This window comes from Chiloscyllium punctatum, chromosome 28 (genome assembly GCF_047496795.1).
Source record: "Chiloscyllium punctatum isolate Juve2018m chromosome 28, sChiPun1.3, whole genome shotgun sequence".
NCBI lineage: Eukaryota > Metazoa > Chordata > Chondrichthyes > Orectolobiformes > Hemiscylliidae > Chiloscyllium > Chiloscyllium punctatum.
This window is the reverse complement of record NC_092766.1, coordinates 11,907,416-11,979,504: the sequence shown is the minus strand read 5'-3', so window position 1 is coordinate 11,979,504 and position 72,089 is coordinate 11,907,416. Positions and strand designations below refer to the sequence as shown.

The following is a 72,089-nucleotide window of genomic DNA, read 5'->3' as shown; positions in this document are numbered from 1 at the left end:
AGATGTTATTTGCCACTTGTTGGCACAAGATATTTTCCAGGTCATGCCAGACTGTGGCAACCCCTTCCTGTTCTTCCAGAAGACAATCCAAGGTTAGGTGCCCTGAAGATGCTTTAACCTTGCCTCTTTTCACCATGTGCCAGTCACTCCATTATACCCTGACTAGACAGTCAGCCATTCATCCTTAGGTTAACACAATATAAGGAACTGGGTTGGATACAACATTCAATCAGGCAATCCCTACAAATATTGCGTTCAAAAGCGAGCGGGAGTTCAACCGCTCCAGAAAAACTTTCAGATACGCAGTTTAATGGCATTAGAGAGTGCAGTAAGTAGAAGATAGTTCTGTGCGTTATTAAGTGGGGACCACCCCAGTCAGAAAAGCACACAGGTGCCCTGTGCACCCAACTTGTGGCATCCCTTTCCATCCTGGTGTGCCACGCCTCACCCACCGCTAGGGGGCACCTCAGAGGGAGGTTGGTGGTGGCTGGTGGATTCCTCTCCCTGACGCGGGTGGAGGCTGAGGGGGCAGCAAGGTGACAGGAAATTGCAGCTGTTGACCGGCTCTCTTTGTCCTCCTTACCCAGAGCCGTGGACACGTCGTCCCAGCCGCTGGTCAGCTGGCGATCATGTTAAACGAGGACGGAGAATTGCCTCAGTGGGATTTTGAAGTTGCGACTTTGGGGGGGGGGGTGGGGGTGGGGGTGGAGGGAGCGATAAGTGGCGAGAGAGTGTGCGACTAACTTATATATACCGTTCTGCCCCAAGGGCCTGTGCCAGCCCTTCCATCACCGCAGGCATCCCACAGTCCCCTCGTCCAGTGCTCCAGGTGGGCATTCCACTATCGCCAATGCCCAAGGGAGCAGGAGGGCTGGGGTAAGGGCAGTGCCAGTGGGAGGGCAAAAGCCCAGAGGAAGGAGGAAGCCCGACAAATTGTGCGGTGGGGGGGAGGAGAGGGTGTGCTAGCTTGGTCAGAGAAGGATCGAATCCCATCAATGCCGGTGGGGAGGCACGACGCCAGGAATGGTGGACAGGTTTTGAGTTGGCAGAAGCAGGGAGGGGTGAGGGCAGCGTGGGATGGGGGTGGTGCGAATACGAGGCGTGTCACTCCCAATTCTGTTTGAAGCGACCGAGGACATGGCTCTGCAGAAACGGGGAGGATTGTGGAGCCCAAAGCAAGTGCAGGACGAAGGCGCCAATGACCAGGCAGTTGAGGATGACAGAGAACAGCACCACCCCCAGGGTGCCCCCCAGGGATGGGAGCGGCGTTTGGGCGAGCAGCCAGGTGTGACGGCCTGACATATCCAGGACTATGGCCTCCAGCTGAAAGTGGGTACCCACAATGGCACAGATATGGAATAGTTGGTGGCTGTGACCTGGGTGAGTGGGCGACAGAGAGACACAGGCAGAGTGAGAGTGAGAGAGAGAGAGAGAGAGAGAGAGAGACAGAGAGACGGAGAGACACAGAGAGAGACAGAGTGAGAGAGAGAGAGAGAGAGAGAGAGAGAGAGGCAGAGAGAGATAGAGTGGCAGAGAGACAGAGAGAGACAGAGACAGAGCGAGAGAGATAGACAGAGAGAGAGAGAGAGACAGAGAGACAGAGAGAGACAGAGTGAGAGAGAGAGACAGAGACAGACACATAGATGGAGAGATAGAGAGACACAGATGGAGAGACAGAGAGAGGCAGAGACAGAGCGAGAGACAGAGCGAGACAGAGCGAGAGAGAGAGACAGAGCGAGAGAGACAGAGAGAGACACAGACACACAGATGGATAGACACAGAGGTACAGATGGAGAGACAGAGAGAGACAGAGAAAGAGAGAGAGACACAGATGGAGAGACAGAGAGAGACAGAGACAGAGAGACACAGAGAGGGAGAGAGAAGAGACAAACACAGAGCGAGATAGAGGGACGGAAAGACAGAGTGAGTAATTGAGGGTGGAGACAGAGAGAGAGAGAGACAAACACACACACAGAGACAGAAAGGCAGTGATGACGGAGGAACATAAGAGAGACAGAGAAATTGGGGGTGGAGAGAGAAGGGGAGATAGACAGAAAAAGAGAGGAGTGGGGGAGAGAGAGAGAGAGGCAGAAAGAGGGAAGTGGAGAGAGTGAGACAGAGAAAGGGGCAGAGAGAAAAGAGGGTGGCATGAGACAGAGAGTGGGAGGCAGAGAGAGGGCACCGTTAGTTCCAGACACAGCTCAGTCAGCAACTGGGCAAGAATCTCTGCAGAGTGACGGGCACCATGTCTCCCTCTGCCAACCCAGCCTTCCTGTCTCACTCACACATACCTCACCACAAACATTTCCCAGACACACACCCCCATGCACAACACCCAGCCCCGCCCACACACACCACCGCCCACACACACACACCCCCACCCACACACACCCGTTTCCCTCACACACACCACCGCCCGCACACACACCCATTTCCCACCCACCCACCCATACCCTCATTTCCCACACACACCCCGCCCACACATACACCCATTTCCCACATGCACAGACACGCAAACACCCACACACCTGCCCACACACCCCCATTTCCCACACACACACACCCACACACCCATTTCCCTCACAGACACACCCATTTCCTACAGACACACACATACGTCCACACACACCCACACACCCGCCCACACACACCCCCATTTCCCACACACCAGCCCACACACACACCCATTTCCCACACACATACACACCCCGCCCATATACACCTCCATTTCCCACACACACACCACTGCCCACACACACACATTTTCCTCACACACACCCCCTCCCAGATGCACCCATTTCCCTCTCACATACCCACACACCCGCCCACACACACCCCCATTTCCCACACACACACACCCATTTCCCTCACACATACACACCTGCCCGCACACACCCCCATTCCCCACACACACACACCTATTTCCCTCACACACACATACCCCCGCCCACTCACACCCATTTCCCTCACACACACCCCAACCCACATACACCCATTTCCCTCACACACACACACCCCCGCCCACTCACACCCATTTCCCTCACACACGCACACACCCATTTCCCCCCACACACTCTCACACACTTACCCCCGCCCATACACACCATTTCCCTCACACACAATTACACACACACACCCATTTCCCTGACACACATACACACCCGCCCACACACACACCCATTTCCCTCACACCCGCCCACATACACCCATTTCCCTCACACACACACATCCCCGCCCACACACACAAATGCACACACACCCATTTCCCTAAAACACACACACCAGCCCACACACACACCCCCATTTCCCTCTCTCTCTCACACACACACCCATTTCCCTCTCACACACACACACCCATTTCCCTCTCACACACTCACACACACCCATTTCCCTCTCTCTCTCACACACACACATTTCCCTCTCTCTCACACACACACACACCCATTTCCCTCTCTCTCTCACACACACACACCCATTGCCCCCTCTCTCTCACACACACACCCATTTCCCTCTCTCTCTTACACACACACACCCATTTCCCTTACTCTCTCTCACACACACACACACCCATTTCCCTCTCTCACACGCACACACACACCCATTTCCCTCTCTCACACACACGCACCCATTTCCCTCTCTCTCAAAAACACGCACACACACATTTCCCTCTCTCTCACACACCCACCCCCACCCACAAACAGCCATTTCCCTCACACAAACACATCCCCGCCCAGACGCACACACCCATTTCCCTCTCACACACGCACCCATTTCCTTCTCACACACACACACACCCATTTCCCTCTCTCACAAACACACACACCCATTTCCCTCTCTCTCTCTCACACACACACCCATTTCCCTCTCTCTCACACACACACGCACCCATTTCCCTCTCTCTCTCACACACACACACCCATTTCCCTCTCTCTCACGCACAAACACACACTCATTTCTCTCTCTCTCGGTGGGCTGAATGGCCTAATTCTGGTCCTATTTAGGCAACTACAATCATGCAATGATCTGCATTTCACCTGCCACTCTCTCCATCCCAACCCAAGCTTTATTTTTTAACTTGCTCCATTCCATGGTTTCACACAGGGCAACAGATCAGTCTTGTCTCCACCATAACTCCATTCTCTCTTTTTTAATCATTTTGTTTCGCACCCGCCTGCTCAGAGATGTTATGACATGTGAACCTGGAGCAGATGGGGCTTGAACCCGGGCATTGCCACCTCTCCACATGGTGACTACACTCTGCATGTAAAAACATTGCCCATGACTTTTTAAAATCTCCCTCCTCTCGCCTTAAAAATATGCCCTGTGGTCTTGAAATCCCCCACTCCAAGGAAAAGACAGCTACTATTCACCTAATCTATACCTTTCATGGCTTGAGAAACCTTTCTAAGGTCATCCCCTCAACTTTCAATGTAAAAAGCCCCATCCTATCCAGCCTCCCCTTGTAACTCAACCCTCCATTCCCATAATAGCCTGGTAAATCTCTTCTGAACCCTCTTCAGCTTCATAACCAGAACTGGACTCAGTGCTCCAGACAGTAACCAGATGTTGTTGAAACACATGTAAAAGTCGACTTCAGCATAATTTATCATAAAATAATCAGGCCAAAATAGTTACTTAATCTCGTGTTTGTGGTTGGTGACCACACTGCTCCTTTGGAAGTGTGACCCTTGGCATTAACCACATTATGAACTAATGTGCACATCTCCCTAATCTACACATCTCCCGTTGCTTTCAAGAGATAACAGGTTAGCAACACAATGATATTGGCCCTCTACGTTCTGTCTCCAGGGTGTGATGGGATGTTGGGTACCATTCAACCCAGACGTTTGATATTTCTCCTCATATTACAAGATAAACAGCAAGAGGACGATGACAGGCTCCTGGTGCGGATTTAGGGGCGAGTGAATAATGTGGACTGGCCAGAATGCAAGCGAATAGCATAACTGTAATTGATTACTGATTCCTAATCCTCTGGCTTCTGTGGCCTGAAACTTGCAGAGCATACTCGAGGACACTGTTAAAACGGACATAACGTTATTTATGTTTATTTATGAACGACCAATAGCGTTTTTTTTATTCTTGACTCACGGGGTGAGGGCGTCGCTAGCCAAGCCAACCCTAATTGCCCAGATGGAAGTTAAGAGTCAACCACATTGCTGTGTGGAGTTACATTTAGGCCAGACTTGGTAAGGATGATAATTTCCTTCCCTAAAGAACATTAATGAAACCAGATGGGTTTTCAATCAATCAACATAGATTCATGGTCATCATTAGACTCTTACTTCGAGGTTTTGCTAGTTTAAATTCCACCACCTGCCTCTTTCTGGGATCTCTCCATCTAAGGGAGTCGAGCGTTCGAGGGAAAGGGTAGGAGAGTGGATGCTCGGGATGTCAGATCAGACACGATCCTGTTGAATGGTGAAGCAGGCCCGACGGGCAGATTGGTCCACTCCTGGTCCTAATTCTTGTGCTCTTGTGCCATCAGAAGATAAGAAAAACGAGCAGAGCTTTACAATCGGGCAAAACACAAAACGTTGTTAGTTCCACACCCTTCAGTTAGACTGTTGCAACTAGAACAACTCGAGAGTTTTGCAGTTTCAAAACAGGTACTGCATAATGTTGAGCTGTGCAATATAATGCTATTTTTTTAATGAGTGAGTGGGAGAAATCAAACCTGCGTAGCACTAAAAGTCTTTGAGTTAAAGAATATCTGTCTGACAACAGACCTCAAATGTGCCCAGCTGCAAAGTGCTCAAAAGTAAAGTGACAGAGTGGCAACAGAGGCGAAAGCGTCCAAAGTGTGCAGACACAAAGCATCCATCTCTCCCTCCTCACTTCGGAAAATGAAATAAATGTTAGCAGCAAAATTAGAGATAATTCGAAAACAAGGTAAGAACTGGGTCTTTCTGATTGAGATAACGGCAAATGGCCTTCGTAGAGTCATACAGCATTTCAGTGCATCGAGTCTGTGTCAACCTATCTCCATTCTTTCTGCTTCCCAGCACTTGGCCCACAGTCACAGCTAAAATCACAGGGACTGTTGATTGCCTGAACTTTGTTTATCTTATCCTCATTATTTTCTGTCCAATGCATGTGCATTAAATGTGCTTGGGAACACCAAAACTTTCAAGTTCCCCTCAGAGCCACTCCCAATTCTGACTTGGAAGTATGTCGCCATTCCTTGACTGTCGTTGGGTCAAAACGCTGTAATTCCTTCCCTAAGAGCATTGAGTGTCAATCTACACCAGATGGACCGCTGCAGTTCAAGAAGGCAGCTCAGCACCACCTTCTCATGGGGCAACCAGGGATGGGAAATAAATGTTGGCCAGCCAACGACGCCAACATCCCACAGTTTTCTTTATACTCTAATGTCATTTACCTGATGTAATCAAGTGGTGTGTGTGTGTGTGTGTGGTTTGGGAATTTGAAGAGGAGAGGTAAGTTGTTGAATAATAGATGATATCTTATTTCTTTGTTCTCCTCTTGTTAATCTTAGCTATGTTATTAAAACAGTTGTTTTGCCATTACTGATAAAGCTCGAAGTGAATTCATTTGTTCTGAGTAACAGTCAAGCAAATTTCTCATTTTGACAATCTGAGTGGAATTTGACACATTCATACTTTTTTAAAACTGTTTGCAAAACAGAGCTGCGGGATTACTGATGAACTCTTTCAAGTGATGACATAGGGACCCATTCTGGACCACTTCTGAAGGGCAGATGGGTTATATGCACGGTTATCCTATGGAAATCCCAATGTAAGAGAGCCTGAAGGAATTGCTGAAATGTCTGAAGTCTCCAAAGCTATCTGGTTAAGAATTCGATGGGTTCAACTGGCATTAAGAAAGTAGTTTCAAAATGTCTCGCTACTAAAATCCTATTTTAATGCCAAAGTAATCATTCAACTGACAAGCAAATGTACCTTGCACTCCCTCATAAATGCACAAACTTCTGACCTCTTTACATCCACGCATACAGTGAATCCACGCTCCACTTCCCCAGGTTCCAAAATACAAAGATTCTGAACTCAACCATCCATGTCACACTATCTAACACACACTTTCCCCACACCCGTCACACCCATCACAGCTGTCTACATCCCTTCGCCTGTCCCCATCCCCATCCCCATCCCCATCCCCATGGCCAGGCCTGACAGCAAACTTTGTAGTTGGAACCAATACATCCCACCTCAGATTTTGACCCGTCTCCCCTTGCCCCACCCCTTTGAGATCAAAATCTCCTTAGCCCCCAAGACCTGACACAAGCCCCCACTCTCCCTACCCCAGTCCTCTTGGCTGGCACGATATCAACACACACCTACTTGCTCCACCACTGATGCTCAGTGACATTATTTTTGTTCTCTTCTGAAAGTGTGCCACTCATTGTATCTGTTTCGGTGAATGTTAAATTGAGTTGGAAAAGAATTCATTTTAATCATATCCAAATATATATGATGAGAACCTCCTGGCTGACACAATAGAAGGTTGACACAGTTTATGATTGTCTTGATCGTGAGAGCACACAGAAGACAAATTAAACTTAACCATTACATTTGATTTGCTCACTAATGTATTGGAGTTGATATTGCAAGCAATGCTCAAATGAGACTAGACAAATATTACACAATGTGTGAAATTAAGAGTTTATGTCCTTAGATTTCTGAAATAGGATTTTATCATATTAGGGTTTACACTGAAGCTGACAATGTTATTTGGGGTTAAAGGATGCTATAGCGATATCAGTGCATCAAACGATGACCATGTTCAGGGGTGTTCAGAAGACTAGTGAAGACAAGCAGATTAGGTTGTTGATAGAAGTTTAAAGTTGTTCATGTAATGCTGTTTGAGAAGAAATTATGTTACAAGGTGGGTTGAGGACAAACTATTGGACAGAGATGTCGAGAAGGACTCTCCTTCATGGCAACCTCAGCTGGTGTGCAAATTGAATTACTATCGCTCTGCTTCACAAACCATCTGCCAAGCCAAGTGATCTCACCTATTCCACACCCCTCCCCCGAATCAGATTGTACATCCAACTGAATTAATGCCAGTCTAATTGTTTTAATCAAAAAATCATGTTCAGGTTTTTGAAGTTTTACAAATTAATGCCAGAGAGAATTATATTATATTCGTATGGGATCGCCTCAGCTGTTGGAATCTGTTCTTTTCGTCATACCAAGCTAACTTGGAAAATAAATGTCAGGAGTATGCTATCCCTGTGGAGATATTGCTGAGTATAAACACTCTGGGAAAATAGCATTTTACCCTTCCGTCATAGAGATTGTTTGAGTAGGGAAGGAGGATTTTATTCGCAGAGAAAATGCATCTTCTCAGGCAATCAATTGCAAAAATATACTACACAATCCTTGCAATGGTTGGTGTCCCTGGTAAGTGACCATTACCATTGAAGTTGCATCGATTTGCATCAGGGAAGGTTTCTGCTTTTGTGAGGGAGAATGTTGTACATTTTATTACTAAAACTAGTTATATCGAGACATTGTTCAGAGAAGTCAATGCATTATTTGTCGTTCTATGTGGCATCAGCATTTTTTGTTCACTTGCCTCATCTAAAAGAAAGACTCTGTTTGTGGTTCACAGGCTTGATGAATTATAGGAGTATCAAAGTCTATTAGGATAATGTTACGAAACATTGAACGTAGACTCAGGGTTTGGTCATTTGGTCCTTTGAACTTGCTCCTCCTTTCAATGTCATCATGATTGCACATTCAACTCAGCTCTCACTTGCTCCCCCAATATTCTTTGATCCCTTTAGAACTATATATCTACGTCCTTCTCAAAGGCATTCAATGTTTTTGCTTCAAATATTTTCTGCAGCCGAGATTTCCACAGACTTAGTACTCCGGGGGAAGAGATTTCTCCTCATCTCAGTCCTATCTTGTATCATTAGACTGTGAGCCCTGGTTCAGGACTCCATCAGCAGTATTCCTCCTGCATTTATCATGTTAGCTCATGTTAGAACTTTGCGGGTTGATCTCAGGAGTTGTCTTAATCAGAGTAAGAGGAGGTTTCCCTATTACCATTGATGGATTGAGTGCTGGGACACCTTCAAACCAGAGCAGAGATAACTGTCAGGCAATGGATGACCTTTGCATAAAATAAACTGGGTCCATGAGAGCCTCCCATGCTGAAGCATAGTTCAAATCTGTTGTTACCCTCGCTTGGATAACATTCTCAGTCAGCACCAATGTTTCATAACTCAGGCAGCAGTCAAAACTTTGTGATGGGACACATGGTAGCTCAGTGGTTAGCACTGCTGCCTCACAGTGCCAGGAAACCGGCTTCAATTCCAGCCTCACGCAACTGTCTGTGTGGAGTTTGCATACTCTTCCCGTGTCTGTGTGGGTTTCCTTCTTGTGCTCTGGTTTCCTCACAATCCAAAGATGTGCAGGTTAGGTGAATTGGCCATGCAAAATTGCCCATAGTGATCAGGGGTGTGTAAGTTAGATGCATTAGTCAGGAGTAAATGTAAAGGAATGGGTCTGGGTGAGTTACTCTTTGGAAGATAGGTGTGGATTTGTTGGGCTGAAGGGCCTCTTTCTGCACTGCAAGGATTCTACAGAGTAATAATTTTGTGATTGTCCACTGACACGAGGAAGGGTCTGAGATGCGTGGGATGTAATATCTGTGCATGGGATAGGGTGTGCCTTATACCTACAAGTGTCTGGGTACATTGAGAGACCTCCTGGTTGGAGAGAATGCTCCAAATTCCTTCTGGTGACGATACAAAATTTCCTCAATTATGGTCCTAGTTTTGGTTTTTTTCAGGCGAGTAGATGGAGTCATATCAATATTGCCTATCCTGTGGAATTTACTTTTCAAGTGTTTTCCCACAGCTACACTTGTCTGGACATCTCTGGATACTTACAATGATATCTTGTCCGAAGGAAGATTATGCAATTCCAATCCAGAGGTATAAGAAAGTGAGGACGGCAGATGCTGGAGATCAGAGTTGAAAATGTGTTGCTGGAAAAGCGCAGCAGGTCAGGCAGCATCCAAGGAACAGGAGAATTGAAGTTTCGGGCATAAGCCCTTCTTCAGGCGGGGGTCCCTCACAGTGGGAGGATCCAGAGGTATAGCCCAGTCTAGAGGTCTGTCTTAATTTCAGAAATGCTCTATATCAGCATGGTACATTTTGATCTGTAGAATGTTCCCTCGTCTGTGAGAAGTCCTCTGCCTCTGGGAAATTCCCTGCCGCTGAGAGCTGAACTCCTTCCTTGGGAAGTGGTGCAAGTCATGATTGTGGGTCTCCTAAATTGAGCAGTGAATACAGTCCCAGATTTTCTGAATTCTATTGTGCCTTCTTATCCATTTCTTTCCAGGTTCTGGGTAGCTGGTTCAGCTTTATTAAATTGCTAAATTGGAGAGAGACTGAGGCTGTTGTTGAGACTTTTTAACTTTTGAACATCTGATACCAATCCACTGGTTTTTACTGTTGTATTTCATCTCTAATTGTCTGGGCGCAAATATCTGGAATGCGATGATTCCCAGTTCTCATACGTTTCTTTCTTCTGTTTTGCAGTTAATTTGATATCGATTGTGATCCTGTCCCTGGTAAAGTGTGGTCTCTCTAACTGCACCATTCGCTATCTGGTAGCTATGGCAGTAGCAGATCTCTCTGTCATTATCACTGAGTTTATATTAAGACAATTCAATTGGTATTATTTCCCAGTATGTTTCCTGGATATCATCCCTGTGTGCCGCATCTGCTATATCCTCATGTATGCAGCAAGAGACTGTTCGGCCTGGTTCACGGTCACTTTCAGCTTCGATAGATTTGTTGCTATTTGTTCTCTCAGGCTGAAGAGCAAATGTTGCACTGAAAAAAAACTGCAACCATAATTCTTGCAACAAGCTGTATTCTGTTCTGTTTAAAAAACATCTCTTATTACATTGTATATGAGCCTGTGAAAATAATTATCAATGTCCCCTGGTTATGTAATGTGAAATCAAGCTATTATGCAGAGGCCGCATGGGTGGCATTTGACTCGTTTGCTGTGGTTTTAAGCCCATTGCTACCGTTTGCTTTAACACTTTTGTTGAACTTTCTAACTGTTCGACTCATTTTGACAGTCAGTCAGGTCTGCAAGGCCCTAAGAGGTCAAACGAAGAGAGTGAATCCCAGTGACCCAGAAATGGAAAACAGAAATAAGTCTGGGATTTTACTTTTTGCTATATCAGGAAGCTTCATACTTTTGTGGCTGGTGTATATCTAACAAACCTTTGATATTGCAGACCGATTAGATCGTGATTCATTTTGCACCTTCGGGCAAATTGGATTCATGTTGTCTAATTTAAACACCTGTATAAATACATTTATCTATGTGACAACTCAGTCCAAATTCAGAGGTCATTTCAAAAGTATGATGAAGTATCCGCTTCCATCGACCATTCAATTCATCAATGCATCAAACAGAAGATGGCAAACCAAACACCCAGCAGATACAAGCAAGCTGTGAAGTCAACAGGATCAAAACTAAGGGGCATGATGAGATTTATAGGTATTGAGAAATGAAAAGACTTTGTTCTGAGCAGTGTGACAACGCTAGGGCTTTGAAAGGTGTATTAGATCCAATAAAGTAAATACTTTGTGAGACCTTGGGCTATGTTCTAAGTTGGAACAATAGAAGTTGTCTAAATGAAAGGTGCAAGCTGCCACAGAACCAGGAGTTTTAGCTTTACTTTTTCAGTTGCAATTATTGGGTCTTAAACATGGGTTGAAGCTGCAGTATATCTCTCCATGCTGCTCTCTCTCAGAGTTTTCTATTGATGTTTTTCCTCTTGCTGCAGGTGTTGCATGTGAGACAATGTATCTTTCTGAACTTGTCTTTTGTCAGATGTTTGTTTATGGGATATTACTGAATTGAAACAGTTACTGTTCAGTAGTAAATAAAAATATCTATCCTTCTGTTTAGTGCACCAATGGAGTTATTCGAATTTCTTTCCTATTGTATTTCAGCAATGGTGTATGAATAAAGTGTGTTTGCCTAACATCAAGGAAGTTTAACCAATCCAATTGCATCTGGAACACAAGACCTTACATGTGCCTTTAAAGTAAGAAAAGGTTGGGGTCCAGAGTATGCTCGGAATATATTTTTAAGGTTTTAAGTCTGGTCTATAACAATTGGAAGTTCTTGCCAGGATCAAAATTTCTAATTCCAAGTTGGGTTGAGGATTGTTGGACTCAACGACAGTGAGCAAAGTGTTTGGTGTGTTTTATACATAATGGGTGTTGAATTCAGTTGATTTAAACAAGGCCTTGGGTAACAATGCCTCTTTCATTCACTAAGAGACTTCTAGGAGTCAAAGAAGTCACTTCAGGATTTTCATGGAAAATGATCAAGACAAACTTTGGAATTGGCAAAACAAGCTGAAATTGGGGCTTCTTGTGTCCAAAAGGAAATCGGAAATAATTGTGGCAATCACGCAGCATTTACAATTGCCAGGAATGCCATCAGAATCTTTGGAAATGGCTAAAATATAATTGAAATGGAAGCGTTTGAATGTGAAAGGGAAAGGCAACAGTTTGAATTGTGTATAAAAGCAGAGGAAGGCCCGAGCAGAAGAAAGGAAGAAAACGAGAATAATAAAGTTGGGATAAAAGAATGCCATTTTTTCAGTAAGGGATGCACCGAATGAATCTACCAAATTCAGTCCACTTGAATTAGCTTTTGGCCATAAGATGAGAGGACCACTGAAATTAAGGAGAATGTGGTGAGTCAGAGTTCAGAGGCGACACATTTGGACTATGTGTAAAATTTTAGGGAAAGATTAAATCGAGTAGGTGAGTTGGTGAGACAGCATTTGAAAATACCACAGCATATGATGAAAGAGTAAGCAGACAACCAATCAAAAACTTAGCATTTTGTTCATGAATATAAAGTACAGAGTATTGCTGTTAATTCCAGTGCCATGTGTATTTTTGAAGGCAAGGATCGGTGGCCTTATCGAATTTAAAGGAAATTGAGTGAGGTGAACTACTTGATAAGAATACCAGGTAGAAAGAACTCTCCTGGTTTCTTTTGTGCCATGTGAATGTGCTCAGAGGTATTTTGATAAGGAAGGAAAGCAAAAGGAGAATGTTGTATTGGTTACAGTGAAACGTGAAGAAAGAAGTTCAGATGATTCTGAATTGGACATTCCTCAAATTACCCAGGACAATGAGAAAGTTCTCAAAAATTCGAATAAATTACTGAGTTACCTTCCTGAATAAAATCAAAATGACCTGAAACAATTGCTACAATTACGTGGAGAGACACGTGGGATTACTCTGGGAAGTGTTCATCTAATTACACATGCTGTTCCTGTTAAGCAACATCCTTATAGATTTAAAAGGGTTGTGAATCCATGGTGTTCGTTCCCCCAGAGTGCAGTGGACGGCAAGCTGCTGATTTAACGTAAGGAGGGATTAAATCGATTTTGAAGTAAAGATTTGTTAAAATTTTATGGGGAGCAGGGCAGCCAAGTGAAGTGAAGGTCGACATGGGATAAATCATTATTTTATTGAATAGTGCAACATGCTCAAGTGTCTGAACGGTCTACTCATGTTCTAACGTTCAAGATCTCCTATGAGGGAAAGATGTGAGCGATGGTCAACTGGACAGTAATGGCGCGGAAAATTGGAAAACAGAAGTAAGACATGAGCTAAGGGGCGAACAGTGATGTTTAGCTTGAGATTATTGACGAGAGGACGAGAACATTCTCAGCAGTGGTGACCCACTCTCAGGAAGTGGCAACGAGAGGGTTGGACTAGTCAACATGAAGTGTCAGGTATTGTCATTTCTGGGAAAAAGGTTTGTACTTGGCAGCATATTACAGTCTTAATCCAAGATTTCAATGAATTAAAATTCCAACATCTGCTGCGATGTGATGTAAACCCGCATCTGTGGAGCATTACCTGGGTTTCTGTGTTAACAGACTGGCCTTAATACCACTACACCACCACTTCCAATCTAGTGTGTAGATTTCGGTCACCCGTTGAGTTTTAGTGGTCCATTTGTCTATGTGTTTGCTCATCTGTCTTACCCTCTGTCAAACACTCTGTCTCTGTCTGTGTCTCACCCTTCTCTTGCTCTCTCTCTCTCTCTCACTCTCACTCTTTGTCTCTCTCTCTCTCCCTCTCTCCCTCTCTTTCGCTCTGTCTCGCCATCACACCCCTCCTCCCTATTTTGGAACGTTCATGATTGTGCATCACGTCATCTGAATAAAGATTCTGATTGATGATATGTGAAAGACCTCAAGAAGTGCCTTATTATTTTAATAGAGTTATAAATGCAAATGCGTATCACTGTTTCCTGCTCTCTGCCACTGACTCATTGTTCATCATTTTCCCTTATTGTCACTCAGTCTGAATTATAACCGAATTATTTCTTTCTTTCTCTCTGCATGTATGTATGTATCTATCTATGTATCTCTCTCTCTCTCTTTCTAGAACATAGAACATTACAGTACAGGCCTTCAGTCCTCGATGTTGTGACGACCTATGGAACCAGTCTGAAGTCCAATTATCTAACACTATTCCATTTTCATCCATAAGGTCACCCAATGACCAATTAAATATCCTTGAAGTTGGCGAGTATACTAATGCTGCAGGAAGGGTGTTCCACGCCCCTACTACTCTCTGAGTAAAGAAACTACCTCTGACATCTTTCCTATATCTACCACCCCTCAATTAAATGCTATGTCCCCTCGTGCTAGCCATCGCCATCCAAGGAAAACGTCTCACACTGTCCACCCAATCTAACCCGCTGATGGTCTTATTTGTCATAATTAAGTCAACCTCTCAAACTTCTTCTGTCTAACGAAATCAGCCTCAAGTGCCTCAGCATTTCCTCATAAGACCTTCCCTCCATACCAGGCAACATTTTTAGATTTAATTACTTACAGTGTGGAAACAGGCCCTTTGGTCCAACAAGTCCATACCGACCCGCCGAAGCGCAACCCACACATAACACTACAGGCAACTTAGCACGGCCAATTCACCTGATCTGCACATCTTTGGACTGTGGGAGGAAACCAGAGCACCTGGAGGAAACCCACGCAGACACCGGGAGAACGTGCAAACTCCACACAGTCAGTCGCCTGAGGCGGGATTTCAACCCGGGTCTCTGGCGATGGGAGGCAGCAGTGCTAACCACTGAGCCACCGTGCTGCCCACCCTGGGCAATCTCCTCTGAACCCTTCCCAAAGCTTCCACATTCTTCCTATAATGAGGTAACCAAAACTGCATGCAATATTCCAAGTGTGGCCACACCAGAGTTTTGTACAGCTGCAGCATCTCTCTTACTTTTAAGAGAGTTATAAATACAAGTAGGTATCGCTATTTTCTCCTCTCTGCCACTGACTCATTGTCTATCAATTTTTCGAATTGTCATTCAGTCTCAATTATAACCGAATTCTCTCTCTCTCACACACACACACACACACACACATGCCCACATCCTCTCTCTCTCCTCTCTTCTCGCACACAACCACCCGCACCCCCCCCACCACCCCCCCACCCCACACCCCCCCTTCCCGCTCACTAAGTTTACCATCTCAGGGTCCCTGGGCATGCCTTTAATCTAACTTTTTCTTGTGCTTGTTTCTCTCATGAGTTCGAGGGTCTGGATAATAGCTGTTGAGATGAACAAGACTTGCAGAGCAATGTGCAGGGATAATGTGATTGCACTGGAGGGGCTGCAGAGGAGATTCACCAGGATGTGGCCTGGGATGGAGCAGTCGCACAGGATCGTGGAATGATGCAGTGCAGATGAGGCCCTTGAGTTTGCATTGTCAAAAAATACATTCAGCTTTCCAAATCGATGAAAAGAGGTTGGATTGGCTCGGGTTGTTTTCTGTAGCGCAGAGAAGGCTGAGACATGTCCTGATATGAATGTTAAAGATCATGAGGGCTATAGACAGGGTGGACAGAAAGTGGCTACATACATTAGTTGAAGGGGTAATAATGAGGGGGTCTTACTTTTAAGATAGGAAGAAATGCAGGAGGCTTAAAGGTAATTTGATGACTTGTTTTCACCCAGAAGGCAGGAGGATGTCTGAAATACACTGCCTGGGAGTGCAAGAGAGGCCACAAACATATACCCTTTACAACAAAGTACATGGATGAGTACTTGGGACAAAGTGACAGAAAGAGGAATTAGTGTGGATAGGTCAGTACTGCCTTAATGGGCCGGGGAGACAGTTCTGTTCTGCATGACTCGATAACGTCTGATCTTCCAAAGGTGAGGCTTTCAGTCAGCAGTAGTTTAAAGAGAGGGAAGGGAGATTATACAGGTGGAGTGAGATGAGGCAAACTGGAACTGAGGTTTAACTGAGGATGAGGGGAACTGAAGAAGTAGGGAGCTGAACATGAGGGTTAAATGCAGATGAGGGCTAATGCAGTTATGGGTAACTGAAGAAGAGGGGAGATGAAGATGAGGGTTAGCGGAAGATATGGAGAACCGAAAATTAGGGGAAATCAAGATGTGCGAAGGAAAGGGCCAACTGCAAATGAGGGATACTGGTGATGTGCGGAATTAAAGGTGAGGTGAGGGATGAAAATCTTATTCTCATGAATTGGTTTCAAGCAGTTTCCAGTGTAAGAGGAGAAGTGACAGTCAAAAGATGTAGGGTGGAATTCCAACTGTTCCAGCTGATGGTAGACCAAGTAACAGATTGCAAAGACAATGACTTTATCATCTGGATATCAAACAGCCTTGAATTCATAAGGTGAATGTATCTGAGAGGTATCTAGAGCTGGTAAATTAATGACTAAGGGTAGTGGGTAGGGAGGAGGAGGAGGTGTATTGTGAAAGGTTTGATTCAAACCAAAGGAGGGCATTTTAAATACACCTGCCTGGGAACCAGTGTTGAGCAGAGATATAGTTTGACTGGGCTATGGATTGAGCAGCGAAACATGCTGCCTAGTTTTGAATCACTTTATTTGGTGGAATTTGTCAAGAGCCTACAGGACGGGGTTGAGTGTATCAGCAGTGAGGTGGGTGACCTGCTAGAGGTAGGGATGCACGAACCCATTGATCAGTTCCATTGGGAACTGAAAAGATCGGCTGGGATTTCGGCCTGATCTCCGGTTGTGGACAGACAATTGCGAACACAGACATTGAAGAAAGAAGGCAGTGAATTCACTGAGCAGCTGTCAATCCGAGTTACTGGCATTGTCTGATCCTTCCCTGCAACTGCTCCCATTGCCTACTGTCTCCCGTGCTAAATCGCGCAGCTGCATGTTTCCAGACATGATCCGCAATGTCTGATGAGAGAAAAAACAACAGAGTGGTTGCATTATATTTTATTCTTCAGTGGGATGTGGCTGGGTTAGCATTTATTCACAGAGGGCAGTTAAGTGTCAACCACATTGCTGTGGGTTTGAAGACACGTGTAAACCAGACAAGGTGAGGACAACAGATTTTCTTTCTTAAAGTTTATTAGTGAAACAGATATTTCTTTTTCAAGCAATTATTATTCCATGGTCTTCATTAAGCTCTAATCCCAGGTTATTTTTTATTGAATTCAAATCATCATCTGCTGTAGCAGGATTTGAACATGAATTGCCCACATCAGTAGGCTTCATATTTAAATGTCATTCCTCCAGCCTCAGAATAGCAACTTGACTTTCTAGAGCAGCCCCAATGTACATTTTCAGTTGTCAGTTGGTGTTTTACATCTAAAGTAGAGAGGCATTCTTCTCACATAAAAGATAATGTATCTTGAACAATGTCAACAGACTTTATCGGTGTCATATTTAGTTTTCACTTTCGAGCAGCAAAATTGATCAAAGATGAAGATAATTATGAACCAGACACATCAGTCGCTGGCTGCCAAAGTCAGGACATAGATGATTCTGTGCACATGGGTGAGGTCGAGCACGGACATTGAGAAATAATAAATGATGATTTGCCTCTGCATAAACTCAGTAATTCTGACAAGTATTCTGTAGTTGTCAGGTAATGAATGATGCAATTGGAGAGGCCACACATTCCTCACAGAAGGAGCATAATTACCATTAAAAACATGCAAGAGAGAGAGAAGCAGAAAATAAAATACTGAAAGCTATTCAGCAACCCTTTTTGATGTCTGTGTCTCCACGAAGAGAATCCTAGTAATTTCACAAAAAAAGCCTATTTTTCACCAACCAGATTATCAAATACTGTGATATATGGGTTTCAGTGATGGTGTGATGTTAGGTATATCGGCTGTACGTCCCACAGGCTGGTAGACCATATCATACAACCCATCTTATTGACTCTTTCAGAGGGTGAGACAAAGCAGGACTCTGTACTGGACAAAAAAGAATGCATGTGTAAGAGAGAGGGGATGTCTGTGAAACAGAGAGCTTGCCTGTGAGAGACAGTGTCATTGTGTGGGAGAGGCTGTGAGTGCGTGTGAGAGAGTGCAAGCAAGAATATGTGTGGTGACAGAGACAGATTGTGAGAGCATGTGTACATAGAGCATGAGCAAGTTGGATTGGAAGTCCCGTATGGTGTGTTACCTGCCTGGTGCCAGGGTGCAGGACATCTCTGACTGGCTTGAAGGGACACTGGAGCGGGAGGGGGAGGATCCAGTTGTTGTGTTCCCCTTTGGGACTAACAACATAAGAAAGGGTAACATGGAGGACCTGTTTAGGGGTTAATGAGCACGAGGAATGAAATTAGGGAACAGGTCCTCAAGGGTCATAATCTCCGGATTACTGTTGGAGCCATGTGCAAATTGACTTAGAGACAAGAAAATTAGGGAAGCAAACACGTGGCTGAGGGAATGGCGTGGGAAAGAAGGATTCCATTTCATGGGGCACTGGCGTCTATTTTGGAACTGAAGGGGATCTGTACCAGTGAGACAGTCTCCAGCTGAACCAACCTCGACCAGTATTCTAGCGAAAAGGATAAATAGAGTGGTCACCACGTCTTTAAACTTGCGAGTCGGGGGAAGGGAAAGGGAGTGCAACAGGATGCAAGGTGATAAATGAAAAGGTAAGCAGCAGGTTGACATGAATGCAGGAGTGTTTAAGTTCAAGGCAGACTATGAAAGAAGCAAAAATAAAGGATAACTCAGGAGATATTAGAGATGTTATGAATCATAACGGTAAGAAAGCTAGCATAAAGGCATTTCGCCTGAATGCTCATAGCACCTGTGACAAAGTTGATGAGTTAACAGCACAAATCATTGTCAGTCAATAAGATTTGATAGCCAACACAGAGACTTGGTTGCAGAATGGTCATGGCTGGGAATTAAATATCCAGGGGTACCAGACTATGTGGAAGGACAGACTGGAATGCAAGGGAGGTGGTGTAGCTCTGATATTCAAGGACAACATCAGGGCGATGCTGAGAGATCACATAGGTGCTTTGGAGCATGAGGCTGAATCCATTTGGTGGAAATTAGGAATTCCAAGAAGAAAAAGTCACTGATAGGCGTAGTCGATAGGCCAGCAAATAATAACATCACATTGTGATGGGAAATAAACAAGGAAATAACTAATGCATGCAAAAATGCTACAGCTATTATCATTGGGGGTTTTAATCTGCATGTAGATTGGTCGAACAGCTCAGTCAGGGCAGCCTTGAGGAGGATTTTTTTGAGTGTATCTGTGATAGTTTTCTTGAACAGCATGTAATGGAACTGATGAGGGAGCAAGCTATCCTCGATCTGGTCCTATGTAATGAGGCAGGAATAACTAATGACCTCATAGTCAGGGGTCATCTTGAAAGCAGTGATCACAGTTTGGTTGAATTTTAAAATACAGCTGGATAGTGTGAAGATAAAATTCAATACCAGGGTCCTGTGCTTCAATAAGGGGGACGATGATAGAATGAGGGAAGACCTGGCTAAAGTAGACTAGAAACAAAGTCCTTGTGGTGCGACAGTTGATGAGCAATGGATGACCTTCAACGAAGTTTTTCAAAGTGCTCAGCAAAAGTATATTCCAGTGAGAAGGAAGGACGGCAGGAGGAGGGATAATCTGCCATGGGTGTCGGAGGCAATAAGGTGGGTTATCAAAGTGAAAGCAAAGGCATACAAAGTGGCCACAACTGCAGAAGTCTCGAAGATTGGGAAAACTTTAAAGGTCAACAGAAACCCACAAAAAGAGCTATAAAGAAAAGTAAGATAGAGTACGAGAAAAAAACTAGCATAGACTATAAAGACGGACAGTAAAAGTTTGTACAGATATATAAAATGAAGAGTGGCTAAAATTGGTCTTTTAGAGGATGAGAAGGGGCAGTAAGTTATGGGATATGATGAAATGGGCTGAGGCATTGAGCAGGTACTTTGCATTGATCTTCACAGTGGAAGCTACTAATAACATGCCAAGAGGTGAAGTTAGATGTGGACCTGGAAACTTTTTACAGAAGAGTTAGTGTTGGGTAAGCTAAATGAGTTAAGGATGGATAAGTCCCCTGGTCCTGATGGAATGCATTCCAGTGTACTAAAAGAGATGGCGGGAGAAATAGTAGGTGGACTGGCGATAATGTTCCAAAATTCACTGGACTCTGGGGCACTCCAGCAGGTTAGAAAATAGCAAATGTGATGCCACTATTCAAAAAGGGATGTAGACAAAAGCTGGGCAATTATAGACCAGTGACGCTTAGACTCTCTGGAGTGGGGAAGATGCTCGAGTCTATTATCAGTGAAGAAATAGCAGGGCATCTCAAACGAAATTGACCCATTTAACAGACGCAGTTTGGATTCATGAAGGGCAAGTCATGTTTCACAAATCTTTTGGAATTCTATGAAGACATTACAAGCAAGGTGAACAGTGGAGTTCCAGTGGATGTGGTGTACCTAGATTTCCAAAAGGCCTTTGACAAAGTGCCGCACATGAGGCTGCTGCATAAGATGGTGTTAGGGGCAGAGTATTGGCGTGGGTAGAGGATTGGTCGACTGACAGGAAGCATAGTGTGGGGGTAATGGTGTGCTATTTTGGCTGGCAATCATTGACTAGTGGTATGCCTCAGGAATCGGTATTGGGACCACAATTATTTACAGTTTATATAGATGATTTGAAGTTGGGGACCACATGTTCAGTGTCAAACTTTGCCGATGACACTAAAATAAATGACAGAGCAAAGCGTGCAGAGCATTGTGAAACTTTGCAGAGGAACACAGATACATTGAATGAGTGGGCAAAGGTCTGGCAGATGGAGTACAATGTTAGTAAATGTGAAGTCATTTTGGTGGGAGTAGCAACAAAATAGAAAATTACGTGAAGGGTCAAATGTTGCAGCATGCTGATTTGCAGAGGGACCTGGTTGTCCTTGTGTGTGTATCGCAGAGGGTTGGTCTGCAGGTCCAACAAGTAATTAGGAAGGCAAATGGAATTGTGTCCTTCATTGCTGGATGGGTTGAATTTAAAAGCAGAGCGGTAATATTACAGCTGTACAAGATGCTGATGAAGCCACATCTGGAGTACTGTGTGCAGATTTGGTCTCCTTATTTCAGAAAATACAGACTAGCACTGAAGGAGTGCAGAGGAGATTCACTGGGTTGATCCCGGAGTTGAGGGGGTTGCCTTATGGGGAGGTGTTGAGTAGATTGGGATTATATTAATTCGAATTCTAAAGAATGAAGGGGGGGGGATCTCATACAAACATATGAAATTATGAAGGGAGTCGATAAAATAGAAATAGATTGGATGTTTTCACTGGTAGATGAGACAAAGACAAGAGGGCATGGCCTCAAGATTAGAGGAAGCAGGTTTAGAAATGAACTGAGGAGGAACTTCTTCAACCAGAGGGTTGTGAATCTATGGAATTCCTTGCCCAGGGAAGTAGTTGAGGCTCCTTCAGTAATCACTTTTAAAGCTAAGGTAGATACTTTTTGTTTGGAAAATAAAGGAATTAAGGGATATGGTGAAATGTGCGATAGTGGAGCTGAGTCCACAAAAAGATTTGCCATGATCTTATTGAGTGGCGGAGCAGTCTCAAAGGGCCGGGCAGCCTACTCCTGCTCCCAGTTCTTATGTGAGTGAGAGAGAGAGTCATTGTTAATTATCTTGCACACCTTTTCAAAATACTTGGTTGTACTTTCCTCTGCAGTTTATAGATTGTCCATACACTCTGTTCGAGGTGAATTCGTTCAAAATTTTTTTCCAACCTACATAAAACTTCAGCAAAGTCGACACCAGTTTATCTAAAAGTGGCGTCAAATACTTCTCATATCTCTGGGGAAAAAAAGCACTGTGGACGCTGGAATCAGAAACAAAAGCCGAATTTGCTAAGAAACCCGAGCAGTTCTAGGAACATCTGTGAAAAGAGGAAGCAGTGTTAACGTTTCAGGTCCAGCAACCCTTCTTCAGACCTGCTTCTTGCAGGAAAAGGTCGGTGCACTCGCTGGGTGGGTCGGGGGAAGGTGAGAGAAGTAAATGAGATGAAGCCCACCTCTCTAATCTCTGCACTGAACCTGTGTCGGAATTGATGCCGTTATCTTGATGGGAGCTGTGAGATGCTGCCCTCCCCGAGCAGTGAATTCTTCTGTGTATTTCTGCAGGCTGCCGATTGCGGTAGCGTCCGTCTGCCAGCGGATGGTGGTATTGTGTCGCTTTGTTCTGAAGAAGTGTCACTGGACACGAAACGTTTACTCTGCTTCCTCTCCACAGATGCTGCCAGACCTGCTGGGTTTTCCAAACAATTTCTATGCTTTTTTTTTGGTTTATAATTTCCAGCATCCAGCGTTCTTTGTTTAGCTATAATCACAGAAACATGCATTGCCCCCCTGCGTCCATTCGCCCCTAACCCAAGAAAAAAGCTCTACAGCAGCCCGAGGTGAGTTTGGCATTTTCAAAGACGTCAAATCTGCTGGACAATGTTTTGAGAGAGTTTTTGAGCTCAAACACACACGACAGCATTTTGGATTCTGGGAAAAAGCTGGGGTTTGGGGTTGAGGGAGATGCAAAAACTAAGAATCAGTTTCCCAAATGAGGCAAAATCACATTGAAGGTGCAATTGGCTTTCGCCATTCCTAACTGGGAATTAGCCCTCTCCCCCCAACGCCGCGGTCTGTGTCTCTCAATGCTGAGGGGACAGGGAGGGGCTGGGGTGGGCAGAGAAGGAGAGGGGTGTGGAGAGATGACTTAGGGAGAGGAGGGGAGGAATGTGGGTTGGGGAGAAAAAGCAAAAGGGTTAGGGAGAGGCTTGAGAGAGAGGGATGGAGAGATAAAGGGGGAGATGGGGATCGGACGGGACTGGGAGGCGATAGGGAGACATGGGGAGGGGCTGGGATTGGGTGGGGAGAAGGTGTTGTGGAGAGATGGAGAAGTGGGATGCGGGGTCAGAAGAGAGAGAGGGGGGTTTGGGATGAGATGAGGATAGGAGAGGGGAGGGATTGGATGAGGAGAGATGGGGAGGGAATGGTGAGAGAGACGGAGTTACATGGGGAGAGTAAGAAGGGGGTGGGGTCGGGGTGGGGAGAGAATAGAGAGATAGTGAAGGGAGAAGTCAAGCGGATGGGGTGAGATAGGAAGAGATGAGGAAGGGGTATGGAGAGCACGGAAAGGAGATCGGGGTGGCGAGAGCATGAGAGAGGGTGGGAAGAGGGGAGAAGGAGTAGGAGGGACAGGAAGGGAGGGATAGGAGGAAGATACAGTGAATACATTGAGCTGACCTGATAATCTGAAAGGCTGATGAAAGCCTCTCAAGTGAAGGCAGGGCTCCCTGTAGCAGAGGGTGAGCAGAGACTGCGCTGGGGTGAAGTGGAGGGGCAGAGGTGTGGAGGTCGATGACACGTTGTCTGAGGCTCGCCTGGATGGAAAGTTGGGGGGTGGGGGAGGTTGTGGGTTGTGGAGATGGAGGGGTGAGCTGGGAGGGTCTCGGTTGTGAGGAGTTGTTTGTGAGGATGGTGTAATGGAATCACTGAGATGCAATGCCTCCTCCCAAGAACAGCGAGGAGGCAGCGATGCTACAGTTCATTTCCAGTTGGCCCAGATGTTCGTGCGCAGGCGCTGAGCGGAGAGCGTGTGAAGTCACGCTCTGGGGCCGAGTGTGAAAGCCACAGGCCGCCCACGGTGCAGGGAGCTCGGCACAGGACAGGCTGATGTTCCATGACCTCAGTTACAGTGCTGCCCGCAACACCACCTCGCCCCCCCAACACACACACACAGAGCTCTCCCGTCGCCCCGTCCACACACTCACACACCTCTCCCCTCATTCTTCTGCCCCACACACCACTCTGCCCAACCCCCCGCCCACACACACATACCTCTCCCTCCATTCCTCTCCCCAGACACCCTTCTCCCCATCCTCTCCCACAACGCACCCCTTACCCATTCTCTGTCCCCACACCCTCCCCCTCAGACACACCTCTCCCCCATACGCCCCCTCCCCATCCACTATCCCACACCCACACACCTCCCTCCATTCCTCTCCCCCATACACCCCTCTCCGCATCTCCTCATCACTAACACACCTCTCCCCCATTCCTGTCCCTCACAGAAGCTCTCCCCATCCTCTCCCACAAAAACATACACACACAAACGTACCCCTTACCCATTCCTCTCCCCCACACACCCCTATCCCCATCCCATCCCCTCCCCTACACACACCTCTTTCCCATTCCTATCCCCCACACACCCCTCTCCCACAAACACGCACAAACACACCCCTTCCCCATTCCTCTCCCCCACACACCCCTCTCCCCATCCCATCCCCTCCCCTACACACACCTCTTTCCCATTCCTATTCCCCACACACCCATCTCCCACAAACAAACACACAAACACAACCCTTCCCCATTCCTCTCCCCGCCACACACACCCTTATCCCCACCCCCTCCCTTACACACACCTCGCCCCCATATCTCACCCCAAAACACCCCACTCCCCATCTCCTCCCCTCCGTACACACCTCGACCCCATATCTCTCCCCTACAGACTCCACTCCCCATCCTCTCCCACATGCACACCTCACCCTCATACCACTTCCTCATACAGCCCTCTCCCCAGCCCCTCCTCCACAGACACGCTCCTCTTTCCCATATATCTGTCCCACATTCCCCTCTCCCCATCCGCTCCCCACACACTCACCTCTCCTCTATACCTCTCTCACACATACCCCTCTTCCCACCCCCAACCCCAACCACACTTCTCCCCATATCTCTCGGCCATACACCCTTCTCCCAGCTCCACCCCCGCCTCTCCTATCTTTCACCTACACACAACTCTTCCATCACCCCCTTTCCCCTTTTCACCTTTCACCCACTCTCTTCCCCCACTGGGGTGATGCTGCCCCTTTTAACAAGGTTAGGTTGCCCATAAAGATAGAGGTGCTGCTTTGTCTGGAAATTTTTACTTTGAACAATAGCAGGGGCGTCGCCAGTTCTCCCAGTTCAGGTCTTTATCTCTCTCTAGTTTGGTTTCTGTACCAAGCAGTCAGAAAACTGCTGGAGAACTAGACAAGCAGTTACAGTGAAAAGAGGTTCCATGCTTCAACAGATGCTTCTTGCCTGAACTTTCTCTCCGAAACCTCTCCTGCCTGTAAGATCCTGTGTTTGAGTTTACCTTTTCCCATGAGATGTGTTTACAGGAAGTTGCAGGGCATTGGAAAAGCTCCTTCGTTAAGTTGTGATATAATTGGTTGGGTCATCAACTAAGTTAAATTATTCTAAGTTCTGTTTTCTGTTGCTCGTGTTTCATAAGTAATGTTTAAATAAGTTTTGTTCTTAAAGCTACATTACTCCTGGAATATCCACCTTACATCTGCCTTTGAAAAATTATCAGTTAGGGTCTGGGCTACCTTCTTAAAATATCTTAATAGGGTCTGGACTGGTCCATAACATTTCCCCTCCCCCACCCCCTCCCTACACACAGACCCCACCCCTCCTCCTGTACATACACCACTCCATCACTCTCTTCCCCATATACATGCCTCTCCCCCACACTCTCCCCTACTCACACTTTTCCCACACCCTCTCCCCATCACACACATCTCTCTCCCACACAGACACCTCTCCCACCCACTCTCTCCCCATACACGCACCTCTCCCCCACCCCTTTCCCCCACAATCACCCCCATACACACACCTCTCCCCACCCTTCCCCCTCACACACATCTCTTTCCCACACAGACACCTCTCCCCCACACTCTCCCCATACATACATCTCTCCCCATCCCTTTCCCCCACAATCACCCCCCATACACACACCTCTCCCCCACCCTCTCCCCCTCACACACATCTCTTTCCCACACAGACACCTCTCCGCCACATTCTCCCCATACATACACCTCTCCCCACCCTTTCCCCCACAATCGCCCCTATACACACACCCCTCCTCCACCCCTTTGCCCCACAATCGCCCCCTCCCACCCCCTTCTCCACACTCAAAACTCTCCCAACCACTTCCACACAAACACACCTCCAACCACATTCTGCTTTACACCTCGTTCCCACCCTCTGCCCTACACACACAAATCTCCCCCACACCTTTCCCTCACAACACCCGCCCACACACGCGCAACTCTACCCTTCCCACTCTCACACGCACACTCACACACACGTAGACATCCCCCAACCCTTTCCCTCATTAACCCCCACAAACAAATGCACTCACCTGTCTACCTGCGGTTCTCTCCTATCACTGGCCTCCGATTTTGAGCAGGACTCACTAATTCCCAAAATCAGTCACTCCCTTCGTGTCTGACACGCACAGACAAACTTACGAAGCCAGAAGTCGGTCAATATAAGGCAGTTACGAATGATACTAAGCAGAAATTCAGCTTCCCACAGGGGAGTGGGGAGGAATTGGGGGACTCAATCCCACTGAGAGTGGTGGAAGGGACTGGCAAAGATGCATTGAAGCTGAATAAACACAGGAGGGAGAGAGAAATACAAGGAGAAGGAATAACAAGAGTTTGGAGACAGTTTGTGAGGATCAAGAACACACAGCACGGAGCAGAGGGACCGAATGGCCTATAGCCCACCGTTGCAAATTTTATAAACATGCATTATTTTATTTAAAAATATATACTACGCATCTACTACAAAGAGACAGAACTGCGCGGTGAATTTTCCAGTGAGCAGCGGGTAACACGCCTCAGTCATAATACAATGAGAAACACGAGCCATTGATTGGAACTCCCTTTCCCGTCTCATGTCAAACCCCCATCTCGAGACTGATACAGTGAGAGCCGCTCACCAAATGTCAGGTCATAGTCAGCCTCGTTTGAGAGCTGAGACTCAGCTTACTTTGCTCAGCAAAGCAACGGTCCTCAGTTCACACACCGACACACACACACACACACACACACACACAGAGCAGTGACGCAGATTCACACACACAGCACACACACTCTCTCTCACACATAGATACGCACACACGGACACCCACACACACCTTCTCACACACAGATACACACACTCTCTCTCACACATACACACAAATACACACAAACACACACACAGATACACACAGACGCACACACACACACACACACACACAACTACACACAGGCACACACTCTCTCACACGCACACAAATACACAGACACTCTCTCACACACACAGTACACACAGATACACACAGACACACTCACACACACACACACAAATACACACAGACACACACTCTCTCACACACACACAAATACACACAGACACACACTCTCTCACACAAACTCTCTCTCTCACAGACACAAAGACACACAGACACACACTCACACACACAAATACACATAGACACACACTCTCTCTCTCACACACGCACACAAATACACACAGACACACACACACACACACACACAAATACACAGAGACACACACTCACACACACTCACACACACACAAATACACACAGACACACACACACAGACACACACAGACACACGGATTATGAAAAGACTGGGGTGAAATTCCTCTCATTGGTTCTCTCTTCGGAGACAATGTCCTAAGAAAATCCCACTCTATCCCCACTGAACATGAAGGTGACTCTGCCCCAGTTTTGTTTTTAAACAGGGCGAGTCTATGACCAGGGGGCACAATGCCAGAATGAAGGTCACCCGTTGAAGACAGAGATGGGGGTGGAATTTCTTCTGTCCGGGGATAGAGATGAAATTATTTAGCCCATGAGGCTGTGGGGCCTGAGATGGGGGGGGGGGGGGGGGCTTCAATCAGGAAGGCTTAACGGGGAGAAAAACTCAGGGGTCACTGCCCCAAAATAAGCACCACCCACCCTTCCTCTCCATTCTGGAATAAGAGGCCACTGGTCCAACAAGTCCACACCGACCCTCCGAGGGTCAACCGATTCCTTACCCAATTACTCTACATTTACCCCTGATACATTCACCTGACCTACATGCTCCCTAAATACTATGGACAATTTAGCATGGTCAATCCACCATGATCTGCACATCTTTGGACTGTGGGAGGAAACCGGAGCACACCAACGCAGACACGGGGAAAATGTGCAAACTCTATACACACACACACACACACACACACACACAGTCGCCGAGGTTGGGGTCCGTGGCGCTGTGAGGCAGCAGTGCTAACCCTTTGCTACGATTAGCCCAGGCCCTTCACTGGGTGCGTTCAACAGAATCCAAATAGGGCGGTGTTAATTGACAGGGAATATCGCAGTCACATTGGAATCTGCTCCCCAAGGGATATCTGAACAGTGTAGAATCCACTGAAGGCTAACAGCACAGAAACAGGCCACTCGACCCATCGCCCATGTCTCCACCGCCCGAATGGCCTGTATACTGCTGCTGCAAATTCTGTCAACATGAATTTGCAGCAGCAAATTGTGCATCTACTACAAAGAGACAGAACTGCACTGTGAATTTTCCAGTGAGCAGCGGGTAACACGCCTCGGTTAAAATACAACGAGAAACACGAGACACTGACTGCAACTGCCTTTCCCGTCTCAAGCCAAACCCCCCCCCCCCCCCCCATCTCTAGACTGATCCAGTGAGAGCCGCTCACCAAATGTCCGGCCATAGTCAGTCTCGTCTAATACCTTAGATTTAGCCGGCGGGAGGAGGATACCGAGGGAATAAGACTGGACAGGATGGAGGGTGATAACAGGAGATGACTTAAACAGTCAAAATCAAACACAAGAGTGTTGGACAAACAACCAGTTAATTTCACATTGACCTCGAAGCGTTCACTTTCTCTCTCTCTCTCACGCGCGCTCTTTCTCTCTCTCTCTCTCTCTTTCTTCACAGGCCCTGCTGAGTTTAAGACCATAAGACATAGGGGTGGAAGTAAGGCCATTCGGCCCACAGAGTCCACTCCGCCATTCAATCATGGCTGATGGGCATTTCAACTCCACTTCCCCACATTGTCCCCGTAGCCCTTAATTCCTCGAGACAACAAGAATTTATCAATCTCTGCCTTGAAGAAACTTAGCGTCCCGGCCTCCACTGCACTCCGCGGCAATGAATTCCACAGGACCATCACTCTGTGGCTGAAGAAATGTCTCCACATTTCTGTTCTGAATTTACCCCCTCTAATTCTAAGGCTGTGCCCACGGGTCCTAGTCTCCTCACCTAACGGAAACAATTTCCAAGCGTCCACCCTTTCCAAGCCATGTATTACCTTGTAAGTTTCTATTAGATCTCCCCTTAATCTTCTAAACTCCAATGAATACAATCCCAGGATCCTCAGCCGGTCCTCATATGTTAGACCTACCATTCCAGGGATCATCCATGTGAATCTCCACTGGACACGCTCCAGTGCCAGTATGTCCTTCCTGAGGTGTGGGGACCAAAACTGGACACAGTACTCCAAATGGGACCTAACCAGAGCTTTATAAAGTCTCCAGCACTTTCTGTCTTGATTTCAGATTTCCACCATTGCAAGCTCTTTGCTTTCATTTAACGGTTTAAACAGTGGATCTGAATTCTGAAAGAGCCCATCTTCAAATTTCACTGGAACGGGATTCATAGGAACGCTGACCCCCTGCAAGTTACCCTCCATCCTGACCCGGAACAATATCGGCCCTTCCCTTCTCGGTAGCTGGTTCCAAATCGTGAAACTCCCTCCCCTACAGCATTGTCTAAACGTCCCGACACCACACGTGGACTGCAGCGGTTCAAGAAAGCAGCTCACCGCCACCTTCTCGAGGGGCAATTAGGGACGGGCAAAATATGCTGGGTCCAGCCAACGAAACCCAAGTCCCAAGAACAGATCCAAGTGAATTATTAAACGCTTGATGTAATGGTTGTCTGTTTGAGCCCCATTCCAATAGACGAGTCCCCCACCTGAAATACCCTGGCAGATAATCAATGATAAATTCCACTTGAGCTCTGCGGGCAAGGGGCCCGCAGAACTTGTACAATTGAGACGTGCCTCTATTAAACACAAGAGAACCCTCCAATGCTTCACTGACGATGACGGCCTGAAAGAATCTGAGTTCCAATTCCAACATACACACACACTCATGCTCACTCACACACACTCTCTCTCACACACACACGAACTCACACACATACAAACACTCACACATGCGCATGCATACACACACGTACACTCCTACATACAAACACACGCACACTCACACATGTGCACACACAAACACTCATACATGTACATGCACACACACATACACTTATACAGACGCACAGACCCAAATACTCACAGATGTACATGCACACACATACGCTCATTCACACGCACACACGCACAAACACACACTCACACATGTACATGCACTCCCACACTCACACATATACACACACATACACACACACGTGCACACGCACATACACACACATACACTCATACTAACACACACAAAAACTCACACATGCACATGCACACACACACTCACACACATGCACACACTCACAAACACGCCCACACTCACACACATGCACACACAAACACACACAATCACACCCCCACAGACATTCTCAAATGCGCACACATGCACATATAAATTCACACATGCACATACCCACATACGCACACACAGAGACATACAGACACACACACATAAACACACACACAAACACTCACACACATACATGCACACACATACTCACGCAAACACACCCCCACAGACATTCTCAAATGCGCACACACAAATAAGCATTCACGCATAAACGCACCCACATACGCACACACAGAGACACACACGCACACGCAGAAACTCACACACACACACTCACACATATACACAAAGGTACAAAATACATATAGATATCCACACATTCTCTCACAGATACGCAGACACGCACACTGACAAACACACGAACACACACACATTCTCACACACACACACACACACACACACACACAGACGCACACACATCGGTTACAAACGGACTGGGGTGAAATTCCTCTCATGAATTGTCTCTTCAGAGAAATTCCCTTATTGCGGCGCTATATGAAGTCAGAGCATTGTGGTTGTTGTTGATGCCCGACAGAGCTAAGCTCTTCAGCGATTCCCGTGGGGATCTCGGGATGCAAAGCGGATTGAAATCGGTCCTGTTCGCTTTGGTGGAAAATTTCCTCAAAGCAATCCCCACTCCTCGCATTCCCCACAACCGCTGGAACAGGGAGATAATCCTGCGCCCGTTCCTTAAAAACAGGGACAGTCTAGGCCACAATGTCAGAATGAGGGGTCGCCCACTGAAGAGAGAGAGAGACGGGGAGGAATACCTTCTCTCCGAGACAATCTGTGGAATTCTTTACCACAGAGTGTTGTGGAGGTCATTGAGTATAGTCAAAGCTGGGATGGGAAGGTCTTTAATCAGGACGGGTTACGGGGGGCTGGGGGAACGGGGAAGGCAGAAATGTGAAGCTGAGGGTGACCAGGTCTCATTGAATGGCGGAGCAGACTAGAGGGGCCAAGTGGCCAACAACTGCTCCCACCCCTGGGTGATCTGACTCCATCTCACGGTAGAGCATTGATCTCCGTTCAGGACCTGAACTGAAAACCGGGTGGAGAGAGGCGGCCGATTTTGGCCCCAGTTACTGCCCCTGAACCGTCCTCAAGAACACCCACCCCTACCCCCAGCACAATCCTCTACTCCCTGCTACAATCAGCCCATGTCCTTCTCTGGAAGAATTGCGCCTGATCCAAACATGAATGTGTCATTTGTAGGGAAGATCTCTGAAACGTAGTCACATTGGAATCTAGTACCAGGGGATTATACATGTAGAGTCACCGGCGTGCATAGAATCACTGTGGGCTAACGGTACAGAAAGAGGCCACTCGGTCCATCATCTGGGTGCCCACTGCCAAACATGGGGGAGCTGAGGGAAGAATGGGGGACTCGCTCCCACGGGTGTTGAGGGGAGAATGGGGGACTCACTCCCACGGGGAGTGGGGGGAGACAATGGGGGGACTCACTCCCACGGGGAGTGAGGGGAGAATGGGGGACTCACTCCCATGGGGAGTGGGGGGAGAGAATGGGGGGACTCACTCCCACGGGGAGTGGGGGGAGAATGGGGGACTCACTCATACGGGGAATGGGGGTGGGGGAGAGGAGAATGGCAACGATGCATTGAAACTGAATAAACACAGAAGGGAGAGAGGAATACAAGGAAAAGGAATAGCAGGATTTTGGAGACGCAAGAACACGCAGCACAGACTAAAAGGGCCGAATGTCCTGTAAACCGTTGCTGCAAATTCTATAAACCTGAGGAAGCTGTGTGTCTACCACAAAGAGACAGAACTGCGCAGTGAATTTTCCAGTGAGCTGTGGGTAACACGTCTCGGTTGAAAAACAGAGATACAAGCCATTGATTGGAACTGCCTTTCCCGTCTCATGTCAAACCCCTATCTCTAGACTGATACAGTGAGAGCTGCTAACCAAAGGTCGGGTTATAGTCAGCCTCGTTTGATAGTCGAGTCTCAACTTATTTTTCCACAGTGAAATGTCGAAGGAGCACGGAATACAAAGCAGACTCACACAAATACACACACACTCACACTCACACACTCTCACACACACACACACACACACACACACACACACACATATACACACACACATACACACACATACACACACACGCACATACACACTCATTGCACACACACATACACACACATACACACGCACATACACATACATACACACACATAGCACACACACATACACACACATACACACGCACATACACACATATACACACGCATAGCACATACACACACACACATAGCACACACACATATACACACATACACACACGCACATACACACACATACACACACATAGCACACACACATGCACACACATAGCACACACATACACAAACATATGCACACACATAGCACACGCACACACTCACCGACACACGTACACAGCACACACAAACACATAGGCATTCATACACACATATAGATACATGCACACAGACATTCGCACACTCACTCACACACATAGAAACACAGATAGACACACGCTCTCGTATACACACAGATACAGACACATACACACATGCACACACACACACACGGATTCCTAAAAGCCGAGGGTGAAATTCCTCTCACACGTTCTCTCTTTGGAGACAATGTCCCTACCCCTCAACCCCACCCCGACTGCCACTGAACATGAAGGTGACTGTGCCCCAGGTATTTATAAACAGGGCTAGTCTACGACCACAGGGCTCAATGTCAGAATGAAGGGTCGTCCATTGAAGTCAGAGATGGAGGAGGGACTCCGAGGGGAGTGAATCTGTAGAATTCTTCAGCACATGGGGCTGTGGAAGCTCGGTCGTTCTGTATATTCAGGAAGGGTTACAGAGAGAAAAATGCCGGGGTCACGGCACCTGAACAATCCTCAAGCAATACCCACGCCTCCCCCTCCTCTCCAATCTTTGCGACAATTAATGTCTGGAAACATTAAACGCAATCCAAACAGGGCAGTGCTGTTGGTCAGGGAATATCACAGTCATGTTGGAATCTGCTACACAGGGGATATCTGGACAGTACAGAGTCTCTGGACAGCATAGAATCCACTGAAAGCCAACGTCAACGAAAGAGGACACTCGGCCCACAGTCCATGTGCCCACCACCGAATGGCCTGTATACTGCTGCTGCAAATTCTGTAAATATGAGGATGTTTGTGCATCTACTACAAAGAGACAGAGCTGCGCAGTGAATTTTCCATTTAGCTGCAGGTAACACGCCTCGGCTAAAATACAACGAGAAACACGAGACACTGACTGCAACTGCCTTTTCCGTCTCAAGCCAAACCCCCCATCTCTAGACTGATCCAGTGAGAGCCGCTCACCAAATGTCGGGTCATAGCCAGTCTCGTTTAATACCTTAGATTCAGTCGGCGGGAGGAGGGTATCCGAGGGGATGAGATTAGACAGGACGGAGGGTGATGGCAGAAGACAAGTCTAAATAATAAGATAAGTAACAGAAAGTGCTGGGAAAACTACAAATTAAAGTCACATCGGACTCGAACTATTAACTCTCTCTCTCTCGCTCTATCTCTCTCTGTCTGTCTCTCTTTCTCTCTCTCTCCTCTCTTTCTCCTCTCTCCTCTCCTCTCTCCTCTCTCTCTCCCCTCTCTCTCTCTGTCTCTCTCTGTCTCTCTCTCATCTCTCTCTTCCCTCTCTCTGTCTCTCTCTCTCCTTTCTCTCTCTCCTCTCTCTCTCCCCTCTCTGTGTGTGTCTCTCTCTGCCTCTCTCTCTCCCTCTCCTCTCTCTCCTCTCTCTCTCTGTATCTATCTCTCTGTCTCTCCTCTCTCTCTGTCTCTCTGTCTCTCCATTCTCTCTCTCCTCTCTCTCTCCTCTCTCCCTCTCTCTGTGTGTTTCTCTCTCCGCCTCTCCTCTCTCTCTCCTCTCTCTCTCCTCTCTCCTCTCTCCCTTTCTCCTCTCTCTCTCCACTCTCTCTGTCTCTCTCTCTCTCTGTGTCTCTCTCCTCTCTCCTCTCTCCCTTTTTCCTCTCTCTCCCCTCTCTCTCTCTGTGTCTCTCTCTGTCTCTCTCTCTCTCCTCTCTCTCTTTCCCCTCTGTGTGTGTCTCTCTCTCTCTCTCTCTCTCTCTCTCTCTCTCTCTCCTCTCTCTCTCTCCTCTTCTTTCTCTCTCTGTCTCTCTCTCCTCCTCTCTCTCGGCCTCCACACGTGCCGCCAGACCTTACTGAGTTTCTCCAGCACTCTCTGCCTTTACTTCTTTATCCCCACCTCTCTGTTTTGATTTGACAGGTTAAACAGTGGATCAGAATACTGACAAGGTCCTCTCTTCAAAGTCGGCGGGAACGAATGTTTGAATTCTCCGTGTTTCTGGGTGATTTTGCAGGGAGTCGCAGATTTATCACTAAAACTTATTTCCCTCCACACACTCACACACACACACACACACACACACTCACACACACACACACACACACACACACACACACACACAATTCCCCATTTTACCAGCCATGTGCTTGGAAGATTAAACAAGGAATCAAATTCGACACAGAGCAAATTGCAGTCAGCATTATTACTCTACAGCACACTGTTCCTGGCGTTCACTGTCCAAACCCAGTACCCCCAGGGAGGACAAGGGCAGTGAATACGTAGGAACACCAGACCATGCAAGTTCCCCTCCGAACCCTCCACCATTCTGACTTGGAGATGTATCGGCCGTTCCTTCACTCTAGCTTGGTCGAGTTGAAACCAGGAGCCGGAGTAGGCCATTAGGCCCTTCAAGCCTGCCCCGCTATTCAATATTATTATGGTTGGTCATCCAACACAATCCCCCTCTCCCCCACTTTCTTTCCCTACTGCCTTTTGAGCCTTTTAGACCTAAGAGCTCGGTCTAACTCGTTCTGGAAAACATTCCATGTTCCCTCGCAGAGAATTCTGCAAGCTCCCTCACTCTCTGGGTGAAGACATTTCGCTGCACCTCAGTCCTACCCCGTCTCCTTTAGACTGTGACTCCCTGGTTCTGGACTCGCCCACCCCACCACCCCAACGACCTCCCATCTCCCGGTCTTCGGGAACATCCTCCCTGCTTTTACTGTGTTAGAATTTTATAGGTTTCAATTATATCCGCGCCCTCATCCCCAACCCCCCCTCCCCCCTCCCCAATTCTTATCCAGTCCAGCGAATATAAACATCAACCGATTCAGTCATGAGAAGGGTGGGGTCGAGGGGAGAGAGAGGACTGGAAATCTGAAACAGACACAGAAATCTTTGCAAAAGGTCGGCCGGTCTGGCCGCATCCAAGGGTCATTTGAACCGAAACGTTAACTCTGCTTTCTCTCTCCAGAGACACTGACAGACCCGCTGAGTTTCCACAGCCATTCCTGTTTTCGTTCTGTCTGTCAAATAGCACTTTGCGTGTTCCGAACATCCCCGCGACACTGAAACTCTCTCCCTCACAGCATCTTGCGTGTTCCTAACATCCCTATAATACTGAAACTCTCTCCTTAACAGCATTTTATGTGCTCCTAACATCCCTATAATACTGAAACTCTCCACTAAACAGCACTTTATGTGATCCTAACATCGCTATAATACTGAAACTCTCTCCTTAACAGCACTTTATGTGCTCCTAACATCCCTATAAAACTGAAACTCTCCCCTTAACAGCACTTTATGTGCTCCGAACATCGCTATAAAACTGAAACTCTGTCCCTAACAGCATCTTGCGTGTTCCTAACATCCCTATAATACTGAAACTCTCTCCTTAACAGCATTTTATGTGCTCCTAACATTGCCATAATACTGAAACTCTCTCCCTTACAGCAGTTGATGTGCTCCTAACATCGCTATAATACTGAAACTCTCTCCCTAACAGCACTTTATGTGCTCCTAACATCCCTATAATACTGAAACTCTCCCCTTAGCAGCATTCCGTGTTCCTAACATCCCTATAATAATAAAACTCTCTCCCTAACAACACTTTGAGTGTTCCTAACATCCCTTTTATCCTGAAACTCTTTCCCTAACAGATTTCGTGTGTTCCTAAGATCTCTATCATACTGAAACTCGCTCCCTAACGGCACTTCGCGTGTTCCTAACATCCGTATAATGCAGAAACTCTCTCCCTAACAGTGTTTTGAATGTTACTAACATCTTATGTTATTCTAACTGTCTCTCTCCAAATAGCACTTGGCGTGTTCCTAACATCCCTATAATTCTGAAACTCTCTCCCTCACAGCACTTGAGTGTGTGTTCCTAACATCCCTATAATTCTGAAACTCTCGCACGAACAGCATTTCGTGTCTTCCTTACATCTATATAATTCTGAAACTCCCTCCCTAACTGCACTTTGTGTATTCCTAGCATCTTTATAATTCTGAAACTCTCTCCCTAACACCACTGTATGTTCCTAACATCCATACACCACTAACACACTCTCCCTAACAGCACTTTGCGTGTTCCTAACATCCCTATAACGCTGAAACTCTCTCCCGAGCAGCGTGTTGAGTGTTCCTCACAGAACCGACAAGAATTGCATCGGTTCAACAAGACAATTAGGGAGTGGTAATAATGCCCTTTTGCAGGACATTGACTTCTTATTTACCCGCGTTCTGCCCGTGCCACCGGCGCCCAGTGAAGGACCACGCTTTTATTTATAGCCATTGGCCCTGCATGACCGCAATGACGCACACACCGCCCTCTGGCCGAGTGGCGCAGCTCACCCACAGACCTTGTCATACTTTCCAACCCAACGGATCGCAGAAGGGGCGAGGCTGGCCCGGTGCTGAGGTCAACGCAGCCGGCTGACTCTTTCCCAGCCACACATTACACACACACACACACACACAAAGCAGCGAAGTTGGGGGGGGGGGGGGGGGGGGAGAATTCTCCACATCCCAACACAAAAATGACCAAAGGAGTCTTCTTCCCGATTCTCCTGGTCCAACTCTTGACTCTTTATGGTGAGTGGGAGGAAATTTGAAAAAACTCGCCCGGAAAGTGGGAGACAGACTCATCTTCACCATCCCCCAACTCCCTCTCCCTCCCCCCGCCACGCATCCAAAGTTGGAAAGGATTTCGATCATGCCCAGTAAGGCTCTACCCAGTCGCAGGGCTCATGTAGACGATAGTAAGGGGAAGGGTAACTGGAGTCACGGTAGACAATGAAGAGGCGCCTCTCCCAAATGGACAGTGATCGAAGGCGGTTCGCTCCCACCTCTCAATAATCTCTTTTAATGTCACTTTTATCTCTTCAGTTGCAGATTCCCAGCTCGCTGGGCCTCAGGGGCCCTTCGCCAAGACGGCAAAATTAGGCGAGACGGTCAAATTGGAGTGCCAGCTCAGCTATCCTGTGGAGCTGGTTATTAGCTATTTCTGGTACAAACAGACTGTGGGTGAAGCCCCAGTAGCAATAAACACCACCAACTGCAAGGAGTCCGATTGTAAATTTATTTCAAAAAAAGGTGACAGCGAGCGTGTGCTGCTATTGGAAATCCGTGATGTCCAGGTCAAGGACTCTGGGACCTACTACTGTGCTGATAGGGATGGCTATGCTCCTCTCCAGTTGGGACCCAAACTGCTTGTTGGAGGTAAGAGACACACCAAAATCAATCCTAACCGTCCACACAATTTTGATTTTCCGTTCATTTTTCGTTAACCCTGTCCGAATCTCTGTCCAGACAGTTCCACTGACAAGACGTCCGTCCTCGTCTTCCTCCCTCCGTCTGTGTCTGCCCAGTTTGACCCCGTCCCCTTGGTGTGTCTAGTCAGCGGGGTCTCTTCCAAGGAGATTGTCGTTTTCTGGAATATTTCCGGCGAGGTGACCCAGGGGGCGAGCGATGTCGGGAAGATGGAGCCGGACGGCACCTGGAACATCACGAGTCAGGTCGTGGTGACGAGGGAACAGTGGACAAGCGGCGCTCTGTGTTCTTGTGTTGTTCAACTGGGAGAGAAGGTCCTGACAAAGAGTGTGTCCTTCACTGAACTGGCAGCTGCAAAGGCAGGTGAGTTATTGAGATGCCCAGTGAGCGTTTATAGACAACCCGGTTTCTAAAATCTCAGTCGCCAGTGAAATACCTCCATCAGTTAAAGGTTGAGAGATGGGTTTATGAATTAATGTGCGCGTGGAAAAGAAAATGTTCATACAGATGTGCCTCTGAATTTGAAGGAAACGTGTGTACATATTTGCATGTAAATGTGTTTGTGTGCATATTAGATATGTATGGTTGTCGAAATCTGAGTTCACATTATTACCTAAGTGCCATGGATCTGTCCATATACATCTGGATGTGTACCTGTGAGTGCATGTCTGTGTTTGTAAGTCTGAGTCTTCGTCTGTTCGAGTGCAAATGGATTTGCATGTTCGTGTGCACACTAGGTATGAGTATGTGTTGATATCTGAGTATTTACCAAGACCTAAGCATTTCGACCTGTGCATATGCATCTATTTATGTGTAGAATGTGTATATAGTAACAAATAGAAAGCGCGGGAGAAACTCAACAGGTCTGACAGCATCCGTCGACAGAGAAATACAGTTAAAGATTCGAATTTGGTGGGACCCTTCTTCAGAACAGCTTGTGTATATATGTTTGTGTTTATATGTAGATACGTTTGTGTGTAAATATGTTTGCACATGTAACTATATATGAGTATATGTGTAAGTCCATGCTTTTATGTCTGTATACATACATATATGAGTTTATATGTGTGTATACGCTTGTGTATTTCAGTGCATATATGCTTGTGTGCATATATGCACGTGCATGCAAAGCTATATATGCTTGTTTATGCGTCTCTGTGGGTATATGTGAGTATATGTATTTCTACATGCATGTATATGTGTAAAAACGTACAGATGTCTACATTATAAGAGTGTGTATTAGTGAGTTAGGGAGTGAGTGTGAGTTAGTGATTGCGTGAGTGTGTTTGTGAGTGCGTGAGAGTTCGTTGAGCGTGAGTTAGTGAGTGTATGAGAATTATTGAATGCGTGGGATAGTGAGTGAGTGAGTTAGAGTACATTTGAGTTAGTGTGGTTGAGCAAGCGTATGAGAATTAGACTGTGAGAATTCGTGAGTGAGTGTGTGTTCGTGTGAATGAGTTTGTGGGAGTGGGAGTGAACCAGACGGTCAAATACTGAGACCAATCCATTTAAGTGTTAAGGTAATTTAATATTGTTCATTGCTGCTGATGGGGACTTGTTCTTCTGAACAGTTCCTCGGGTCATGAAGCATGTCTGCATAACATCTTTGAATCAGAGACCAATGCAACATAGAAAGAGGCCATTCAGCCCGTCACATTTAGCGTCAGCTCTTTGAAGACCCGACCCCACATTCCTGCAACTTGTGGCCCTGAATTCACAGTTTGATTTCCCTTGGGATACCTTGGATTGGAATCAAAGCAGGAGTATACTTTAGAACGAAATCAGGAGGGAAAAACGGGTACATGAGATAGCTTTGGCAAATAGAATTACGGAAAATCCAAAGGTTTTTTACAAATACATTAAGGACAAAAGGGTAACTAGGGAGAGAATAGGGCCCCTCAAAGATCAGCAAGGCGGCCTTTGTGTGGAGCCACAGAAAATGGGGGAGATACTAAATGAATATTTTGCATCAGTATTTACTGTGGAAAAGGATATGGCAGATATAGACTGTAGGAAAATAAATGGTGACATCTTGCAAAATGTCCAGATTAAAGAGGAGGAAGTGCTGGATGTCTTGAAATGGTTAAAACTGGAAAATTCCCCAGGAACCGAGGACTCTGTTGGAAGCTCGATAAGTGATTGTTGCTTCTCTTTCTGAGATATTTGTATCATCGATAGTCACAGGTGAAGTGCCGGAAGACTGGAGGTTGGCAAACGTGGTCCCACCGTTTATGAAGGGCAGTAAAGACAAGCCAGGGAGCTATAGACTGGTGAGCCTGACCTCGGTGGTGGGCAAGTTGTTAGAAGGAATCCTGAGGGACAGGATTTGGAAAGGCAAGGACAGATTCAGGATAGTCAACATGGCTTTGTGCATGGGAAATAATGTCTCTCAAACTTGATTGGATTTTCTGAGTAAGTAACAAAGAGGATTGATGAGGGCAGAGCAGTAGATGTGATCTATATGGACTTCAGTAAGGCGTTTGACAAGATTCCCCATGGGAGACTGATTAGTAAGGTTAGATCTCATGGAATACAGGGAGAACTAGTCATTTGGTTACAGAACTGGCTCAAAGGTAGAAGATAGAGGGTGGTGTTGGAGGGTTGGTTTTCAGACTGGAAGAGAGGCACAGTTAGTAAATTTGCAGATAACACTAAAATTGGAGGTGTTGTGGACAGCAAAGAGGGTTACCTCAGATTACAACAGGATCTTTACCAGATGGGCCAATAGGTTGAGAAGTGGCAGATGGAGTTTAATTCAGATAACTGCGAGGTGCCGCATTTTGGGAAAGCAAATCTTCACAGGACTTATACACTTAGTGGTAAGGTCCGAGGGAGTGTTGCTGAATGAAGAGACCTTGGAGTGCAGGTTCATAGCTCCTTGAAAGTGGGGTCGCAGGTAGATAGGATAGTGAAAGCGGCGTTTGGTATGCTTTCCTTTATTGGTCAGAGTATTTAGTACAGGAGTTGGGAGGTCATGTTGCGGCTGTACAGGACATTGGTTACGCCACTGTTGGAATATTGCGTGCAATTCTGGTCTCCTTCCTATCAGAAATATGTTGTGAAACTTGAAAGGGTTCAGAGAAGATTCACAAGGATGTTGCCAGGGTTGGAGGATCTGAGCTACAGGGAGAGGCTGAACAGGCTGGGGCTATTTTCCCTGGAGCGTCAGAGGCTGAGGGGTGACCTCATATAGGTTTACAAAATTATAAGAGGCATGGATAGGATAAATAGGCAAAGTCTTTTCCCTGGGGACGGGGAGTCCAGAACTCGAGGGGCATAGGTTTAGGGTGAGAGGGGAATAATATAAAAGAGACCTAAGGGGCAACTTTTTCACGCAGAGGGTGGTACGCGTGTGGAATGAGCTGCCAGAGGATGTGATGGAGGCTGGTACAATTGCAACATTTAAGAGGCACTTGGATGGGTATATGAATAGGAAGGGTTTGGAGGGATATGGGCCCAGTGCTGGCAGGTGGGACTAGATTGGGTTGGGATATCTGGTCAGCATGGACGGGTTGGACCGAAGGGTCTGTTTCCATGCTGTACATCTCTATGACTCTCCCCTTCTCTTTCTGCAATGTCCTGACGAAAAATCCGTTCTAGTTTCGAGGTTCAGTTTGAACCTTTTATACCGGGTAAACCTCTGAGCGTGAAGTCATGCTGAAAATGGAGAGTTAGAAGCTTAAGATATCGCCATCACTAAGCCTACAGGGTCGCCTGAGGGCCCAGAGATTTGACGGTTGAAGGAGATGCTGAAAAAAACTGATTTCTTCTGTATACATGGGGTTAGGGTTAAGGTTGAGGTTAGAATTAGAGTTTGGGCTAGGTTCAGGGTTATGATTAAGATTAGGGTCGGGTTCGGATTTGAGTTATCATTCGAAGTAAGTAGAGTTCGGTTTGGATTGGGCGTAGAATTGAGCTAATAGTTAGGATTAGGATTCGGAATAGAGTCAGGATTAGGGCTAGGGTTAATCTCGGGGTTCGGGTCAGGGTTTAGTTATAGAGTCGGAGAGATGTACAGCATGGAAACCGACCCTTTGGTCCAACCCGTCCGGTTAAGATTGGATTTAGGGCTAGGTTTACAGTTATTATTAGGTTTAGATGTAGGGTTATGGTTATGATCAGGGTTAGGGTTCGGATTATGGTGAGGGTTAGGGTTAGAGTTAGAGCAGAAAGTACACTCTGAAGCGGTTATCACTGCTGCCTCACAGCGCCAGAAACCCGGGTTCAATTCCCACCTCGGGCGACTGTCTGAGTGGGGTTTGCATGTTCTCCCCGTGTCTGCGTGGGTTCCCTCTGGGCGCTCTGGTTTCCTCCTAAAAATGTGCAGTCTCGGTGAATTGGCCACGCTAAATTGTCCATAGTGTTAGACGTAGGGGTAAATGTAGGGGAATGGGTCTGGGTGGGTTGTTCTTTGGAGGGTCAGTGTGGACCTGTTGGGCCGAAGGACCTGTTTTCACACTGCAAGTAATCTAAGCCAATCTGAAGCAATCATTGACACATCTCTTTTGGGGAGCTGGAGAAAGTAAAATGGCGTATCCAAAAAGACATCAAAAGACACACAGCGACACACATACACAGACACACACACACACACGCACGTACATACACAGACACACACACACACGCACATACACAGACACACACACAGACACACACACGCACACACACACAGCACACACACAGACACACACACACACAGACACACACATCCCAAGAACCCTGAAACAGTAGTTGAAGATTTGACAATGACAGAGCGGGGATGGGGAGAGGGCGGGGGACGGGGTGCGGCTAAACTATAAGATATAGGGGTAGAATTAGGCCATTTGTCCCATTAGGCCTGGTTTGCTATTCGATCATGGCTGATATGTTTCTCGAACGCATTCTCCCTGTAACCTTTGATCCCCTTACCAATCAAAAGCCTATCTGTCTCTGTGTTAATTACACGCAAGGGCCTGGTTTCCATAACTCTCTGTGACAATGAATTCCACGGATTCGCCTACCCTCTGGCTGAAGAAATTCCTCCACATCCCAGTTCTAAAGGGTCATCTCCTCACCCTGAGGCTGTGCCCTCGGGTCTTTGTGTGTCCTCCGAGTGGGAACATCTTCTCCACATGCACTCTATCCAGGCCTCTCAGTATCCTGCAACATCCAATCAACTCACTCTCTCCCCAACCACCAGTCCCCACACCTCCCTCTATGGAAAAGTGAAGGGTTAAAGCATGTAGCCCACTGCCGATCTGTTGCAAGGGGTCTGTGGGATGCGGGATGGGATAAGAGTAGTGAAATGATCTTACACCAACTCGCAGAGTAAGGTTGAGGCTGAAAGTTCACCATGGTAAGACGAGAGAACACAGTAAAGTTAGCCTCCCTGTTAAGTATCATTATGACAAGATTGGGACCATAACTATTTGGGATATGACATTTAATATCTAATTAATAGTGGAGTCAGCCTGCTTGAGACTATTGACAATAAATCATGACATTAGGAAAATATTAAATAGGGTCTGGAATGAACGACCATCATTGTAAAAGCTGACACTAAATATCTAACCGTGACATGAGAATAACATTAAGTAGAATGGAGGAAAAGGTATAGTGGGACAACTAAAGAGATAATGGGAACTAACATCCCTGGTTTATTATGGAGCTAGAGTGAGGTAATATAGTTGGACATGCTGATAAGCGAAGAGAAACATTGTAAAAAAAAAGATATTTCAAAAATGGACCCTGAGGTCCCGGGGCATTCGAGAATCTGCCTTCTCAGTGTCTCGGTTTTTCTTGTTTGTAAGTAAAAGACCTGCTTCTTGAAGAACTCTCTGCGTCTCCTGGTGATTCTGTACATTTTCTCCACAACACCTCCCCATTCATCCCTCTAAGCTCCATCGATTATAGACCCACACTCCTCATAGTTTATTTGGAAGCACTAGCTTTCTGAACACTACTCCTTCATCGGGTAGCTGTGGAGCAGGATCGAAAGACACAGAACGTACAGCAAAGATTTACAATGTCATACAACTGAAAGGCTAAATTGAGCAACTTTTAGATTGCTGTTAAGTCTTTCACCTTTTTGAGTGGTTTGTAGGTTTCGGTTAGTTAATATGATTAGATTCCCTACAGTGTGGAAACAGGCCCTTCGGCCCAACTAGTCCACACCAACCCTCCGATAAGTAACCCACCCAGACCCATTCCCCCTAACTGATGCACCTAACTCTACGGGCAATTTAGCATGGCCAATCCACCCTAACCTGCACATCCCTGGGAACTATGGGACAATTTCCCACGGCCAATCCACCCTAACCTGCATTTCCATGGGCACTATGGGACAATTTCCCAAGGCCAATTCACCCTAACCTGCACATCCCTGGGCACTATGGGACAATTTCCCACGGCCAATTCACCCTAACCTGCACATCCCTGGGCGCTATGGGACAATTTCCCATGGCCAATCCACCCTCACCTGCACATCTTTGGACTGTGGGAGGAAACCCACGCAGACATGGGGAGAATGTGCAAACTCCACACAGACAGTCACCCAAGGCTGGAATCAAACCTGGGACCCTGGTGCTGCGAGACAGCAGTGCTAACCACTGAGCCGCCGTGCCGTATATCCCAGAATTTCTATTATGTCACATTCTCGAGCTATCTTAAGGGCTTAAAGGAAGGAGAGATATGGGCGGGGTGCTGGCAGGTGGGACTCGATTGAGTTGGGATATCTGATTAGCGTGGACAGGTTGGACCAAAGGGTCTGTTTCCATGCTGTACATCTCTATGACTCTAAGATCTGGGATATATATATTTAATGAACTGAAACCTGCAACCCATTCTAAAAGATGAAAGACTGAACAGAAATCTAGATTTGTTCAATATATCGTTTCAGTTGCATGACATTGAGATCTTTTGTGATAAATTCTGTGTCTTATAATCCTGCTCCACAGCTCTCCAATGAGGGAGCAGCGCTCTGAAAGCTCGTGCTTCCAAATAAACCGGTTGGACTTTCACGTGGTGTTCTGTCATTTTTAACTTTGTCCACCCCAGTCCAACACTAGCAGCTCCACATCATGTTCCTCATATGACAAGCTCCTCACCCCCTCTGGAGTCTCTCCAACGCCAAAACATCCTTTTGGCCACAGGGAGCGCAAAACTTGGTAATCTTCCTAATGTGGTCTGAGCAGCGCCTCGGTCACCCTTAGCAGAACATCTCTGCTCTTGTACTCTAGCCCTCTTGAAATGAACGCTAACGTTGCATTTGTCTTCCTAACTGCCATCTGAAACCTGCATGTTAACCTTCTGGGAATCTTGAAGTCAACCTCTCAAGATTTCACTTCTGATCAAAGTGCATAACCTCAGACTTTTTTCCACATTGCCCGCTCCCCCTATCCAAGTCCACCCCGCTCCCTCAAAGTTCCCTGTCCCTCCATCTACCGAGATGTATAAGATCCTGTGGCTGACCGATTTTTGAGGAGCTCTGGGGTGCCACTCTGTAGGGAAGGAGCAAGAGTCGGGGGAGGGCGTGAATGGGGGGGGAGGGGGGAGGTGGGGTGTGGAAGCTGGGTTTTCACAAAAACAGACTGGGGAATGCGGGAGGCTGGAATAAGGGAACTTTGATTCATGCAGAGAGAGTGAGAAAGATTGGAAGAAACTGGGATAGTTCTCCTCAATAGCCCAGAGGACTAAAGGAGGGAATGTGTGGGGAAGGGGGAACCGATTCGGAGAGGAGACGTTTCCCTGTCAAGGAGCTAGTCGGGGCACTATGGGAAGAATGGCCTCATTCTGCGCTTCATCTGCCTTGCATCAGCGCTGTTCTGGTCACATTCAGGCTGTTTTATTGTACAATTTAGGCAGCTTCCCCAACCCTTCCTCCTCTCCATCACAGACCATCCGCCCCACCTCCAACCAATCCCAATTCGGAAGGGGTCAAGATTTCCTTATGTAATCCGGGATTACACTGAATTGACCGTTGCGGCTGTACAGGACATTGGTTAGGCCACTGTTGGAATATTGGGTGCAGTTCTGGTCTGCTTCCAATCGGAAAGATGTTGTGAAACTTGGAAGGGGTCAGAAAAGATTTACAAGGATGTTGCCAGGGTTGGAGAGGGAGAGGCTGAACAGGCTGGGGCTGTTTTCCGTGGAGCGTTGGAGGCTGAGGTTTCCAAAATTATGAGGGGCATGGATAGGGTAAATAGACAAAGTCTTTTCCCTGGGGTGGGGGAGTCCAAAACTAGAGGGCATAGGTTTAGGGTGAGAGGGGAAAGATATAAAAGAGACCTAAGGGGCAACATTTTCACGCAGAGGGTGGTACATGTATGGAATGAGTTGCCAGAGGAAGTGGTGGAGGCTGGTACAATTGCAACTTTTAAGAGGCATTTGGATGGGTATATGAATAGGAAGGGTTTGGAGGGATATGGGCCGGGTACTGGCAGGTGGGACGAGACTGGGTTGGGATATCTGGTCAGCATGGACGGGTTGGACCGAAGGGTCTGTTTCCGTGCTGTACGTCTCTATGACTCTATGACTAATGCGTTCTCTTTGCCCTCAGAATGGTGCAACCAGGCCTTCCCTTATGTGACTGCAGCCTCGGCGGTGGTGGCATTCCTGATGGTCCTTCTGATCATTTGGATTTGCAGAAGAGGCAGATCAGGTGAGAATCAAATCTTATCGCCTGTCCTTCCTCCCCCCCCCCCCCCACCCCCCGCTCCCCCCCGCCTGCTCTCCGTTGCTAATTCCCAGTTTTGTCTCGCTCTTGTTCCCGCAGGGAAAGGCGGGAGAACCCACGGGGAAAAGTGAGTACCTGAACCATTTGTTCACCATCTGAAAGCGCCCAACTCCGATTGCAAATTCCTCCACTACCTTCCCAGATTGACTCTGAGACCGCTCGGCTATTTCTGGCGCCCGGAGTGCTGATGTACGTGAATAAACTTCGCTTTTTTCTTTCATCTTTTGCCCTCCCTCGCAGTTTTCGCTTGACAGAGATGTCGCAAAACGGGGGAAAGGGCCAGCGACCATCTGGTGAGTGAGCCTGAAATGTTGGAGCAATAGAAGCAGTATTTATCTTTTAATACCAGCAGTAATTATAAATACAGCAACAATCCTACATTTATTGATAAATACCAACAGTTCCAATGTAGCTATTTGTGAGATGTTATATTGATTATAAATATTTATTAATGCGAGTTATTAGTGAATATCAGCAATAATTTTATAATTAGAATTAACCAGCAGTAATGTTAGATATGAATGTATTAATAACTGTGATAACATTATACTAATCAATTAAATCCAGCTATAATGTCATATTTAATTAATATTTAGTAACACTAAATGGGGAAAAAAATACGGAAGATCAGTGAGTGCATTCCTCGCTAAGAAACTATTTTTGCAACATCTCTCTTATCTGTTGGTCACTCAAATCATTAGCCCATTAGCAATAGCGATAACATTATGTCTAGTTATGCCACCCGCTGTAATGTATTTATTTATAAATATCAACAGTATAATTTAAATTTATTTAGAAATGCAGGCAGTAACATTATATTTATTATTTATTCTATCAGTAACATCATATTTATTTATATTACGTTTATACATAAATGCTAGCAGTAATATTACATTTAATTATAAATCCCAGCAGCTACATTATATTTATTTATAAATGCAAACAGTAATATTACATTCGTTTATAAAAAGAGCAGTAATGTTACAGATCAACACTAATGTTATATTTATAAATCCAAGCAGTAATATTAAATTTATATTGCAGCAATATCATATGTATCTATAAACATTAGCGGTCATGTTATAGTTATTTATAAATCTATGCAGTAACACAGTATTTAATTATAAATACAAGCAGGAATGTTATATTTATTTGTAAGTACATACAGTAACATTGTAATTGATTATAAATACAAACAGTAATGTTATATTTGTTTCTAAATAAAAGCATCATTATATTTATCGATAAAATCTAGCTGCTATGTTATGTTTATTCATAGGAATATTATAGCAACAATATAATATGTATTCATCAACAAGAAATGATACTGCTTCTGTTTATGAATACATATTACATTACTGCCTGCATTAATAAACACATATGATATGGCTGTTGATATTCAACATTCCATACAATGCATTTAAAAATATAACATTACTGTTTGTATTCATAAACAATAAATGATACTGTTTCTGTTTATAAATGCATTGTATGTTCTTTTCAATATCGGCAGCAATATCATGTGTATTTACAAATGCTGGCAGTAATATCATACGTATTCATAAATAGAAGCAGCAACATTGTACTTACCTTTTAATACCAGCAGTAATTATAAATACAAGCAACAATCCTGCATTTATTGATAAATACCAACAGTACCATTGTAGTTTTTTTGTGAAAACCAGCAGTAATGTGATATTTATTTTCATTACCAGCAGTAACATTATATTTATTAATGCTACAGTCAATTATAACTACCAGCAATAACATTATAAGTACAATTAACCAGCAGAAATGTTATATATGTATGTTTTAATAACAATGGTAACATGATATCCATCTATTAATACCAGCAATAATGTCATACTTAATTAATATGTAGTAATAATTGCTAATTTAATCAATTCCAGCGATGAAGGACTTGTATTATGAAGAGATAGTGAGCAGTTCAGGCTTATAGTTACTGGAGTTCAGAAAAATGAGAGGAGATCTCATTGAAGTATATAAAATGCTAAAGGGGGTGTGTAGAGGATGTTTCGCCTTGTGGGGCAAGTTAGAACAAGCAATCATAGCTTTAGACTCAGAAATGGCAGATTTAAAACAGAGATGAGGAAGATTTACTTCTCTCAGAAGGTAGTGAATCTGTGAAATTCACTACGCCAGAGCACGGTGGATGCTGGGACACTGAATAAATGTGAGGAGGAGATAAACATTTTCTTTCATTAGTGACGACTTGAAAACTTGTAGGGAGTGAAAAGGCATGTGGGGTTGAGACTATAATGGGATCAGCATTGTAGCACTTAGGGAATTTTAAAACATTGAGGGACTATTACAGCATTGTGGAAGAATTGGTGCATTAGGAGAATATTGCAGTGTTGTGGAATAATTGGGACATTAAGAGAATATTCAAATATTGAGGGGATACTGGAGTATTGGTCTATTGAGAAAATATTAGAGTATTCAGGCAACGTTGAGGTATCGAGAGAATATTGGAGGACTGAGGGAATGTTGGAGTTTTGGGGAAATAATGTTTTCTTGATGGAATATTGGTGCATTGACAAAATGTTGGAGTATTTTGAGAATATTGATGGACTGAGGAGATACTGTTATAGCGAGGGACCATTGGAGTGTTAAGACAGTATTGGTGGAATGAGAGACTATCGGGATATTCAGGGAACATTGCTGTGTGGAGGGAATATTTGAGAATTCAGGGTATATTGGAGTTTTGAGGGAATAGTGGTGTTTTGAAAGAATATTGCTGCGTTGAGGGAATATTGGAGTAGTTGGGGGATATTGCTGAGTTGAGAGAATGGAGTATTGAAGTTAGATTACTGTATTGAGAAGATATTGTTGAATATGAGGGGATGTACTGTTTTCAACAGATATTTCTATAGAGTAGACGCATAAAAGATCAAAGAGGGCATCTTTCTCTTGCACCTCAAGAGTCCCTGTGTGAGCGTACGCTTTGGGGTGGCACGGTGGCTCAGTGATTAACACTGCTGCCTCACGACACCAGCGACCCGTTCAACTCTACCCTCGGGCGACTGTCAGTGTGGAGTTTGTACGTTCTCCCCGTGTCTGCGTGGATTGTCTCTGGATGCTCCAGTTTCTTCCCACAGTCCAAAGATGTGTAAGTTAGGTGAATTGGCTATGCTAAATTGCCCGTAGTGTTCAGGGATGTATGGGTTAGGAAGATCAGTCAGGGTAAATGTGGAGTGATAAGGTAGGGGAATGGGTCTAGGTGGGATACTCTTGAGGGTCATTGTGGACTTGTTGGGCTGAAGGGTCTTTTTCCACTGTGTAGGGTTTCTATGAAGGCAGCAATATTAAATGAATATTTCATGTCAGTTCTTTACTGTAGGGAAAGAAATGGAGGCTAGAGAAATAAATATTGGTGTGTTGAAACTAGGTCACATCATAGAAGAAGGAGTGTTAGAGACCTTAGAAAATATAAAGGTGGATAAGTCTCTGGGACCTGATCAAGTGTATCCCAGGACTTTGAGGGAAGTTACAGAAATTTTTATGTCATCTATAAATACGCTTGAGGTGCCGAATGACTGGAGTTTGGATAATGCTCTGCCTTTGAATTTGACTTGTGAATTTGACTTCAGCGGTGGGTAAATTGTTGGAGGTGATCCTGAAATTATGCATTTATGAATACTAGCCATAGTTTTGTTCTAGGGAAATTGTATCCCATACACTTGAGTCAGTTTTTGAGGAAGTGTGTTATAGACTAGGCCAAACCACTCAAACCATTCTTAAGCAAGCAGCCCAGACCATAACTTTGCAATTTGTTTCATTAAGTGTACAGTGAAAATTACCCAGCGTAAGGTGGGAGGTTAACTACCAGGTTAAAAACAGACAAACATTTATTCACAAAATTACACAATGAAACACAAAGAACAGCAGTTTATTACTCCTCTGGGGAGAAAAAAAAACCAAGGACATAGCATCCTTGAGAAAAGGAACAGCGTTTCAAAAAACAAAACCAGCTTTGTGACAAGTGATCAAGAAGATTGATGAGGGCAGAGCGGTAGATGTGGTTTACTTCAATGTTACTGAAGTGTTTGACACAGTTCTGTATGGTGGATTAATTAGTGAAGTTAGATTGCATAGGATTCAGGGTGAGCTTGCCAATGGAGTACAAAATTGGCTTGACAGCAGGAGACAGAGAGGAATGATGGAGATTTGTTGTTCAGAGTGAAGGGCTGTGACCTGCAGTGTTCCACAGGGATTGGTACTGGGTCCACTTCTGTTTGTCATTTATAAAAATGATTTAGATGATAATATAGGAAGCATGGTTAGTAAGTTTGCAGTTGACACCAAGATTGGTGGCATAGTGGACAGTGAAGAAAGTTATTGAAAATGACAAAGAGTTCTTGATCAATTGGATCAGTGTGCTGAGGAGTGGAAGACGGAGTTTAATTTGGATAAATGTCTGGTATTGCATTTTGGTAAAACAAACAGGGGCAGGATTATACAATTAAATGTCAGGCCTTGGATAGTGTTGTATAGCAGAGATGCCTAGGGGTGCAGACACATAATTCTTTGAAGTTTGTGTCACATGTTGACAGGCTGGTTAAGAAAGCATTTAGCACACTTGCCTTCATTGCTCAGATCTTTGAGTATAGAGGTTGGAACATCATGTTGAGGTTGTACAGGACATTGGTGAGGCCTCATCTGGAGTACTGGGTCCAGTTCTGGTTGTCCTGTCATAGGAAGGATATTATTAAACTGGGAGAGGGTTCAGAAGAGATTTACCAGACTGATGCCGGGACTGGTGGATTGTAAGGAAAGGTTGGATAAGCTGGGAGCTTTCTCACTGGAGTGTAGGAAGTTGAGAGATGACTTTGTAGAGGTTTGTAAGATCATGAGGGGCCGAGATAAGGTGAATGACGGGTGTCTTTTCCCTAGAGTGGGGGTTTCAAGACTAGGGGGCACATTTTCAAGGTAAGAGGAAAAAGATTTTAAAAAGGCATGAGAGGAAATTGTTTTTTTTGACACAGACAGCGGTTCGTGTATGGAATGAACTTCCAGAGGCAGTGAATTAAATTGGATTGAATTTATTATCACGTGAAAAGCTTTGTCTTGTGAGCAATGCAGGCAGGTCACAAAGTTAAGTCGTATAGATAGTAAATAATAGGTGAGGACATGGATAGGAAATGTTTGGAGAGATATGGGCCAAGTGCACAGGCAGATGGGATGAGTTTAATTTGGGATTATGTTCAGCAGGGACTGTTTAGACTGAAGGGTCTGTTTCCATACTGTGAGGGCGTTAGGAATTTGCAACTATAATTGAGTGAGTTAGTCGACATGGGTGCACTGAGGCATTGGTACATTGACAAATCACTGGCGCACACTTTGTCTCGATTTAGCCCTAGATTTCCCAGACTGGGATTAATTTACCTTTCACATCTGACCCATTAACATACAGGAAAGAGCCACCAAACAGAGGCAAGGCGGGCACATCCAGACGGAGTCCAGGTGAGTTGATTCTAAGCATTGTCCCGATTCACAAGCGTGAGATGGTTGAGGGTAATCAGTTCAAAATCTGTTGGAGATTTCAACCAAATGACACCAGACCAGTCTGGAACTGAATAACAAACAAATCTCACAGCTCCCTGAAACTGGAATCAAAATAACTCCATTAGCCTTGTCCAGGTCTGATAAGCAGGAGGAGGGGTTACTGATTGGGAGAGGATGCCTCTCTCAGAGTTGACTGGGGATTTCCAAATGTCTGTGTCCCACTCCCAGCTCATTGTTGCTCTGTCACCATTTTAACTCTGCACTGGGACAGACCACACAGCATCCTCCATCCAACCATGTTGGTTAATATTGGGTTTTAAAATGAAGACTTAGAATTCTGGCAGTTTCACAGAGCTATGACTGAGGGTGTCTACTGGAGCTCAACCTCCCTCTCCACTCCTCACAGTGCCACACTGTCACAGGGGCAGCACTGAGGGAATGGGCACTGGCAGAGGGTCAGTGCTGAGGGAGTGGGCTCTGTCAGAGGGTCAGTGCTGAGGGAACGGGCACTGTCAGACGGTCAGTGCTGAGGGAGTGGGCACTCTCAGATGGTCAGTGCTGAGGGAGCAGGCACTGTCGGTGGGTCAGTGCTGAGGAAATGGGCACTGTCAGAGGGTCAGTGCTGAGGGAGCGGGCACTGTCAGAGGGCCAGTGCTGAGGGAGTGGGCACTGTCAGAGGGTCAGTGCTGAGGGTACAGGCACTGTCAAAGAGTCAGTGGTGGGGCAGTGGACACTTTCAGAGGGTCAATGCTCAGGAAGTGGGCACTGTCAGATGGTCAGTGCTGAGGGAGCAGGCACTGTCAAAGAGTCGGTGCTGAGGCAGTGGGCACTTTCGGAGGGTCAGTGCTCAAGAAGTGGGCATTCAGATGGTCAGTGCTGAGGGAGCAGGCACTGTCGGAGGCTCAGTGCTGGGGGTGTGGGTACTGTTGGACGGTCAGCGCTGAGGGTGGGGATGCTGTCAGAGGACCAGCACTGAGAAAGCTCTGCACTATTGGACGGTCAGTGCTAAGGAGAGGACACTGTCAGAGGGTCAGTGATAAGGGAGACAGCACTGTTGGATGGTCAGTGCTGAGGGAGGGGATGCTGTCGGAGGGTCAGTGCTAAGGGAAACAGCACTGTTGGACGGTCAGTGCTGAGGGACGGGATGCTGTCGGAGGGTCAGTGCTCAGGGAGACAGCACTGTTGGATGGTCAGTGCTGAGGGAGGGGATGCTGTTGGAGGGTCAGCACTGAAGGAGGGAATGCTGTTGAAGGGTCGGTGCTAAGGGAGACAGCACTGTTGGACGGTTAGTGCTGAGGGCGCAGGCACTATCAGATGACCAGCGTTGGGAGAGCTCTCCACTGTCATAGGGTTAGTGCTGAGGGCGTAGTCACTGGACAGAACTGGCAGTGGAATGACGGGCCGAATGCTCTGACATTCGCTGAAACTCAATGACAAGGTGGGATCATTGGTCCTGTGTTGTAACCACTTTGCATCTTGACCTTTTTCCCCAGACTCCCGGTGGACCTCTGTATGCCTCCTTGGAATTTGCTGCACTGGAGAAGAGGAAAAAAAAGGGAGGGCGCCGATGAAAATCTGGGTCTCTATCCGGGTGGGGGTCAGGATTTGCAATGGAAGCCACAGCCCTGTGGAAATCAGCCTGGAGCCCATGAAACTTCCAGCAAGCACTAAAGCTCTCCTTTCACCTTTACTAGTGTCTCACGGAGACCTTTTGAGGTCAGACATTGAAGTATTGTTGGCTTAATACTCAAAGCAATCATTAAGGACACAACAAGACAGACTTTCTACTTTGAGTTACTAACAACCTATTTCAGTCTTTTATTTTCCCAGCAGGTCCTCTAACTGCAGTTGCTTTTGCAAAATGCATGTGTAAATAAAATAAATTATTCTCTGGGAAGAAGGAAGCTCCAGAGCTCGGTCCCTTGTTTATAATTCTGCAGTGGGATGTGGTTATCGCTGGCTGGGCCGGTTCCCATTGCCCGTTCCCAATTTCCCAATTAAGAGCCAACCCCATTACTGTGGGTGGAAATGGGTACTGTAGATGCAATAGATTAGAGTCAAGGTTAGAGTGGTGCTGGAGAAGCACAGTATCAGGCAGCATCCGAGGAGCAGGAAAATCGACGTTTCGGGCAAAAGCCCTTCATCTGGAAGGCCTTCCTGCTCCTCGGATGCTGTCTGACCTGCTGTGCTTTTCCAGCACCACTCTAATCTTGGACCCCATTGCTGTGGGTCTGGAATCGAATGTAGGCAGATTTCCTTCCCTAAAGGATATTGAGGGAATACTTCCAAATAAACCTGTTGGACTATAACATGTTTTTTTTTTAGCTAAAAGACATCAGCAGGGTTTTTTTAAATGACAAACGTGGTCACAAATTTTAAAAATCCAGTGATTTTTTAAAAACTGAATCCACACGTGGTGTGATGGGATTCGATCCCGTATCTCCCGCACAAAATCATACCAGACTCGAAACGTTAACTCGTTTCTCTCGCCACAAATGCTGCCACATCTGTTGAGTAGCTCCAGCTCATTCTGTTCCCATATTGTACAGAAGTGCAATGTGTGGTCAACGTTGCATCAATCAAAACATGTTCATGTGGCTCTTCCGTTGAAAGTTAGCTCAGGCTGCTACAGCAGGAGAGCTTTTGCATTGATGTAGAGGGGAAGGAATAAAGTTCAAAGCCTCTGCCTTGATTAAAGTGGGGGGAAAAAAACCGTCACGCGGCACCAGGTCATAGCACTTGGTCCACCCCAGTCCAACACCCATCTTAATGAAAGTGGTACAATGCCACCCTCTCGTGGTAGAATGGGGAAATGGCATGAGAGATTTAATAAGAGGGAGTGAAGCATCTCACAGCTTCCATCAACCAACAGTCATGCTTTGGGGATACCGATGTTGGACTGGGGCTGTGTAAAGTTAAAAATCACACAACACCAGGTTATAGTCCAACAGCACTAGCCTTCGGGGAATTGCTCCTTCACCTGATGCAGGAGCAGCGCTCCAAATGCTAGTGCTTCCAATTAAATCTGTTCAATGAACAGTGGGATCCGCACAGACACAGGCTCATTTTTTTAAAATATGAACTGGCAAATGCTTCGATAAAGGTTGAGGTCATTTTTCCTACCTCTAAAAAAGTTTTATAAATGTGTCGATATTGACAATCTGTTAAATAACTCAATACAATAAACATGCTTTTAAAATGTCAACATGATTCTGACTTCAGTGGTGGGTAAATTGTTGAAAGCGATGCTGAAAGATTTGATTTTATTTTCTTTTTTTCTTACTACTGTCTGCCAGCTGTAGTGCTTATTTTTCCCCCGCACTCAGGTCGTGAGTGTGCAGGTGTCAGACACGGTGAAAGACAAGTGTGTAAATCTTTATTTGTGTACCACCTCTTGGAAGAAAGGAAACACTCAAGTCTCAAAGGGCAATGCTGTGTGATCAAACAGTGAAGGGGAGGGGAGGGATTAAATCAACATAGAGTTGGAGGGGGAAATAATACACTCCACTCCCTGCGGCGCCCACCTCTCCCTGAACAACTCCAGGGTGTTGGTGGACACCGCGTGCTCCTTCTCCAGAGAAACCCAGGCTCTGATGTGACCGTGGAAGAGGGGCAGGCAGTCGGCCCTAACGACCCTCTCCACAGCCCTCTGCCTGGACTTGTTTATGGCCAGTTTGGCCAGGCCCGGGAGCCCCCAGGCCCACGAGCAGGTCCGACCCTTCCCGCTCTGCACCGGGTGCCCAAAGATGGGACTGAAGTGCAACCAAAATCAGAGGAGAAGTTTTTAGAGAGAATCAAAAGGGGAGTGCAAGCACCCACACCCAATATATACATGGTCCACGGACTCCACACCTGAGCATCCTCCAACTAGTGGGCTATGTTGGGTGCGAGCACCGCCATTTTAAAGAATAGATTTATATGCATTTGGAGGGGCAAGGATTGATTAGGGATAGTCAGCTTGGTTTTCTGCGAGGGAAATTGCATCTCACAAACTTGATTGAGTTGTTTGAGGAAGTTAAGAAGATTGATGAGGCAGAGCGGTCGACATTGTCTATGTGGACTTTAGTAAAGCCTTTGATGAGATTCCACATGGTAGACTAATTAGTAAAGTTCATAAAGTCAAATGGGATTCAGAGTGAGCTAGCCAATTGGATACAAAATTGGCTTGATGGCAGGAGACAGAGAGTGGTGATGGAGAGTTGTTTTTCATATTGGAGGCCTCTGACCAACAGAGTTCCACAGAGACCTGTGCTGGGTCCATTTTGTGTTTGTCATTTCTTTAAATGATTTAGATGAGAATATAGAAGACATGGTTGGTAAGTTTGCAAATGAGACCAAGATTGGTGGGAGAGTGAACAGTGATGAGGTTTATCTAAGATTACACGATCTTGATCAATTGGACCAATGGGCTGAGGAGTGGAAATGAAGTTTAATTTTGATAAATTGCATTTCAGTAAACAAACAAGAGGAAGGGTTATGCAATTAATATTAGGGCCCTGGGTAGTGTTGTAGAACAGATAGACTGAGGGGTTCGGGACATAATTCTTCAAAGTTTGTGTCACATGTAGCACACTTGCCTTCATTACTTCAGATCTTTGAGTATAGGAGTTGGGACGTCCTGTTGATGTTGTACAGGACATTGGTGAGAACTCTTCTGGAGTACTGCATCCAGTTCTGTTCTCCCTGTTATGGGAAAGATATTATTAAGTTGGAGAGTGTTCAGAAGAGATTCACTGGGAAGTCGCTGTGACTGGAGAGTGGGGCATCTTTCACTGTAAGGTAGAACATTGAGAGATGATGTTGTAGGGGTTTATAAAGTCATAAGGGTATAAATAAGGTGAATAGTAGATGTCCCTTACTTAGGAGGAGGGATTTCAAGACTGAGGTGTTACTTTTAAGATAAGAGAAGAAAGATTTTAAGAAGACATTTATTTTTGTACAGTCAGTAGTTTGCTTGTGGAATGAACTTCCAGAGGGAGTGGTGAATGTGGGTACAGTTAGAATGTTTAAAAGATATTTGGATAAGTACATGAATAGGAAAGGTTTGGAGGGATATGGGCCAAGTGCAAGCCGGTGAGACCAGTTTAGTTTGGGATTATGCTTGGCGTGGACTGGTTGTACTGAAGGATCTTTTTCCATGCTCTTTGACTTTATAATCAATGCTGTCACACTTACACACAGTAATACACATTCACTCACACATTTATACACACACTCAAATACACTCTTACACATTCTCACATGGTTATTGATACACACAGGCCTTACTCAGAAATTCTTTCTTCCAGAGATAAAAATCACACAACGCCAGGTTATAGTCCAACAGGTTTAATCGGAGCAAGCTTTCGGAGAGCTGCTCCTTCATCAGGTGATAGTGGAGGACACAATTCTAAGGAACAGAATTTATAGCAAAAGTTTACAATGTGACGAAACAGAAATTATACATTGAAAAATACCTTGATTGTCTGTTGAATCTTTCATCTGTTCCAATGCCATGATGGTTTCACTTCTTTCATGTGTAAATCACAAAACCTTTTTAAAAAGTTGCTGTAATAATGGGCATTAGCTAGACAATATGTTGAAGGTGTTGGCCCCCTGTGTTCTCTGTCTATGCCACAGTGTTTAGATTGATTCTAATCTAAAAAGTGAGAAAACAGAGTTTTACATGATTCCATGCAGTTTTTGAGCTCAGAGTTTTCGTGAATTCATGCAGTTTTTGAGCAAAGTGCAATGTAACTCTGCATGTACAAATTCACCCCACAAAAATATATGTGGGTCTTTGTCTGTGTGTGCATGTCTGGGTTGGGGGGCTGTGAGTGTCTGTGAGAGAGAGTGTATATGTATGTGCAAGAGTGTAGAGTGGTCTAAGTCTCTGAGATGATGGCTGTGTGAGTGTGGGTGTGTGTGTGTCTGTGTATATGTGTGTCCGTGTGTATGTGTGTGTATAGGAGAGCCTGTGTGTGTGTCTTTGCAGAGTTACATTGTACTCTGCTCAAAAACTGCATGAATTCATGTAAAACTCTGTTTTCTCACTTTGTAGATTAGAATCAATCTAAACATCATGGCATAGAAAGAGAACACGGCCGGGGGGGGGGGGGGGGAGGGGGCTAACACCTTCAACATATTGTTTAGCTAATGCCCCATTGTTACAGCAACTTTTTAAAAAGGTTTTGTGATTTACACATGAAAGATATGAAACCATCATCGTATTCGAACAGATGAAAGATTCAACAGACAATCAAGGTATTTTTCAATGTATAATTTCAGTTACATCACACTGTAAACCTTTGCTCTAAATTCTGTGCCTTATAATTGTGTACTCCACAACCACCTGATGAAGGAGCAGCGCTCTGAAAGCTAGTGCTTCCAATTAAACCTATTGGACGATAACCTGGTGTTGTGTGATTTTAAACTTTGTACACCCCAGTCCAACACTGGCATCTCCAAATCATTCTTTCATCGACACTCTCTTCCACACTCACCTATTTTCTCATGCATACTACCATCTCTCTCACATACACTGACACACATTCTGTCACAGTCACATGTATTTTCTCTCATGGACATCGAGACACACTCTCAGACATGTAGATCTTCAACCCGCCGCGGGGTGGCGCTGTGACTGGTGTACATCCTCATCCTCACCACTAGGTGGCGGTGTCGAGTAAGCTGCAGTTTCCAGGTTTAGTCCTCCGAGCCTGCTGGTGGCGCTACCGTCTGGAGCCACCACCCTTTGCAGATGGTTTTCCACTGGAATGGGCACAACAAGCCAAGTTTTGGTTTTTTTTCTCAACTGTTTACGTTAAAACACAAACAGTATTCTAGCAAATCTTCTTCCATCTTGGAAACGAAGGAAAAAGTTGCCAATCACAAACTGCAAATTTCATTGAACGCCAATTCGAGTATCTTTCGAAAAGACCAAGATGCTGCAATGGCTGAGTCCAGTGAACGATTGCAGTGGTAACAGTGTAATTGCAATTGGATGGCACCACCAGACAAGTACCCCCTGCCCTTCTCAGCCTTCCACAAGTTACTGGTTCCTCTACATCTTGGTCCACTGTTCCTCCACTGCCCACACCACCTTCCCAAGTAACTGCAGGAGGTGTTAACATCGACCTGTTTACTTCCTCCACCTTCACTTTTCAACCCTCTCGAACATACTTTCCAGCTGTACCAGCAGTCCAATGTACTGTATTCGCTGCTCACAATGTGGTCTCCTCTACATTAGGGAGACAAAACGTAGTTTGGGTGTTGCGTTGCAGAACACCTGCACTCTGTCTGAAACAAAATGACCCTGTTACCTATCACTGGCCAACATCGCTAACTTAGGCCTACTTACAGCGCTCCAGGGAAGCTCAGTGCAAATTGGACGACCAGCACCTCATTTTCCACTTGGCCGCCTTCTGGGCTCAATCTCAAGTTCAATAATTTCAGGGCTTGAGTGCTTTCTCTGAAATCTTTACCCCAACCTCCCCACACATCAAGCTTGGTCACCGCGTGAGCGGATACCAGAAGAAAAATCTGTTGTCAGCCACTAATTGTCTCCATTTTAGCTTATTGATTCACCCAAGCTGATCTTTATCCATTCTATTAGATTCCCTACGGTGTGGAAACAGGCTCTTCGGCCCAACAAGGTAAAAACAAGGACTGCAAATGCTGGAAACCAGTGTCTAGATTAGACTGGTGCTGGAAAAGCACAGCAGGTCAGGCAGTATCCGAGGAGCAGGAAAATCGGTGTTTTGGGCAAAAGGCCTTTATCAGGAAGAGAGCCCCTTCGGCCCAACAAGTCCACACCGACCCTTCGAAGAATAACCCACCTGGACCCATTTCCCTCTGACTAATGTATACACACCATAGTGTTAGGTACATTATGGGCAAGTCAGCACGGCCAATTCACCTGACCTACAAATCGTTGGACTGTGAGAGGAAACCCACACAGACACAGGGAGAATGTGCAAACTCCACACAGACAGTCACCAGCAGCTAGAATTGAACCTGGGACCCTGGTGCTGTGAGGCAGCAGTGCTAACCATTGAGCCACCATGCCACCCCTACATGTTTGCAGCCTGGCTTCCAGCTCCATCTCTGAGCCGAAGGTTCCTTCAGCATGGAAACAGGCCCTTCAGCCCAACAAATCCATACTGACCCTCCAAAGAGTAGCCCACACAGACCCATTCCCCATCCTATATTTACCCCTGACTAATGCACCTAACACTACGGGCAATTTAGCACGGCCAATTCACCTGCCCTGCACATCTTTGGATTGTGGGAGGAAACCGGAGCACCCGGAGGAAACCCACGCAGACACGGGTGGGGGGGGAGAGATGAATGTACAAACTCCACACAGATAGTCACACAAGGTTGGGATCGAACCCAGGTCCCTAGCGCTGTGAGGCAGCCATGCTAACCACTGAGCCACCATGCCGCCTGTGGGAGGTGAGCATACCAAACGCCTTTTTCACTTCCTCCGGTGATTTCTGTTTGGTAATGGTGGACAGATTTTTTCGGGAAAAGATGGCGGATTTCAGTGAGCCCCTAGCGGCTTACAGTGTTGTTGTGGCGTATGTGCATGACCTGGCAAATGGAATTCAAGACATGATAATACTTACTCGGCCAGGTAAAGGAGAGTAAACTGAGAATATAGGTGCAGGAGTAGGCCATTTGGTCCTTCAGGCCTGTACTAGGACAGCAATATAGGGAACACAGAGGCATTTGGAAGGTAAGGGACGTTGGAGCAAGTGCCCAGCGCTCAGCAGGTTGGGTCAGTAAGATACAAAGCACAAGAGAAGGGGGTTTATGTGGCAACGGTCTGTACCATTAGTTAGGGCACTACCAGAGCACTGTGCACGGTCTGGTCACTTCATCACCGAGACTGTGCGAGAGAGAGAATTTACAAGGATGTTGCCAGGTCAGGAAAATGGGAGCACAAGGACACGTGCGCCCACGTGGCACTGACTTCAAAAAAATCAAAGCAACGAAACCATTCCTCAAAGTTACATGTTTAATACCGGTTAATTCCATCCACGAGTCCATTCTTCCTGGCCAAAGGAGGAAATGACAGTCAACATTGGCTGCATGCCCTCCATTTGGATGACCACTGTATCGTCTTGACCAATCCTCATTGCCGAAATAAGGAACATGGGCGTCGGAGACCAATCAGAAAGAGGAACAGGTGGGAATGTGTTTGGACTGGCGGTGTCGAAAGTCAGGTGACTTGCCGGGGATGCAAAGCAGCTTTGAGGGGGCCATCAACTGATCCCATTCCATTGGAGTGCAAGACCATTATTCTAATTTGATTGTCGGAAGTCATTCTGAGTCAGGGTAGTGAGGGGCTCAGAGGGGAAGTTGCTGGTGTTCCCATTATTCTGAAACCCCTTTGTCCTGTAAACGGCAGAGGTCACAGTTTTGGAAGATGCTGTCTACAGGAGCCTTGGCGAGTTGCTGCAGTGCACCTTGTAGACAGTACCCACTGCTACGACTGAGCATCGGTGGAGGGAGTCGATGTGGTGCCAATCAAGTCTGCTTTGTCCTGGATGGTGTTGAGCTTCTCAAATGTTGTTGGAGCTGCTCCCGTCCAGGGCAAGCAGGGAGTATGCCACCAAGCTCTTGACTTGTGCCTTGTGGGTGGTGGGACAGGTTTTGGGGGTGAGTTACTCACCTCTGGCCCAGCTCCTGTAGCCACTGTGTTTATAGGGGCAGTCCATGGTCAATGATAAACACCAGGGTGTTGGGCTTTGGGCACTCAGTGATGGTGATACCATTGAACATCAAGGGATGATGGCTAGTTTCTTGGTCATTACAGAGCAATTGCTAGTTCCCACTTGTTGGCACAAGCTGGATATTGTCCAGGTCTTGCTGCATAGACACATGCTAACCTATAAATTACTGGTAGGTCACTCATCCCCTGATTTTCCAACCATTCTCCCAAGAGAGGTAACCTCCTGCTCACCTCCATCCACTCAACACCCCTCAAGATCTTATATATTTCCATTAAGTCACCACCAACCCATCACACATCATAGTAAACTAGTCCCACCTGCCTCCTCCTGACCTATATCCCTCCAAACCTTCCCTGTTCATGTACTTATCCCAATGTCTTTCAAACATTTTACCTGTACCAGCATCCATCACTTCCTCTGGCAGCTCATTCCACACACTTACACGAACCACTCTCCATATTTAAAAAAAAAGTTGTCCCTCATGTCCTTTTTAAATCTTTCCCCGCTCACCTTAAAAATATGCCAGCTAGTTTTAAGCTCCTCCCTCCTAGGGAAAGCTCCCTCATCATTCGCCTTATCCACGCCCCTCGTGATTTTATAAAGGTCTCCCCTCGACCTCCAGTGAAAAATGCCCCAGTCTGTTTTTATGTCTCACATCTTCCCTTCACAGAACCATGCTGAGTTAATCTTTTCCAAAGCCTCTCCAAATTAATAACATCCTTCCTAGAACGGGGTAAAGCTCCAGGGGATACAAGGCGAGTTTATCCAATCTGTTGTCATAAGACAAGCTGCCCATCCCTGGTATCAGTCAGGTGAATGTTCTCTGAACTACCTTACAGATTTTCTTAAATAAGGAAGCCAATTCGGTGCGTCAGATGATGTCTCATCTGTATAAAGTGAAGCCTAACCCCATTGGTTTTCCCCTTTCAATAAACCACATTAGATTAGCTTCCCTCATAAGTCATGCACTTGACTACCCAGCTCTCTTGCAAACCTCTCATCGTTTTGATAAGTCCCTTCTAGTTAAAGAATTCTTCCAGCCGAGTTCACATTTCCCCCAACACGCTACTCCGCTTACCTCACCTTTGCCCACTTAACCATTCTCTCTCTCTCTCCCTTGTTGCCAACAAGTACCAAACTGGGGCCTAGACATTTGAACAAGTTCAAAGCCTGTGGCACACATCCCTACCCACAACAAATTGGGCAATTTGCACTTTCTGTTGCTTTCTGAGCCAGCCAACCTTCAATCGATTGTGGTAACCTCTTCCTGTTTTTCTGGAAGACAGTCCAAGGTTAGGTGCCCTGGAGGTGACGAAACATTTGGGCATTCAGTGGTGGTGATACCATTGAGTGTCAAGGGACGATGGCTTGTTGGAGATGATCATTTCAGGGCAACTGCGAGGCGCAGATGCTATTTGCCACTTGTTGGCACAAGATATTTTCCAGGTCATGCCAGACTGTGGTAACCTCTTCCTGTTCTTCCAGAAGACAGTCCAAGGTTAGGTGCCCTGAAGATGCTTAAACCGTGCCTCTTTTCACCATCTGCCAGTCACTCCATTATACCCTGACGAGACAGTCAGCCCTTAATCCTTAGGTTAACACAATATAAGGAACTGGGTTGGATACAACATTCAATCAGGCAATCCCTACAAATATTGCGTTCAAAAGCGAGCCGGAGTTTAACCGCTCCAGAAAAACTTTCAGATACGCAGTTTAATGGCATTAGAGAGTGCAGTAAGTAGAAGATAGTTCTGTGCGTTATTAAGTGGGGAGCACCCCAGTCAGAAAAGCACACAGGTGCCCTGTGCACCCAACTTGTGGCATCACTTTCCATCCCGGTGTGCCACGCCTCACCCACCGCTAGGGGGCACCTCAGAGGGAGGTTGGTGGTGCCTGGTGGATTCCTCTCCCTGACGCGGGTGGGGGCTGAGGGGGCAGCAAGGTGACAGGAAATTGCAGCTGTTGACCGGCTCTCTTTGTCCTCCTTACCCAGAGCCATGGACACGTCGTCCCAGCCGCTGGTCAGTTGGCGATCATGTTAAACGAGGGCCGAGAATTGCCTCAGTGGGTTTTTGAAGTGGCGACTTTGGGGGGGGTGGGGGTGGAGGGAGCGATAAGTGGCGAGAGAGTGTGCGACTAACTTATAGATACCGTTCTGCCCCCAAGGGCCTGTGCCAGCCCTTCCATCACCGCAGGCATCCCACAGTCCCCTCGTCCAGTGCTCCAGGTGGGCATTCCACTATCGCTCAATGCCCAAGGGAGCAGGAGGGCTGGGGTAAGGGCAGTGCCAGTGGGAGGGCAAAAGCCCAGAGGAAGGAGGAAGCCCAACAAATTGTCTGGGGGGGGTGGGGGAGAGGGTGCGCTAGCTTTGTCAGAGAAGGATCGAATCCCATCAATGCCGGTGGGGAGGCATGACGCCAGGAATGGTGGACAGGGTCTGAGTTGGCAGAAGCAGGTAGGGGTGAGGGCAGCGTGGGATGGGGGTGGTGCGAATACGAGGCGTGTCACTCCCAATTCTGCTTGAAGCGACCGAGGACATGGCTCTGCAGAAACGGGGAGGATTGTGGAGCCCAGAGCAAGTGCAGGACGAAGGCGCCAATGACCAGGCAGTTGAGGATGACAGAGAACAGCACCACCCCCAGGGTGCCCCCCAGGGATGGGAGCGGCGTGTGGGCGAGCAGCCAGGTGTGACGGCCTGACATATCCAGGACTATGGCCTCCAGCTGAAAGTGGGTACCCACAATGGCACAGATATGGAATAGTTGGTGGCTGTGACCTGGGTGAGTGGGCGACAGAGAGAAACAGGCAGAGTGAGAGTGAGAGAGAGAGAGAGAGAGAGACAGAGAGACAGAGAGACACAGAGAGAGACAGAGTGAGAGACAGAGAGAGAGGCAGAGAGAGATTGAGTGACAGAGAGACAGAGAGAGACAGAGCGAGAGAGATAGACAGAGAGAGAGAGAGAGACAGAGAGACAGAGAGAGACAGAATGAGAGAGAGAGACAGAGATAGACACATAGATGGAGAGATAGAGAGACACAGATGGAGAGACAGAGACTGGCAGAGACAGAGCGAGAGACAGAGCGAGACAGAGCGAGAGAGAGAGAGACAGAGCGAGAGAGACAGAGACAGACACAGACACACAGATGGATAGACAGAGAGACACAGATGGAGAGACAGAGAGAGACAGAGAAAGAGAGAGAGACACAGATGGAGAGACAGAGAGAGACAGAGACAGAGAGACACAGAGAGGGAGAGAGAGAGAGACATACACAGAGCGAGAGAGAGGGACGGAAAGACAGAGTGAGTAATTGAGGGTGGAGACAGAGAGAGAGAGACAAACACACACACAGAGACAGAAAGGCAGTGATGACGGAGGAACATAAGAGAGACAGAGAAATTGGGGGTGGAGAGAGAAGGGGAGACAGACAGAAAAAGAGAGGAGTGGGGGAGAGAGAGAGAGAGGCAGAAAGAGGGAAGTGGAGAGAGTGAGACAGAGAAAGGGGCAGAGAGAAAAGAGGGTGGCAAGAGACAGAGAGTGGGAGGCAGAGAGAGGGCACCGTTAGTTCCAGACACAGCTCAGTCAGCAACTGGGCAAGAATCTCTGCAGAGTGACGGGCACCATGTCTCCCTCTGCCAACCCAGCCTTCCTGTCTCACTCACACATACCTCACCACAAACATTTCCCAGACACACACCCCCCATGCACAACACCCAGCGCCGCCCACAAACACCACCGCCCAGACACACACACCCCCGCCCACACACACACACCCCCGCCCACACACACCCGTTTCCCTCACACACACCACCGCCCACACACACCCATTTCCCACCCACCCACCCATACCCTCATTTCCCACACACACCCCACGCACACACACCCATTTCCCTCACACACACCCCCACTTCCCACCCACCCATCCACACTCATCCCGATTTCCCACACACACCCATTTCCCACACACACACACCCCGCCCACACATACACCCATTTCCCACATGCACACACACACAAACACCCACACACCTGCCCACACACACCCCCATTTCCCACACACACACACCCATTTCCCTCACAGACACACCCATTCTTTACAGACACACACATACGTCCACACACACACACATCCACACACACCCATTTCCCTCACAGACACATCCATTCTTTACAGACACACACATACGTCCACACACACACACACACACACACACACACACACACACACCCGCCCACATACACCCCCATTTCCCACACACCGGCCCACACACACACCCATTTCCCACACACATACACACCCCGCCCATATACACCTCCATTTCCCACACACACACCACTGCCCACACACACACATTTTCCTCACACACACCCCCTCCCAGATGCACCCATTTACCTCTCACACACCCACACCCCCGCCCACACACCCCCATTCCCCCCACACACACACCTATTTCCCTCACGCACACATACCCCCGCCCACTCACACCCATTTCCCTCACACACGCACACACCCATTTCCCCCCACACACTCTCACACACATACCCCCGCCCATACACACTCATTTCCCTCACACACACATACCCCTGCCCACTCACACCCATTTCCCTCACACACACACCCCGCCCACTCACACCCATTTCCCTCACACACACACCCCGCCCACTCACACCCATTTCCCTCACACACGCACACACCCATTTCCCCCCACACACTCTCACACACATACCCCCGCCCATGCACACTCATTTCCCCCACACAAAATTACACACACACACCCATTTCCCTGACACACATACACACCCGCCCACACACACACACACACCCATTTCCCTCACACACACACATCCCCGCCCACACACACAAATGCACACATACCCATTTCCCTAAAACACACACACCAGCCCACACACACACACCCATTTCCCTCGTTCTCTCTCACACACACACCCATTTCCCTCTCTCACACACACACCCATTTCCCTCTCACACACTCACACACACCCATTTCCCTCTCTCTCTCTCTCACACACACCCATTTCCCTCTCTCTCTCACACACACACCCATTTCCCTCTCTCTCTCACACACACACACATTTCCCTCTCTCTCACACACACACACACCCATTTCCCTCTCTCTCTCATACACACACACCCTCCCATTTCCCTCTCTCTCTCACACACACCCATTTCCCTCTCTCTCACACACACCCATTTCCCTCTCTCTCACACACACACCCATTTCCCTCTCTCTCTTACACACACACACCCATTTCCCTCTCTCTCTCTCACACACACACACACACCCATTTCCCTCTCTCACATGCACACACGCACCCATTTCCCTCTCTCAAAAACACGCACACACACACATTTCCCTCTCTCTCACACACACACCCCCACCCACACACATCCATTTCCCTCACACAAACACATCCCCGCCCAGACACACACACCCATTTCCCTCTCACACACGCACCCATTTCCTTCTCACACACACACACACCCATTTCCATCTCTCTCTCACACACACACACCCATTTCCCGCTCGCTCACACACACACGCACCCATTTCCCTCTCTCTCACACACACACGCACCCATTTACCTCTCTCTCACACACACACACACACACTCATTTCCCTCTCTCTCGGTGGGCTGAATGGCCTAATTCTGCTCCTATTTAGGCAACTACAATCATGCAATGATCTGCATTTCACCTGCCACTCTCTCCATCCCAACCCAAGCTTTATTTTTTAACTTGCTCCATTCCGTGGTTTCTCACAGGGCAACAGATCAGTCTTCTCACCACCATAACTCCATTCTCTCTTTTTTAATCAACTTTTCGCACAAGCCTGTTCAGAGATGTTATGACATGTGAACCTGGAGCAGATGGGGCTTGAACCCGCATTGCCACCTCTCCACACGGTGACTGCACTCTGCATGTAATAACATTGCCCATGACTTTTTAAAATCTCCCTCCTCTCGCCTTAAAAATATGCCCTGTGGTCTTGAAATCCCCCACTCCAAGGAAAAGACAGCGACTATTCACCTAATCTATACCTTTCATGGCTTGAGAAACCTTTCTAAGGTCACCCCCTCAACTTTCAATGTAAAAAGCCCCATCCTATCCAGCCTCCCCTTGTAACTCAACCCTCCATTCCCATAATAGCCTGGTAAATCTCTTCTGAACCCTCTCCAGCTTCATAACCAGAACTGGACTCAGTGCTCCAGAGAGTAACCAGATGTTGTTGAAACACATGTAAAAGTCGACTTCAGCATAATTTATCATAAAATAATCAGGCCAAAATAGTTACTTAATCTCGTGTTTGTGTTTGGTGACCACACTGCTCCTTTGGAAGTGTGACCCTTGGCATTAACCACGTTATGAACTAATGTGCACATCTCCCTAATCTACACATCTCCCGTTGCTTTCAAGAGTTAACAGGTGAGCAACACAATGATATTGTCCCTCTACGTTCTGTCTCCAGGGTGTGATGGGATGTTGGGTACCATTCAACCCAGACGTTTGATATTTCTCCTCATATTACAAGATAAACAGCAAGAGGACGATGACAGGCTCCTGGTGCGGATTTAGGGACGAGTGAATAATGTGGACTGGCCAGAATACAAGCGACGAGCATAACTGTAATTGATTACTGATTCCTAATCCTCTGGCTTCTGTGGCCTGAAACTTGCAGAGCATACTAGAGGACACTGTTAAAACGGACATAACGTTATTTATGTTTATTTATAAACTATCAATAGCGTGTTTTTATGATTCACTCATGGGGTGAGGGCGTCGCTAGCCAAGCCAACCCTAGTTGCCCAGATGGAAGTTAAGAGTCAACCACTTGCTGTGTGTAGGCCAGACAAGGAAAGGATGGTAATTTCCTTCCCTAAAGGACATTAGTGAAACCAGATGGGTTTTCCATCAATCAACATAGATTCATGGTCATCATTAGACTCTTACTCCGAGGTTTTGCTATTTTAAATTCCACCACCTGCCTCTTTCTGGATCTATCCATCTAAGGGAGTCAAGGATTCGAGGGAAAGGGTAGGAGAGTGGACGCTAGGGATGTCAGATCAGACACGATCCTGTTGAATGGTGAAGCAGGCCCGACGGGCAGACTGGTCCACTCCTGGTCCTAATTCTTGTGCTCTTGTGCCATCAGAAGATAAGAAAAACGAGCAGAGCTTTACAATCGGGAAAAAGACAAAAAGTTGTTAGTTCCATACCCTTCAGTTAGACTGTTGCAATTAGAATACCTCGAGAGTTTTGCAGTTTCAAAACAGGTACTGCATAATGTTGAGCTGTGCAATATAATGCTATTTTTTTAATGAGTGAGTGGGAGAAATCAAACCTGCGTTGCATTAACAGTCTTTGAGTTAAAGAATATCTGTCTGACAACAGCCCTCAAATGTGCCCAGCAGCAACGTGCTCAAAAGTAAAGTGACAGAGTGGCAACAGAGGGAAAGCGTCCAAAGTGTGCAGACACAAAGCATCCATCTCTCCCTCCTCACTTAGGAAAATGAAATAAATGTTAGCAGCAAAATTAGAAATAATTCGAAAACAAGGTAAGAACTGGGTCTTTCTGATTGAGATAACGGCAAATGGCATTCGTAGAGTCATACAGCATTTCAGTGCATCGAGTCTGTGTCAACCTATCTCCACTCTTTCTGCCTCCCAGCACTTGGCCCACAGTCACAGCTAAAACCACATGGACTGTTGATTGCCTGAACTTTGTTTATCTTATCCTCATTATTTTCTGTCCAATGCATGTGCATTAAATGTGCTTGGAAATACCAGAACTTTCAAGTTCCCCTCAGAGCCACACACGATTCTGACTTGGAAGTATGTCGCCATTCCTTCACTGTCGTTGGGACAAAACGCTGTAATACCTTCCCTATGAGCATTGAGTGTCAATCTACACCAGAAGGACTGCTGCAGTTCAAGAATGCAGCTCAGCGCCACCTTCTCATGGGGCAACCAGGGATGGGAAATAAATGTTGGCCAGCCAACGACGCCAACATCCCACAATTTTCTTGTGTGTGTGTGTGTGTGTGTGTGTGTGTGTGTGTGTGTGTGTGTGTGTGTGTGTGTGTGTGTGTGTGTGTGTGTGTGTGGTTTGGGAATTTGAAGAGGAGAGGTAAGTTGTTGAATAATAGATGATGTCTTATTTCTTTGTTCTCCTCTTGTTAATCTTAGCTATGTTATTAAAACAGTTGTTTTGCCATTACTGATAAAGCTCGAAGTGAATTCATTTGTTCTGAGTAACAGTCAAGCAAATTTCTCATTTTGACAATCTCAGTGGAATTTGACACATTCATACTTTTTTAAAAACTGTTTGCAAAACAGAGCTGCGGGATTACTGATGAACTCTTTCAAGTGATGACATAGGGACCCATTCTGGACCACTTCTGAAGGGCAGATGGGTTATATGCACGGTTATCCTCTGGAAATCCCAATGTAAGAGACTCTGAAGGAATTGCTGAAATGTCTGAAGTCTCCAAAGCTATCTGGTTAAGAATTCGATGGGTACAACTGGCATTAAGAAAGTAGTTTCAAAATGTCTAGCTACTAAAATCCTATTTTAACGCCAAATTAATCACTCAACTGACAAGCAAATGTACCTTGCACTCCCTCATAAATGCACAAACTTCTGACCTCTTTACATCCACACATACAGTGAATCCACGCTCCACTTCCCCAGGTTCCAAAATACAAAGATTCTGGACTCAACCATCCATGTCACAGTATCTAACACACACTTTCCCCACACCCGTCACATCCATCACAGCTGTCTACATCCCTTCGCCTGCCCCCATCCCCATCCCCATCGCCAGGCCTGACAGCAAACTTTGTAGTTGGAACCAATACATCCCACCTCAGATTTTGACCCGTCTCCCCTTGCCCCACCCCTTTGAGATCAAAGTCTCCTTAGCACCCAAGACCTGACACAAGCCCCCACTCTCCCTACCCCAGTCCTCTTGGCTGGCACGATATCAACACACACCTACTTGCTCCACCACTGATGCTCAGTGACATTATTTTTGTTCTCTTCTGAAAGTGTGCCACTCATTGTATCTGTTTCGGTGAATGTTAAATTGAGTTGGAAAAGAATTAATTTTAATCATATCCAAATATATATGATGAGAACCTCTTGGCTGACACAATAGAAGGTTGACACAGTTTATGATTGTCTTGATCGTGAGAGCACACAGAAGACAAATTAAACTTAACCATTACATTTGATTTGCTCACTAATGTATTGGAGTTGATATTGCAAGCGATGCTCAAATGAGACTAGACAAATATTACACAATGTGTGAAATTAAGAGTTTATGTCCTTAGATTTCTGAAATAGGATTTTATAATATTAGGGTTTACACTGAAGCTGACAATGTTATTTGGGGTTAAAGGATGCTATAGCGATATCAGTGCATCAAACGATGACCATGTTCAGGGGTGTTCAGAAGACTAGTGAAGACAAGCAGATTAGGTTGTTGATAGAAGTTTAAAGTTGTTCATGTAATGCTGTTTGAGAAGAAATTATGTTACAAGGTGGGTTGAGGACAAACTATTGGACAGAGATGTCGAGAAGGACTCTCCTTCATGGCAACCTCAGCTGGTGTGCAAATTGAATTACTATCGCTCTGCTTC

At 46.3% G+C, this 72,089-nt stretch overlaps 1 protein-coding gene across 1 annotated transcript; it reads left to right on the top strand.

The window, feature by feature from the left end:
• Positions 1 to 37,734: 37,734 nt before the first annotated feature.
• LOC140453816 (immunoglobulin alpha-2 heavy chain-like) lies at positions 37,735 to 55,916 on the top strand. Its single transcript, XM_072548707.1, has 8 exons — positions 37,735 to 37,794; positions 38,089 to 38,421; positions 38,512 to 38,835; positions 47,009 to 47,110; positions 47,225 to 47,252; positions 47,426 to 47,478; positions 52,620 to 52,669; positions 54,205 to 55,916. The coding sequence occupies exons 1-8, from the start codon at positions 37,740 to 37,742 to the stop codon at positions 54,280 to 54,282; spliced, it is 1,023 nt and encodes a 340-aa protein (XP_072404808.1). The 5' UTR covers positions 37,735 to 37,739; the 3' UTR covers positions 54,283 to 55,916.
• Positions 55,917 to 72,089: the final 16,173 nt, after the last annotated feature.

Coding starts and splice junctions, on each gene's coding strand:
- LOC140453816 (XM_072548707.1), top strand. CDS start 37,740: ATGACCAAAGGAGTCTTCTTCCCGATTCTCCTGGTCCAACTCTTGACT. Junction 47,253..47,425: donor GGGAGAACCCACGGGGAAAA/GTGAGTACCTGA, acceptor CCTCCCTCGCAG/TTTTCGCTTGACAGAGATGT. Junction 47,479..52,619: donor AAAGGGCCAGCGACCATCTG/GTGAGTGAGCCT, acceptor ATTAACATACAG/GAAAGAGCCACCAAACAGAG.